Raw genomic sequence first — 72,089 nt, 5'->3', positions numbered from 1 at the left:
GTTTTCCCTCAAATAATGTCTCAGCAACAGCTTTTAAGCACTCCTTCACAACTGTCCCATCACTAAAGGTTTTTTTATGTTGCCCCCAAAATCCACGATACCTTTAGAGAACATTGGTTTGCACGTTGCTGGGCTGTAAATGTATGCGTAATGAGTCGGGTAGACCTGTCGTACTGGACTTGCAGTTCAGATATTTTGCGTGCCCTCAGCTCGGACTTCAGGGGGTAATTTTGCTCAAAAGCGCTGTGCTTGGTTTCGTAGTGGCGCTTCACATTGCCACTTTTAATTAATGCCACAGTTTCGGAGCATATGAGGCAGACTGGTTTTGAACTGCTTGCTGGAAGAATGAACATAAACTTCTCCGTCCATTCCTCTTTAAAACTCCGGTTTTCCACGTCTACCTTCCTTCTTTTGGAGCAAGCCATGCTGTCTTTGACTGTCTCTTCCTCTCTGCTCTGGTGCGCTGGCCGCGCAGGGTAAACAAACGATTTGATTGGCTCAACTGAGTGAAGCTATTGTCGTATTAACTGGAGTAGCAGCGCCCGCAGTATATAAGCAGCGACCGTCGGAAAAAAAATACTTCATGAAAATGATCTATTATCGTGATTTTATGGTCTTTATCGAGATTGGTCACGGGTCCGAACAGAACCATCACTTGGTTCGGATCCGGACCGCGGCCCGCCATTTGGTGATGCCTGGTCTAGATAGAGCTGCTCAGGCTGGTTAATCTAGAACATCATCTTACTGTCTAGATAGAGCTGCTCAGGCTGGTTAATCTAGGAAATCATCTTACTGTCTAGATAGAGCTGCTCAGGCTGGTTAATCTAGAACATCATCTTACTGTCTAGATAGAGCTGCTCAGGCTGTTTAATCTAGGAAATCATCTTACTGTCTAGATAGAGCTGCTCAGGCTGGTTAATCTAGGAAATCATCTTACTGTCTAGATAGAGCTGCTCAGGCTGGTTAATCTAGAACATCATCTTACTGTCTAGATAGAGCTGCTCAGGCTGGTTAATCTAGGAAATCATCTTACTGTTTAGATAGAGCTGCTCAGGCTGGTTAATCTAGAAAATCAAGGGTATTGTATTTTTGCAGTAATTTACTTGCCCTCTCTTCCTCTCTCTCTCTCTCTCTCTCTCTCTCTCTCTCTCTCTCTCTCTCTCTCTCTCTCTCTCTCTCTCTCTTTTCCTCTCTCTCTCTTCCTCTCTCTTCTTCTCTCTCTTCCTCTCTCTCTTCTTCTCTCTCTTCCCCTCTCTCTTCCTCTCTCGCTTCCTCTCTCTCTCCTCTTCTCTCTCTTCCACGCTCTCTTCCTCTCTCGCTTCCTCTCTCTCTCTTCCTGTCTCTCTCTCTTCATCCCTCTCTCTTCCTCTCTCTCTTCCTCTCTCTCTCTCTTCCTCTCTCTCTCTTCCTCTCTCTTCCTCTCTCTCTTCCTCTCTCTCTTCATCTCTCTTCCTCTCTCTCTCTCTTCCTCCCTCTCTCTTCCTCTCTCTCTCTCTTCCTCCCTCTCTCTTCCTCTCTCTCTTCCTCTCTCTCTCTTCCTCTCTCTCTCTTCCCCTCTCTCTTCCTCTCTCTCTTCCTCTCTCTTCCTCTCTCTCTCTTCTCTCTCTTCCTCTCTCTCTCTTCCCCTCTCTCTCTCTTCCTCTCTCTCTCTTCCTTTCTCTCTCTCTCTCTTCTTCTCTCTCTCTCTTCCTCTCTCTCTCTTCCTCTCTCTTCCTCTCTCTCTCTTCCCCTCTCTCTTCCTCTCTCTCTCTTCCTCTCTCTCTCTTCCCCTCTCTCTTCCTCTCTCTCTCTCTTCCTCTCTCTCTCTTCCCCTCTCTCTTCCTCTCTCTTCCTCTCTCTCTCTTCCCCTCTCTCTTCCTCTCTCTCTCTTCCTCTCTCTCTCTTCCTCTCTCTTCCTCTCTCTCTCTTCCCCTCTCTCTTCCTCTCTCTCTCTCTCTTCCTCTCTCTCTCTTCCTCTCTCTTCCTCTCTCTCTTCCTCTCTCTCTTCATCTCTCTTCCTCTCTCTCTCTTCCTCCCTCTCTCTTCCTCTCTCTCTCTCTTCCTCTCTCTCTCTTCCTCTCTCTCTCTTCCTCCCTCTCTCTTCCTCTCTCTCTCTCTTCCTCTCTCTCTCTTCCTCTCTCTCTTCCTCTCTCTCTCTTCCTCTCTCTCTCTCTCTCTTCCTCTCTCTCTCTTCCCTCTCTCTTCCCCTCTCTCTTCCTCTCTCTCTCTTCCTCTCTCTCTCTTCCTCTCTCTCTTCCTCTCTCTCTCTTCCCCTCTCTCTTCCTCTCGCGCTTCCTCTCTCTCTTCCTCTCTCTCTTCCTCTCTCTTCCTCTCTCTTCCTCTCTCTCTCTCTTCCTCTCTCTCTCTCTTCCTCTCTCTCTTTTCCTCTCTCTCTTCCTCTCTCTCTCTCTCTCTCTCTCTCTCTCTCTCTCTACCTCTCTCTCTTCCTCTCTCTTCCCTCTCTCTTCCTCTCTCTCTTCCTCTCTCTCTCTTCCTCTCTCTCTCTTCCCCTCTCTCTTCCTCTCTCTCTTCCTCTCTCTCTCTTCCTCTCTCTCTCTCTCTCTCTCTCTCTCTCTCTCTCTCTCTCTTCCTCTCTCTCTTCCTCTCTCTCTTCCTCTCTCTCTTCCCCTCTCTCTTCCTCTCTCTCTTCCTCTCTCTCTCTTCCTCTCTCTCTCTCTTCCCCTCTCTCTTCCTCTCTCTCTTCCTCTCTCTCTCTTCCTCTCTCTCTCTCTTCCTCTCTCTCTCTTCCCCTCCAGTCCAGTCCATAGCTCCACCACTGAGTGTTTAAAACTCTTTTTTTCCTTAAAAAAAAGAGAGAGGAAAGAAAAAAATCCCACAGAGAAGTTCATGCCCCGTTACAACGTGTTTATAGAGAAGTACTACTGTTTATGTGCAAATATATTTTTTCTTTGTAAACATGGTGGGTGCAGCTTATGTTCATTTTCATAAATACTTTCCACTGTACTGTCTGTGGCCCGTAATGACAAAAAAATACTTCTGGCTGTTTTGTCTCTTTGTACTTTTGATACTTACGTATGTTTCATATGAAATACTTTAAGACTTTAACTCAAGTGATTATTTTATGAGTGACTTTTACTTTTACCTAAGTAGATTTCAAGCAAAGCATTTGTACTTTTACTCAAGTATGACTTTGAACTACTTTTTACAGCACTGTGTTCAGCAGCCATACCAACTCCTAATAAAGCAGCAACAGGAGGAGACTCCAGGTCTCTTCCTGGTCAAGATCAAAAACTGTTCTGACTCCAGAAGGTTCTAGATCACATCATATTGTTTGGTCAAGCTGCCGGACAGGACGAGGGGGAGAAAAGAAAAAGAAAAGTGTTTTCAGTGGCTCAGAGCACAGTTGTCTGGTAAACAAACCTCAAAACGCAACAGCAATTTTGCGTTTTCACTTGAAAACGTTGCTGAGTAGTCATGGTCTCATATCCCATTATATAAACAGAATCTTTATAAACAGGGACTGGATCTCATCAGGATATCGTTTGTCAGTCTGTGTTGATGCAGAGAAATGTGACTTTACTATAAAGAACTGGTGCTGGTTGTCCTGAGGAGGACTCCAGATGGACGGACAGTTACTTTTACACCTTTCTTCTGCTGATGGTTTTCACAAAATAAGTACTTTTACAACTCCATTACATAACCTCGACAGACGGGACACTTTTTCTAAATATTCAATCCTCAGGGTTTATGAATGGATTGGAACAACCAACAAAGTCATATTTTGCCAATAAGTTAATAAAATACAAAATATTATTTGCAGAGTTTGTATTCTCAAGAATGAATATGATGGCGATTCCATTCCCGATACTTTGACATGCAAACGGCCCAAAACCTGCATAAAAACGATGTTACCTCCAGTATAATCAGTTTAGTATTGTGGGCTGTACATTTTGAAGGGAGTTTTTAATGCTACCTCAATCCTGCAAAGAAGTAATGTATTATTGTCAAAATGATGGATCAAATATCTAATTACACTTTTGTTAAGTTATTATGTTATTGGCTTTAGTACAGGTAAAGGATTATTACATTATTGGCAGGTTCTACATTACTGGTTGTGACAGGGATACTGAAGTCTTGGTACCAATTTAACTCTTTAAAGTTTAAACAAAGAAAAAATCTATCTATCCAAGAATGTATAATACATCTCGACATAAGGTGTGAAACTGACAAACATCTTTATTGATGTGTTTTTTTTTTTAAGTTGAAACGGGGTATAGAATCTATAAGTTTGTTTTATAAGGCCCCTGGTTCCCTTCACATTTAAGTGAGTAGGAAGGTTTGTCTGCTCAGAGGAGCAGTGGTTCTGGCTCTGGCCTCACAGGGAGAAACAGGAGGGTCAAGTACAGCCTTTCTGTAGGGAGTTTGCATGTTCTCCCCCCGGATGTCTTTTAATGCACTTTTACAGAGAAAAATCCAACAATTCCACATGAGCAATCAGAGGAGATGAACGGAAAGGGAAAAGTACCTTTAACAGGAGGAAACCTGCAGAACCAGAGTCTGATGAGAACCAGACTGAAACACCCTGTTGTGGTACTATCAGGAACTTAGAACCTGCAGACCTCAGAGAACCAGAAGAAGAACATGGTTTCAGCAGATCAGAGATGTGTTGGTGAACTTGACCAACACACCCTAAAATATATAACAGATATCTTAAGATAAATTTAAAAATGTACTAGCAACCAATGAAGAAAACCAAAGCTGGAGTAATGATTGCACGGTTTGAAGATAGGCCAAAGCTGAGTTGTTTAAAAAAGACTTTTGAGATATTTCTCAAATGGTAATAAGAGTTCCTGATTAACTATCTGGTGTGAAGCTCAAATGATATGAACGTTCTGAGAGGGGGTGCCCAAATTCCAAAGACTGGATTCGTCTGACGAGCCTAAGACTGTGTTTTCTGATGTCTGGAGCTCCAATCAAAGGTCCAGTTTGGCTGTGGTGTTATTGGAGGAAATTGTTGCTTCATTTCAAGTAGACATCCAATATGCTTTGAAAAAAATTATAAATGAATAAAATTATTCTCTCTCTCTCTGTATCTATCTATCTATCTATCTATCTATCTATCTATCTCTCTATCTCTCTCTCTCTCTCTGTATCTATATCTATCGATCGATCGATCGATCGATCGATAGATATATATAGATACAGATACAGATACAGAGAGAGAGAGAGAGAGAGAGAGAGAGAGAGAGAGAGAGAGAGAGAGAGAGAGAGAGAGAGAGAGAGAGACCCAGAACAGATCCCTGGGGTGCCCCATGGGACAGGTTGCTGTGTCAGACATTACTCCGTTTAGACAAACTGTAAAAGATCTCTCAGATAGAAAGGATGTGAGCCATTTTAAAACAACACCAGTAATCTTAAACAAATCGGTGAGCCTGTTAATCATGACACTGTGATTGACAGCATCAGAGTCAGAGGAGAGATCCAGGAGGAGATTTACAGCAGGAAGGCCGTCCAGTGGGAGGAGGTGACATGTGCGTACAGTACATATAAAGGTCTGCCTTCCTGTTTTGTCCACACTGTTGCTCTCTGTTGGGCTGATTTCTGAAACCATGCACCGACAGAACGTTCCTCCAGGAAACGTTTGGGCCAAGATCAAAAATGTTGGTCCCATCAAATCTACACAATTTTCTCATATCTTAGTGTTTTTCAGGAAAAACAAGTTGATCCAGTCAGCCTACACGAATGCTTGTTCAGGACAAGTGTGTCCGTCCTGGAGCTGAGCTTGAAGTGAGCGTTGCTCCGTGCTGGCTGGAGAAGCAGCTCCTCTGACGTGCGTGGCCGTCCATCATCATGAGAGTGTAATGTGAGCGTGCATTGATGGTCCTGCCACTTGTCGTTCCACACATGGCTGAAATGGCATTTTCCAAAATGCCTGAAACCCAAGCTGCTCTCCAGGCAAACTGCCCATCTCCACACACACACACACACACACACACACACACACACACACACACACACACACACACACACACACACACACACACACACACACACACACACACACACACACACACACACACACACACACACACACACACACACACACACACACACACACACACACACACACACACACACACACACACACACACACACACACACGGAACAGATTTATTAAGCACCAGTCAGTCAGTTAGACATGAAATGTTGTACCGTTTTTGTTATGAATTTTCAATCTACGAATGCTTGTATAGTAGATGTTATACATTCAAATCAAAGCTGTGTCAAAGAGCCTGCAAAAACTAATTATAAATACACTGAGCAAGTTTTTTTGTTGTGTCCTTATGAGTTAAACAAACTTCTGTCGTCCTCGTAATAGCAATCCCACTTGGTCGCCTGTCCATACAAATGTCTTTGTACTCCCATTGTTAGTCTTTATAGCGTATTGTTGTTTGTGTGCGTGTGTGTGTGGTGTCATTACACAAGCAAACAACAGCACCCAACAGGAAAACGATGTAGTTTTCAATATATTTCCATGTAAATGTGAACATTTTCGAAAACCAAAACACAAAAAGGATGTGTTTTCACTTGAAACGTTGTTGTGTAAACAAAGCCGTCGAGGATAAAATGAGTCTATAAAGTAGAAAAGCAATAGAATCGTTCCAATATGAGCATCAGACGAGCTGAAAAATAAAACTCTTCAACCAGTGGTGTCAAACATAAGGAATCGCACACCAGAGGAACGTTGAAAAGTGTAAACATAGATTAAACTAATTCATACACGGGGGAGGGCATTATTTTATGATCATGAACTGAAATGAAGCAGCAGGGAGAGTTTGTGAAGCAGCATTAAGAGCCAACAAACATGCAGCTGAAGGCTGCAAAACCTGGAGAGCAATGAGAAGCAACATGCTTTCTTCAGTATGTCATGTGTGAAAAATAATAGAAAAGAAGAACAAACATTTGTTGCCTTTTTGTATGAAATCAAAACACAATCAGTCAAAGGACGGAGATGAACATGTCCATCACAACCTCTAACATGGACATGTCCAACACAACCTCTAATATGGACATGTCCATCACAACCTCTCACATGGACATGTCCAACACAACCTCTAACATGGACATGTCCAACACAACCTCTAATATGAACATGTCCATCACAACCTCTAACATGGACATGTCCATCACAACCTCTCACATGGACATGTCCAACACAACCTCTAACATGGACATGTCCAACACAACCTCTAATATGAACATGTCCATCACAACCTCTAACATGGACATGTCCATCACAACCTCTAACATGGACATGTCCATCATTACGGCTAAACCTTTATTTCTCAGCTCTTATAAAAGCACCATGAGTCTGCCCCCTGCTGCAACACAGACTGTTCAGCTCCTGAAACACAGTGAGCAGCCATCATCCAGACATTACCCCAGTGAACAGCCTTTATATTAAAAAAACTAAACAATAATCACACTCACCCTTTCCCTCTATATTTGGTTATATAGGAATTCCTTATTCCTTATATGCTAAGCTCATTTTGGTCAGCGGACACATATTTACAGCCCTGAATGATCTCAAATGTACAATGACAGCAAAGTAACTGAACTTTGGAGCAAAGAATCACATTTGACAAACCCTGTACAAACAACTTGTTTCACTGCATTCTGCATGTATATCTGCTTGAATGTTTGTCTCCAGTTTATGAAAAATCCTCCTGCTCCTCAAATCACATGCTTCCTGCGGTCTTTAACGTGCATGTTTTCACAAATTCATCCTCACAGATTAGATTATACTCTATGCAAACGATCATTTATATATACAGTAAAACCTCTGATGTAGGGACGCCCTAAAATCCAAGGGCAAGAGTCCCCTGAAGACAGGTGTCCTCTCTTTGGAGGGACGGGTCACGGCAACAAATTGTAGGACCAGTTGATATTGAACGAACCAAACATCAAATATGTTGTGGTTTTTTAAAAGCACATAACTGAACAATACAAAGATGTTGTGGAGGCTGAGAATGATGAGACGGACGAAGGAGTCGAGTCGGCTTTCTTTATTGCCTCCAGCCACATGACAGTTCACCTGTCAAACATCATTACCTGTGCGTCACAGCACTTCCTCTTTTAACACCTCCCCATCACCAACACACCCCCGCACGTCACCGACACACCCACTCCATTCTGCTTGGGAGAACCTCCCTCAAGGTGCACACCACACAGGCCCCCCCCGAACAATCAGAATGGTACTACTATCAAAAAAACAAAAATACGCACCAAAAAAAATGTTTGCTTGTTTTTTCTCTTTTTTAGTCCCTTTTGGGAGGTCTTAGCACCCGACCAAAACGGCTGCGTTGCACCTCCAATGGAGTAGGTGCAAGTACCGGCACCGGGGTTAAGGCAGGTGCAGGGGACATTGCAGGAGCTGATGACTTAGGGGGGCGCCCACGTCTCGGGGGTTGCGCCACCTCCACTGGCTGCTCTGGCATGACATGGGCAGGTTTCAGACGGTCCACTGAAACCCGGACATGCCTACCCCCCATGTCCACCACAAAGTTCTTCGGCCCTGCCTCAAGGACGTGAAACGGGCCGTCATATGGCGGCTGAAGTGGGGAACGATGAGCGTCATGTCGAATGAACACATATTCGGCTGCCATCAGGTTCTTCGGGAAATAGGACCGGGGCAGACAGTGATGAGCTGGAACCGGGTTGAACATGCGGGCCGGCTCCTTGAAGACTGGCCGCCTTGCTGTAACCAACCAGGGTTCTGATGGTTCTGGCAGGAACTCTCCGGGGACCCGCAGAGGCTGACCAAACACCAGCTCTGCAGATGACGAGTGGAGATCTTCCTTCGGGGCCGATCGCAGGCCCAACATGACCCACGGCAGTCGGTCGACCCAGTTGCTGTCAGTGAGGGTGGCTCGGAGAGCGGCCTTCATCGTGCGATGGAAACGCTCACACAGTCCATTGGCTTGAGGGTTGAAAGCCGTCGTCCGGTGTAGCTGCACCCCCAGGCCTTTAGCCACCTCTGTCCACAGCTCTGAGGTGAACTGGGAGCCTCTGTCCGAAGTGACGTCCAACGGCGTGCCGAACCGGGCCACCCAGGTGGATATGAAGGCGCGTGCCACCTCCGCAGACGTCGTCGATGCCAGAGGAATCACCTCCGGCCACCTAGTGGTCCTGTCCACCATAGTGAGGAGGTGAGTGAAGCCTTGAGAGGGAGGAAGTGGACCCACCAAGTCCAGATGCACATGATCGAACCTCCTCTCAGGGATAAGGAATGGCTCCAGGGGAGCCTTGGTGTGACGGTGTACCTTGGACCGCTGACACGCCACACAGGAGGCCGCCCAGCTCCTGACATCCTTCTTGAGGCCCGGCCAGACGAACTTTGCCCCCACCAGCTTCACGGATGCTCTTACACCCGGATGCGATAGAGCATGAACCGCATCAAAAACCTGCCGTCGCCAGCCAGCAGGTACCATGGGGCGGGGCTGTCCCGTAGACACGTCACACAGGAGTGTGGTCCCACTGTCCTGGAAGACCACATCCTGCAGCCGTAACCCTGTGGTGGCTGTCCTGTAGGCCTGGATGTCACAGTCAGTCAGCTGGTCGCTGGCCATGGCAGCATAGTCCACTCCAAGGTGCACAGAGTTCACGTGTGCCCGGGAGAGGCAGTCGGCCACAGCATTGTTTTTTCCAGCTACATGCCGAATGTCTGTGGTGAACTCTGAAATGGCAGACAGGTGGCGCTGCTGCCGCCCAGACCAGGGCTCCGAGGTCTTGGACATGGCGAAGGTGAGGGGCTTATGGTCCACAAAAGCAGTAAACTGCCGGCCTTCCAACAGAAACCTAAAGTGACGTATGGCGAGGAAAAGAGCCAAGAGTTCTCTATCAAACGTGCTGTACTTCCTCTCATTGTCACGCAGTTGTTTGCTGAAGAATGCCAGAGGCTGCCAGGCTCCAGCCACCCACTGTTCACATACTGCCCCCACTGCGTAGTCCGAGGCATCGGTGGTGAGTGCGACCGGTGCGGTTGGAGATGGGTGGGCGAGCATGGCAGTGTTGGAGAGCGCAACCTTGGCCTTCTGGAAAGCCAGGATCCTTTCTGGGGACCAGTCCACGTCCTGCTTGGCCTTCTTGCCCCTCAGAACTTCATACAAGGGACGCATTAGGTGAGCTGCGTGTGCGATGAAGCGGTTATAAAAGTTCACCATGCCCAGGAATTCCTGCAGTGACTTTATGGTTCTCGGACGTGGAAAGGCAGTGATCGCTTCCACCTTAGCCGGTAAGGGCACCACTCCCCGTGAGGATACATGGTGGCCCAGAAACTCAATTTCTGATAGTCCAAAGCAACACTTCGCTGGGTTCACAATCAGCCCATGCTCATTAAGTCTCTCAAAGAGCTGCCGCAGGTGTAACAGGTGCTCTGCAGGTGAGGCGCTGGCCACTAGGATGTCATCCAGATATATGAACAGGAAAGGCAGTCCCCTTAACACGGAGTCCATCAAGCGCTGGAATGTTTGTGCTGCACCTTTTAGTCCAAACGGCATCCGCAAAAACTCAAAAAGTCCAAATGGCATGATCACTGCAGTCTTGGGCACATGCTGCGGGTGAACTGGTACCTGGTGGTAGCCTCTTACCAAATCCACCTTGGAAAAAACCACTTTTCCTGTCAGATGGACGGAAAAGTCTTGGATGTGTGGAACGGGGTACCGATCATGTGCGGTAATATTGTTGAGGCGCCGGAAATCCCCACAAGGCCTCCATCTTCCATCTGATTTCGGAACCATGTGCAAAGGTGAGGCCCAGGGGCTGTCAGAGCGCCGCACAATCCCAAGCCGTTCCATAATGGCAAACTCTTCTTTAGCGATTGCCAGCTTAGCCGCATCCAGCCGGCGAGGGCGAGCAAACACCGGCGGCCCAGTCGTGGGGATATAATGTTCCACTCCATGCTTGACAATGGAGGCTGAGAAGGTAGGGACCGTCAGTTCGGGAAACTCAGCCAGAAGCTGCTGGTACACATCCCCTGAAGCTAAGATATTGGCGAGGGATACCGCCTCCCCCTTCCCCAAAGTGCAGGAGTAAGAGGAGAACGAGACGGCGTGCACCAGGCGGTGATTCGACATGTCCACTAATAGTCCGTGATCGCACAGGAAATCTGCTCCCAGGATGGACACAGACACAGCAGCCATGACAAAATCCCATCCGAACTGACGGCCATTGAATCCCACAGTCACGAACCTGGTGCCAAAGGTGCGGATGGGAGTCCCGTTAGCGGCATCCAGAGGCGGCCCTTTCACGCCGCTCGCGACGTCGGTGAAGGAGGCGGGGATGATGCTCCGCTGCGCTCCGGTATCCACGAGAAAACGCCTCCCGGATACAGTGTCTTTAATAAACAGCAGCTTCCCGGTGTTCCCGGCGCTCACAGCTGCTATCGAGCGCCGGGTCTGGCGTTTCCCTGCACAGAGAAGGAGCAGGGTGGCGTGCAGCGGTGGGCTCTGCTCCCGAAACGCCGGTGGAAGAAACACAGCTGGACGTCTTTCTTGAGTCGATCCGTAACTGCCCTGATCGTAGCCTGCGCTTCCTCCTCCGGCTGGTTTCCAAGTTGCGCCGGTAGAACTGTTTGCACTCCGTACGACCGCGACGCGAGCAGGATCCTGTCAGCCTCTTCCGCCAACCCACGATAGTCTTTAGTGCGCACGAGCGGAGAGCTGGCCAGAGCGGTGCGCACCTGAGCAGGTAGTTGACGCAGGAACAGCTGGATGAAGAGGAACTCAGCGTCACCTGATCCCCTCAGCGCCAACATGTTCTCCATCAGCTCCGTGGGTTTGCTGTCTCCCAAGCCATTGAGAGACAGAAGGCGCTCCGCTCGCTCGGCGTCGGACAGCTGGAACAGCCGGAGGAGTTGAATTTTGAGCGCGGTGTATTTTCCGTGAGCCGGCGGGTCCCGAAGCAGCCCCATAACTCTGCGGGTGGTGGAAGAATCCAGCGCAGCGACGACGTGGAAGTACTTCGTGTCGTCTACCGTTACCCCTCGTAGATGGAACTGAGCCTCGATATGCTGGAACCACGGCTCCGGATCGTGCTGCCAAAACTCCGGCAGTTTGACAGCAGCGGCGTACACCGCGGGAGCTCCGGCTCCCGCGCTGCCGGCGATTGCACCGCTGCTGGTTTCAATAGACATGTTCAAATGTCAGGGTCACCAATGTGGAGGCTGAGAATGATGAGACGGACGAAGGAGTCGAGTCGGCTTTCTTTATTGCCTCCAGCCACATGACAGTTCACCTGTCAAACATCATTACCTGTGCGTCACAGCACTTCCTCTTTTAACACCTCCCCATCACCAACACACCCCCGCACGTCACCGACACACCCACTCCATTCTGCTTGGGAGAACCTCCCTCAAGGTGCACACCACAATGTATACTATATAAAAACATATATACACCCGTACTGTATAGATATATTTAAATGTAACAGTCCTGATACAATATGATGTATTGTATCAGGTAGATAAGGTATGTCTTAGTCATATGTGGTAAAGTTTTAAAACAGTGAGACCACTCGTTGTGTCCGCTTATATGTGGTAAATGTCTTCTATTATATCTCTATGTGGCTGCCTTTATATGTTTGTCTCTGCTTATGGCCATGTGTCTACTTATATATGTCTACCTGTCTCCTTGTATATTTCTATGTGTCTCATTATCCATGTCTATGTCTTCCTATATGGGTCTAATGTATGTGTCTGATTACATATATCTAATCTAAAGATATGTTTTGTTATATATGTCTATGTGTCTGGTTATAAATGTCTGTGTCTTTCTATATGTATATATATGTATGTATATATATATCAATGTCTGGTTATACTAATTTCTGTCAACTTATATCTGTTAATGTGTCTGATTACGGTGGGTTTTCTTGCCTACTTATGACTATATCTGTCTCCCTGATTTCTCCATGTTTCTATATACATACGTCTATGCTTCTAGTAATGTATATCTACGTAGGCGTGCGTGCTATGACGTCGCCGCTGCTTGAAAAGAACCGGGAAGCAGACAGAGCGAAGACAGACGCGAGCAGAATAAGAGTGAACGCGGGAGGAGAGTGTAAGCTGTCATTGTTTTTACAGCATATAGAACTTATTCAATATAGTATTCAAACGGGACTGCTCCATCGTATCCTCAGCTACCTGTGTAAAGACGTTATGAGTGGAAATACACTTTCTGCCGTTCAAAACTAATGTCAGCGTTATCGTAACAGCCGGTGTTTTGGATGTTCTGGTTCCCCTGTTATTTAGTGACCACACTCGTGGGTTCCGTAGCCGCAGAAAGTTATAACAATCGTTACAAACGTGTATTTTTCACAGTAAAGAGTTACGTGCTTAGATGTAAACACTTTGAGTGGTTTTTTAAAAAAAAAAATTATTGTCTGTTTAAAGTAGAACCTTTCAAGATTTCTTATTTCAATGTCATTGTGTTTAAAGTTCCATTGTATTTTTTGCAAATAACTCATGATATAGCACTTTACTCTGCAGTTCTTCAAATATTGAATTCATTTCCTTTCAGAAATCATCAGGGATTTCTCCATTTAGAGACATTTGTAGATATAAGAGTAAATAACTTTTTCTTTCCTTTGATTGACAGAAAGTGGTTTTGTACAACAACAAGGTTGGGAAGGTTTTTTAACTATAAGATAAAAGTGGCTGTGTAGAGAATAGAGAGCACAAACCTCAACAGTCTACGTGTGCAAGGGCTGTGCATCTTCACTGGTCTCACGATTCCATCACCATTATCTTGTCAACGATTTGATCCCACGATGCATAACTATGTGTTACATCCTTAATGTTCTTTATAACTGCTCATGGGTAACTTTTCCCGTGGAGTAATGGGATATGAACCGGCTTTTTAATTTAGAAAATGATGGAAATGTGACTTTAGTCTAAACCCAGCAGACAAGAAATGTATTTAAACAATAAAAACTACATTGAGATTAATACAGTGCATTGTACTTCATAAGAGGAAATATTTAAATGTTAACATAAGTATGAAAAAAGGTAATTAAATTTTAAACTAGAGATGCACCGATAACATTTTTTAAAGGACAGTTTACGACAACACATAGCCTTCACATATCATTTGCATTTGGAGTATAAATTAGGCTTGTTGCTGTTTAATAGGTACTCGTATTAGTACTCGGTATCACCAAGAGGCTAAACGTCAGTTCTCGTACTCGTCCTTCAAAACTGTGGTATCGGTGCATCCCTAACTGAAACAGCTCAAATAACTTAGTTCACATTTTACTTTCAAGGCATTTCGTCCTCAATAGTCGGTAGAGAAGGAATCGCTGCTCACAGCCTGTGATAGCCGAAAGTCTTTCTGTGTGAAACTTCCTTCAATTTCAAGTCAGTTTCAATTTAACTTTATTTATAGAGCAGCAAATACAACACAGTCATTTCTAGGAGCTTTTAACAGAGAAAAGAGAAAAACCCAACAAATCCACAGGAGCAGCAGATTGATTTGTGGCTGTGGAAAGAAAAACTCCCCCAACAGGAAGAACCTTTTGTAGAACCCAGAGTCAGAGGTGGAGGCTTTCTGCTGACTGGTTGGGGGGGGGTATGTTATATGTTATGTTATGTTATGTTATGATATATTAAGAGAAATAAGCCAATGCTGTCAATAATGTGTGTGTGGTTGTAGGAGAATGAGCGACCTGGAAGACATCAGCCACCACATCCAGGACAGGATATCGTCCTTAAGATGCCTCCTGGACCTGTCGCTGCTGGGTATGGCACGCTCATTTAGAATGGTGGTGATGGAAGGCAGTACACACTCACGCCCCGTTTACACCACGCTTCAAGTCAAACACGTGGCCCAGGCCTTTTTGAAAAGTTCCCCCATGGCAGCTGTTTTCAAAAAGTTGCAATCTAAGTGGCTCTGAGCACCGTTGTTGGGTAAATGGACATTTTCCATGAAAACCTTTTCATGTAAACAGGGCTGACAACGCTTTGATTCATTCCCTCTGTTCACATTTTAATCTCAGTGATCGCAGCCACCGCCAAACTCCAGAATGTCACAGGGAATCATCAACATCCATAAGTGTGAATAAAGATTGTCGTTTTAACTCCTCTTCATCTTCAGATTCACCACAAGTGAAGATGAGGAAACTCGGAGAAGAACTCTTTGCTCTAGAGAGACACCTTGAGAGATTTGAAATCTGTGTTGACAGAAAGGAGCAGCACCTGAAAGATCTGAAGGTGAAGTAAAGCCGAGTTCCACTGGAGGGCGTCACTGTTAATATAAATCAACAACTTCTTTGTTCATGTGCTCCACCAGCAGACGTTTCTTCATCATTAGTTCATTTCAGCCAGCGTTAACTTCATTTAAATACAGTGTGTTTATAAACCACATTACAACTTTGCCTTTTTTAGATTAAAAGACGCCCCCTAGTGGTGAGAATGATTCTACTTTTAAACAGCGAGTGACTAGAAAGCCTTTATTAAGACTTTTATTAACATACTAGTAAATAAAATAAAAGCAGATCCACACACATTTGATAAATTCTGGACACATTTCTGTTTGTGTGAATTCAAAAATAACTATATTGGAAAAAGTTGAACCTGAAGCTTTTCAGAAAAATTTCTTCTTTCAAACAGTAAATTAGAAGAAAAGTGACAGAGTTAATAATCAAACTGAATTAGAAGAGAAGTGACGGAGTTAATAATCAAACTGAATTAGAAGAGAAGTGACAGAGTTAATAATCAGAGACTCACTGCTTGTTGTCTTCATCTTAACATGTGGTAGAAACAAACCAAACTTTCAGCCAATCACTGAGCAGCTCTGGACATTTAAAAGTTGCCCCAACTCTCAGACATGAATTGAGCTGATTAGTTAATTTCATGTCAGGGCCCTGACGCCCTCTATTGGCCAGCCGCCACTGGTTGACGTGCAGATTATTAATGCACAATGTACAAAAAGCATTTCTCAATGAAATAATTAGTCTGTTATTCATTGAATGCTGTTGCTTTGGATGTCTATGAATTATTATACCTTCTTGTTATTACGGTAACTGTCAAAATAAAAGTACCAAGTCCCAATCGACTATAGACTGGAAGTCATGACACCACAGAGGAAACATTGTTATTGTCCATCTATTAAGAATATGCAGAAGAACTAGTTACTACAGCCATGGTACTCATGCACAGAATTTCCAGTCTGCTTGATTTCACTCAGTGAAGCTTCAAGTTTTTGTGTTTGATTTTCAGGAACTGGAGCAGTCGAGTCAGAAGTATCTGGAAGACGTTGAGCACCTGAAGGACCATGTACCTCCACACATGCCTGGGAAGAATAGCTCAACCAGGTACAGCTGCTTTGGTTCTCAACAAAACATTCAGTTTAGGTTTGAAATGCAAAGTGATTGACTCCTGTCTTCTGGCCCAGTGGAAACGAGCCTGTAACGAAGCAGAATGGAGCAGAAGTTCGCGCTGCGCAGGCAGAAAACGGAAAAAAGTCCAGATGTTTTATCAAAGAGATGGAGGTCATCACAATGCAAGAATTCGACAACATACCCCAGTGAGTACTAACATTTTAGATTCGCAATAGAAAATAAATGGGAATACCCGACTAACAATCCTTTGTTTGTAAAAGTTCCTTTCTACTTAAGATTCAGCCGAGCTGCTCAAGAGAGGATTTCCTGCTGATGATGTTTGTTTGGCTTCTCTGCAGGTATATGAAAGGGCGTGTGTCTTATGACCAGCTCAATGCTGCAGTACAGAACATTAACACTGCCGTGACATTCAAGTACAAGATTGTCCATCAACCAGTAAAAAGCCTCAACAATCAATCACGCAGACTCCTCCAACGCTTTAAGAACCAGGAGACCAAAGACACCAAAGGTACAGGAACTCACCAGCGCAGCGGCTGAACAAACACATACAAGGTGCAGTTCCACCGCACTTTGTGTCACAGAGTGCTGCGGGGAGGGGAGGGGAGGGGTAGGGCGGGGAGGGGAAGGGAGGCGTAGGGCGGGGAGGGGTAGGGAGGGGTGTGTTTTTGCGCAGTCCTATTGAAAAGTACGAAAAGAACCCGCGACCACCGACTACGAGTTTCCGCTTCCCCTCCGTTGAGGTACCGAGCACCGAGGAACGGGTCTGTGGGGAGGAGCTACAACGCAGCCGTCTGCTGATTGGTCGTGAGGATCGTCACTCTGGACTTGGCCCAAATATTTAACTATTTCGTCACCGTAAACCTCCGTTGTTGTTTACCTTCGCCGCTTTGTGCTCACTGGTTGATTTGTTAACCGGTTTATTGAAACGTTGGCGCGACACAACATGGCGTCTTTTAACGAGATCCAGACGTTCCTCTCAGGAACAGGAGGAGCTTCAGCAGGAGCTGGACGCTGCAATGAGAACGTTTAACCTGAGTCCCAGAGAACGACTCGGACGGCCGCCGGCCGCTTCCATGTTCTTCGCTGGACGTTCTCCGAGTCGTTCTCAACCCCGCCTACATCTTTACCGTTCTTTCTGTGGTGGACCGCGAGGCAGAGTTGGTCCTGGGTGAGCTTTGCCGCCCCGCTCCGACACGAACTGCGCGTGGGAACAGTGGTTCAGGGTTCTGACATCTGTTTCCAGTGAAAACGCATTGTTTTTGCATTTTTGTTTCAGGGAAGTTTTGCATTTTCACTTAAAAACCTTGTGGTTTAAACAGACAAGTCACTCAGATAGTTCAGTTTCTGCACTGAATTGGACACAGGAGTTGGTACATTAGAAATCAGTGTAAATTGTGTGTCTTGATTAGGGATGGGAATCGAAAACCGGTTCTGATTGAGAACCGGTTCCAATTGATCAATTCCATGGGAATCGTACACCTTAAATGTGTTTGATTCTTCTTAACGATTCATTTCCCAGCATGACGTCAAGTCGCGTTGCAGTAAGTTGATCTTAAAATATGTGTGAGCCTCTAGTTTTCACACCATACAGTAGTAAACGATCTACTAGAGTAGGTCTACTATGTAGACATACACAATCTAGTAGAGGTCTACTCCTGTATGTCTATGTATTAGATCATTCTGTGTTGAATATTTCCTCAAAAGAAGCACCAACACAATATGAAAACACAGAATTCCCTGCAGACCGAGAGAACGAGTTCCTCCTCCTATGTCACTTCCTCATTCCTCTCCAGGCTCCGCCTCCAGGAGAGGGTTAACTTGTCAACAGCACAAAATTTGAAAAAGTGTAAATTCCAGGGGGCAATGAAGGCAAATACACATTTGACTGTTCTTTTTTAAGGGAAAAATTATAATTCAAGTTCCATGTTTGGAAAAAATACATTTGTTCCTTTTGGTGCAGAAAACTGTAAAACTACTTTTTTCCCCCTCAAAACAATACTCAGGAATCGTTAGAGGAATCGATAAAATCTTATCAATTCCCACCCCTAGTAATCTACCTGTTAATTCTCCTTTTAAATTTTTTTAATGATAAAACCGATAAAACAGAAAAGATAAAGAATTGAATCGTTAAACAGAATCGAAAATGGAATCGGAAATCTCTTATCAATTCCCATCCCTAGTCTTGATGATCACCCCCCTGCATCTTAAGCGTGACTGTCCTGCGTTTTCAGTGTTTGTCTGAGTTCCCTTGTGTCCATGATCAAAATAATTCAGTTTTGTCACTGACGTGTGTTGCAGGTCAGTATTTTATCGTGGAGGATGACATCCGAGAGTTCACTCAGATGAAAGTGGACAAACGATTTCAAGGGATCCTGAACATGCTGCGTCACTGCCAGCGCCTGCGGGAGCTGCGAGGGGGAGGAATCACTCGCTACGTCTTGTTATGAAAGGACACAACCCCTGTTCTTTGCTGTAGACATAACGAGTGTATTATCCAGTTTAAAACTTTATCGTGCTTTCATGTAACACTTGTTCCTGTGCACTTGAGTGTATGTTGGTGTCTCTATGTGACTCGAATTAAAGATTGTTTGTCAGATACAATATGCATCACATCCTAACATGTCACCAAACAGAAGGTCACAGTGAAAGAGCTGAATATGCTCAAACAACTAGAAAAGGTAACTCTGCCAAAGAGTTTGGAACTGAAACATTTCAGCCAGCAGTTTCTCATTGCAATTTTTAAATTTCATTAATGTAAACTTAATTGATCGTTTCTGTAAATAGAACAAAAATCCCCTCCTCCAAACTAATAATTGTAACTTGAAGACAGTCTTAAATTATTAAATAGGATTTTACTTTGCTTTGGAAATCATCCCGGAGCTGAAGATGGTAATTTATTTATATACTAGATGGAGGTAAGCAAAAGTATTTTAATTTCTAAAAGAAGTTTCAGACATCTGGAATCATAAAAGAAAGTTTCATTGTTTTGCTGCCGCCATTTAAGGCAGTCCTCCGCCTTCGCTTGATTGGTTCACATGAATATCAAGTCCCCGCCTACCTCTCGGAACTGCTTTTGCGCGTGCGTGGTTTTCACTACACCAATTGGTCTAAGCAAACGCCAATCACGTGTAATGACGCCTCTCTCTAATGTAATTGGGCGAACGGCCCTCCTGCATTAGATCCCCGCTTCTGATTGGCCGGACAAGTGTCAATAACCCTCAGTCTCGAGCTGCGGTTCCTGTTGGAAAGCTTCTTTTTCGCCAAAGGCGGAATGACGTGGAAGGAAAACCTTAGCTTTGAAACTCGTTATTGTTATGTTTTATGAAGGGAGCCCTGGCGTCACACGGTGTGTCTTTCACCTGGCTTCCTCCACTCTTCACCAAGTGAGTAAAAACCACGTTTTGTGAGTCAGCCCGGCAGCGCTGCCATCTGCCCCGGTGTCTTATCATGTGTTTGTCCTGGAAATACGTGCACACGCGTTTTCACACAGAACATCGACCGGAAGTGAAGATAGCCACACCAACTGAACTCCTTTCATTGTACAGGTCAACCTGGCAGTGAAATGAGCACGAGTGGATTATAGAGGAGCTTCAGTGTGGCTTCTGTACACTGAACACACACACACACACACACACACACACACACACACACACACACACACACACACACACACACACACACACACACACACACACACACACACACACACACACACACACACACACACACACACACACACACACACGGCTGTATGGATGTGTGGTTGTAGCCCTCCACACACTTGTTTACACACACAACAGGTTCGAGACTGAGCTCTAGAAATTTTACTGAAAGTTACTGTCATTTTTTTAAAACGTCATTATCCTTTTACTTCCCTCATAAAATCCCACTTATCTGTCCATCGCCTATAGCGCCTTGTCCTGTCCTGGAACGAAGGGCGCTGGAGCCAATCCCAGATAAGTCTGGGCAGGTATACCCTGGCCTGGACAATTCACCACTTCATCACACACACACACACACACACACACACACACACACACACACACACACACACACACACACACACACACACACACACACACACACACACACACACACACACACACACCAAGGGGTACTAACTAACTACCTTAGGGGGCTTTCACACCAGCACTGTTTGGTCGGTACCAGAGTTCGTTTCAGGGAAAGTCCACTTCGTTCGTGCAGGTGTGTGAAAGCGTTACTCTGGTCCGGACCAAAGAGATGGACTCTGGTCCTCTTGAAAATGTGGATTTTGGTTCACTTGCCAGTGACCTGAGATCTGGTCTGTTGGCGGCGTGAAAGCACAGGGACTGTCCAGCAGCTCTAGAGAAGACGTGATGTAGAGCGTGATGCCTGTTGAGTCTTGAACAAAGCGAGCAGTGCGAGTCTGAAGAAGGAGACATCAAGCAGAAAGAAAAAGTTGGAAAGTGTGTTGTGGGCAAACATGAAGTAGTGAGTCAGGAGTTTATTGATATTTGGTCTAGATACTATATATCACAGTTGCTCGTGGTTACGTTATGTTTTTAGCCACAAAGCGGCTGAAGTGGGGAAATTTCTGCTTTCAGTCTGGACCAATCAATGAGCTAGGTTTCTACTCTGTCGTGCTTTTCTTCTCTGGTCAGTGTTTTCTGTCGTGTTGGCGCCCCCTAAAGAACAGCGTGACATTGTCCAGGGGGTTTGATCCGCTCTCAAAAGTGCAGTGAGAAAGCAAACCAAATCAAATGAAGGTGTTCAGTGTTTTGCTCAATGACACTTTGGCACATAGGCAGTGGAGGTTGGGAATTGAACCTACAACCTTCTGATTGAAGGACGACCGCTCTGCTGATCAAGCCACAGATGCCCCAAATTGATTACCTTAGGGTCTCCGGTTACTGTTTGATCCAAGCAAGGCCACCCCTCCGTAGAGCTCTTTGTCCAGCAGACTGGATTCTGACGGTGCTCATGTTGGGAGGCAAGTTGAATGAATGAAGGAATTTATTTGGATTTTCTACATGTGCATACAAAATAAATCATACAAATATATATTAATCATTTTGATGACATGTAAAAAATAAAACTGGAGGATGACACAAAAAAGTCATAGAAAACTTATTTCCATCATTTTCCTAAAAAAATTTATAAAAATATGAAATAATAAAAAAAAAATTATATTTGTAATGATAGTTAATTATGTGTGAGTGGAAGAGCTGCTATGGAATAGAATTCTAAACCTGCAAAAGTAGTAGTTGGGGAGACCCACATAAAGAAACGCAGATAATGGTATAGTCCAATGTCCCCTCATCCACAGCGCTGGATCTTTCAACAGTCACCATGTTCGTTAACACCATGATTGATATTATGCTGTTACCATAGGAGCTGTTTCCACAGACTCAGTGGAGGTGTAGCATGACGTCCAGTCCATCTTAAAAGATGATTAAAGTACAACAGTAGTAATGAAGACGTTGTTTGTAACGGACTCAAATGAGTCTTTGGTTACTCAAACCATGTGTAGCGTGAATAAGATAAGATAAGATATCCTTTATTTATCTCGCATGTGGAGAAATTTGTAGTGGTACAGCAGGATAGTACAGAGAAAGAAGCACACATAGCAGGAACTAAAAAAAAGCAGATAAAAATACAATATAATAGAAGAATATGCACACGGTGCCTATAAGTGTGGACATGTACACATATGTATACAATATGGGTGTGGACATGTACACATATGTATACAATATGGGAGTGGATGTATTGCACAAATAGCAGATAAAAGCAGATAAAAATACAATATAATAAAAGAATATGCACACGGTGCCTATAAGTGTGGACATGTACAGAATATGGGGGTGGATGTATTTTACATAGTAAATACGTTCTTATAGATTATTATAGTTATAGCACCACTTCTTGTCCAGTTGGAGTGGAGTGATATTGTCCGGTGGTGGTGTGCAGTGGTCTACTGGGAGCAGGCTTGGTTGAAGAGTCTGACTGCAGCAGGGAGGAAGGACCGGCGGAGTCTCTCCTTCAGACACCGCGGGTGGAGAAGCCTGTCACTGAAGGAGCTGCCCAGTGATGTGACGGTACCATGTAGGGGGTCACCAATAAAGGTGATTTGTCATGCTCGTTATCCACTCCAACACACATCGTCATGTTTGCAGGTGCTGACCTTGAAGAGTAGATGAAATTGTTCCCGGCGACTCTCTGAAGCTGCCAAAGCTGCCATGTCAGTGACTGTTCATGAGACCCGAAAGTCTCGTACCAGCACAGCCTCCATGAACATCCTGCTGTTCCACAAGCCTTCACATCCCGACTGTGTGCTGACCCACCTGAACACCATGAGGAAGCAACACTTGTTCACCGACGTCACTCTGTGGGCCGGGGATCGCTCCTTTCCCTGCCACAGGTGAGTCAGAGAGGGCACCTTTCACAATTGAACCCATACGGTACCGAGACCCGGTACCTGGGAATCGATATTGATATTGAACTGTACCAATTTTTGGTATTTTTGTGTGTTCATGTGGTAATACAATGTGTTAACTGTTTCATTATAACATATTTACTTCTCAATATTGTTTTCTCCCCTTGTCCTGTTCGGCAGCTATGTGAACTTTTAAGAAACGTATCAAAACTACATCCAACTGTGTTTATTGTAACATCGCAGATGTTTCACAAATGTTTTCAACATGAAAACCCTGAAATACAACTATGCAGTGTTTTGTAGCGCTGGCCAAATGAAGCTTCATGAACCACTGAAGCCACTAGATGGCGCTCTGCTCAACAAATGTTTGAAACCACCCTTCATTACCAGTCTTTCAGCCTCCACCTTAAAACCAAGAGCGCCATCGGGTGGGTGTCAGAAAATAAATAAAGTGGTTCACGAAGCTTCATGATGCTTCATTTGGCCATCACTAGTGTTTTTTTGTAATAATGCTCAGATTACACCCACCTCCACTTCTTGCTATTCCTTCTTCTGAGAACATTGTCATGGTAGATCTGTGATGTAGCGCTGTAGATCTGTGACGGTAGATCTGTGATCTCGTGCTGTAGATCTGTGATGGTAGTTCAGAACCTGTCAAATTGCACAGTCTTCGGCCTTGAAAAATCTAGTGCTTCACCAAGAGCTTCCTCAGATTAGAGGTATTCCTGTCGCTGGCCTTGCACTTTGCTTCACAAATATTGCGGCGAGTGTAATCTGTATCGTGCTTTGAAAGGTGGAGCCTCTCAAGCGATTTATGAACACGCAGCTACTGATGTCATTACACTCGTGTGTGTGTGCAACGCTGTGTTAAAGTCCGGCTTGGAAGTTTGCCCACTCTGTACTCTTCCCATTCCGTACCGTTTGATTTTGCATGAATCGGTACTCGGTAGTACCGATGGAATTCGGTAGTACCGATGGAATTCGGTCACTGCTGGAAACCGTCACTCAGCGAGGCCCACATCACACCAGAACTATCGACTGGAACCTCACCTGTTCTCGGATCACTCTAATACTCCAGAACTCCACGAGCTCCTTCCTTAGAAATATGTCTCCTTTTACGCAGATGAGGGTGTAGTAAATGTTAATGCACAAACCTCTGAAATCCTCCAATGTTTTTCTACTGACACGTGTGCAGACTGACTATCAACTGCATGTTACAGCAAAGATAAATCTGGAACATTGTAAAAACTCAAAGTTGTCAACAAAGACTTGCATCATCATTGTTATGTGAGTAGAAAGCCAAAACACTGCAAACATCTTCCTTTTATACCTGGAAATGCTGAGAAATGCTATAGAAACCTATTTGACTGTTATTTCATTGTTTTACTTGGATGAGCGTGATTGGATTTAAGCATATTTTGAATCATCAATAAAATGAGCCCAGTGTTTTATGTTTGAAAAGTTCATTGTGAATAAAGATTTGGGCGTCTGTCTCGCAGGGCAGTTCTTGCCGCATGCAGCCGGTATTTTGAGGCCATGTTCAGCGGAGGGCTACGAGAGAGCCTGGACACCGACGTCAACTTCAGAGACAGCGTTCACCCTGAGGTATTAATGCTTTTCTCCACTCCTGGTCAGCAGCTGAAGGAAACATTGATTTATGAAAAGTAAATATTGCTCAGTGTTTCTCAGCCAAGTTTAAATCTGGATCCAGTTTTTATTTTTAATTTTTGAATGTTGCAGCTGAATTTAAAGTGTTTATTTTAATGCCATGCTCCAACACAGTGAGGGACAGTGAAGTTTAAGTCACTTGCACACATTTCATGTCTCAGTTCTCTGATTTTATTTTTTTACACACTAACAACACTTCGTGACAGAAAAGCTTCAGAAAAATAGTCCTGCAACATGTTGAAATTCACCTTGCATGTGTTTTTCTAATTTGTGTAAATAATAACAAAGCACCGCAGTTCATCTTTAAACATCTCAAAACTCTGATGCCTTTATCACTTTCACTCTTAAAATCACCTTTAATTTGAATAGTAATAATCCAGTTTGTGCACAGCAACTTCTTCATTCGATCTCGCTGATATATTTGAGGCTTTGATGTGAAAGGATGGAAAACATTAGTGCCAATAACAATTAGCTGGAAACATGTATGTATGTATATATATATTTATATATATATATATATATATATATTAATGATGAGTACAATTAAAAATATCATTCCACCAATAAAAGTGTGACTTAAGCTTTGTTTACACAACTTTTCAAGTAAAAAAATCTTTCAGAGAAGTTTCACGTTTACACAAACGTTTTGAAAACGATGGCCGTTTACACAGGAACAGCAGAAACACTGAAAGCAATGTAGTGAGCTTGTTGGGTCACTAGTGAGTGCTGTTAATACTGAAAACACACACACACACACACACACACACACACACACACACACACACACACACACACACACACACACACACACACACACACACACACACAGCAGAGAACATTCCGACATTCTAGAGGACAGGCCACCAAGTTGGATTGTTATTACGGTGACTGTCAAAATAAAAGTACCAAGTTGGATTGTTATTATGGTGACTGTCAAAATAAAACTACCAGGTCCCAAGAGACATGGACTCATGACATTCAGGAGGCTGCCTTTGTTTTATTGTCCATCTACTGAGCATGTGCAGAAGAACTATTTACTGAGGCGGTGGTGTGCATCCACACTATCAGCATTTCAGAAAAGTAGATTTTTCCCTCAAATACAAGTTGATGTGTTTCTGAAAATCTCCACCTTGTAGATGTTTTCATTCGTTTTGAGTGGCTCTGAGTACCGTTGTCATAGAAACAAACCCCCAAAATGCTACACAGGTTTTGGGTTTTCATTTGAAAACGTTGTCATGTAAACGGGGCCTTATGGTCTGAAAAATAGCGAAGTCTCATCGTGGTGTCTTGGTAACTTGCATAATGTACATGTACTACGAGTTTGTACTGCTCGTATTATGGAAAGCAGATACTTTGGATACATACTATATGACAATATGTACTTGTAAAAACACATCTTATCTTGTCATTGATACAGAATAAGAACTTCCCATCAGGTTATTCGATACGAGGACGTCTGTAACCAACCGTTTATTTCCTCTGCCAGGTCTTGGAGCTTTTGCTGGACTTCGCCTATACTTCTCGAGTCATCATAAACGAGGAAAACGCTGAGTCCTTGTTGGAAGCAGGCGACATGCTGCAGTTTCACGACATCCGGGACGCGGCGGCAGAGTTTTTAGAGAAGAATCTACATTCCTCCAACTGCCTAGGCATGATGCTGCTATCAGATGCTCATCAGTGTAAAAAACTGTACGAGCTGTCGTGGAGGATGTGCCTGTTACACTATGAAACGGTAAACAAAACTCACGTTGTTACACATAACTTGCATAACTTCTGTACCAGGTGCTGGGAAAATACATGACCCTAATTTCTGCAGTATAAGTCACTTTTTTTCCGTTGTTGTTGTTTGGCTGTTCACTCCATAGCATCTGTGACCACTAGATGTCACTGCACGACAACAGAAAGCTGCTGCAGCACCACAGAAAAACCTCCATTACTACTGTATTTCTACATATTTCTAAGCTAAATGATAAAGTATGCATCAGGAACAGCAGGGGTTCTACCACTTGGCAGCGGGGGACGGAGGATAGGGCTCCCCCCAGAACCTCCCGCTGTGGTCTCACCCTGGCCTGGGCTCACTCTGGCATGGCGCTGCCAGGGGGGCTGGGGTGTGGTTCCCCATTCGCAGTTGGAGTAGTGGAGGATGGGAACTCGCAGTGGCCTGGTGGGGGCCCGGCTGGCAGCCAGGGGCGCAGGAAGTGTGGATAATAAAAAAAATAAAATAATAATAATAAGAAACACTACAAAAACCAAAGGGTCCTGGTCTCCAGGCCCAGACCTCCTTTGGAGACCTCAGACTTTATGCTCGGTCCCTAAAAAAAGAAACGGCAGCAGAAAGAGTTCAGAGTGAGAAAATGTGAGGGACTGGGGAAGAGCAGAGAAACTATTACCATGATGAAGAAAACAAGGAAGTTTAATTGTGGACAAAAGCAAGACAGAACTACGTCACAGAAACAAAAGCTTCTGGACCAGCATTCTCACATTTTTAACATTTTAATTTTGGCACTCATAGTCTGGAAAATACAGTAATTCAAGGTTACTGAGTAATACAAAGGGCTACTCAACTACTGTATTTTCTGTTTTTGCACCCAAGTCTTGAAATAAAGAAGTTAATCATCATTTTTAAACCTGAAGAAACACAAAATGGGTGAATTTTGTATATTTAGTTGGTGCTAAACGAACGTCTGTGTTGGCTGGTTCAGGTTCGAGAATCTGAAGATTTCTACAGTCTGTCTAAAGATAAACTCCTGGAGCTGATTCTGAGCGACGAGCTGGAGATCGAAGATGAACAGGTCATTCTTCATGAATATTTCTTTGTTTAATTAGTTTTTGCTTCTTTACTGCAGCTCCGCAGCTGGGCGGTTTGACGCCTTGGTTTCATTGTGAGCTTCTCTCGTGGCAGATTGTGTTCAACTCAGTGATGCGATGGGTCCGACATGACCTGGAGGGCCGCCGGCTCCACCTGCCGGAGCTGCTGAGGGGCATCAGGTTGGCCCTGCTGCCCTCCGAATGTCTGCTGGAGGCGGTCGCCTGCGAGGAGCTGGTGATGTCCGACCAGAGGAGCAGGTGGGACGCATGTATAACGCATGTATTAACCAATAACATGATCAGTTCAGCCATTTTCAATGTATTGAAGCCAATGTAAAAACCAATGACGTGATCATTTTTGCTATTTCAACCAATAATGGAATAACTGCCAGTAATGTCATTATTTAGTAATGTCATTATTTAGTAATGTCATTTTTTACAGCCCTTTGAATGTAATAAACTAATAAGATAATGGCCCTTAAACAAAAATGTGAAAAATCGTGGGTGTAAAAAAGAAAAGAATTCTTACCAGTGATGACAAGGTAAAGACGTTTTACTACGGCTATTTTTGTGTCTCTCCCAGTAGGTGGCGCTATTTGAGTCAGGGCTGTGGAAACAAACGCTCCTTTATTCAGTAGCATTAGCACACTGCGGCATTGTGAAAACCTTGATTTGCGCCGTGTTGCCTCCCCCGCAGGTCGATAGTAGAAGAAGCTCTGCAATGTAAGAAGAAAATCCTGCAGAACGACGGCGTGGTCACCAGCCCGTGTGCTCGACCACGCAAAGCGGGACACACTCTGCTCATCCTGGGAGGACAAACCTTCATGTGTGACAAGATCTACCAGGTGAAAAAGGCCTCGGGAGATACACAACAATGTCAGTAGTGTTCCAACATGTAACAGTGGAGGAGGTTTCATTTCCTCTGTCAGCTGATCCATTGATGTTTCCACTGTAACGTCTAGTTAATTTCTGCTTCCTAAATCTGTACCTGTATTTTCTATAAGCACTCAGACTGTGGATGACCGTGGCTGTCTTTGTGGACATTGGTTTCATTTCCAAGTTAGAAATCACCTGATTAAACAGGGTTATTGAACATATCACTATTTATCGCAAAGATATGGGTGATTTAACACTTTTTTTTAACACCACAGTCACTAACATGTAGTGAAATGACTAACTGTTTGACCCATGGGTAGCAGTCGACAGAGCCGCGGTCAGGGGGAGCTGGGGGGGCCTTGGTCAGTCGTGCATGTTCTTTGTTAGTGTGGGAGGACACACAGGGAGGACACGCAAACTCCACACAGAAAGGCTCCGGCTGGAGTTTTAAAGTTTGGATTAAAGTGCACACAGTCTAAAAAAGAAAGCCTCAGCCTTTAGCTTAAAGTTGAGGAAGCCTAGTAACAATAAATAACATCACATTCATCTACAACCACATATCAACTATAGTAATAATTATTATATTGATAATTCTATTTCAAGCATGTAGGCTGTAACATTGCATCCATTTTTTTCTCCACTACTACTCAGAATGTATAGTTATATACACTTATGTATGTACAGTTATGAACACGTATGTATGTATATAAACTCGTATCACACATATTAATATGAGCAACATTCTATGGTTGTTTAATGTTCCCTATTTTAAAGTTATAAATTACATTTGAATTATTTTCTAAGGATGTCACATGTTTTAAGTAATAACCAACTAGACAGTGTCTCCATCCATGAAGATCATATATGTTATCATAGCTTTCATGTTACGTATGAATGTCGCCTCAACTCATTTGAAGATGTTATTGTCGTGCTCAACAAAAACACAATAGGCTTTTTTAAAATGTCTAAGATTTATTCTAAAATACTGCAGATTAATCTAAAGTACGTGTTATTAATGTAACAAAGTGAAAATGTTTTACTTATTCATATGATAGTTTTATTTCACAGTGTGGTTTCACAGGTCAAACTAAAATTCTTCTTCTATGGTTGTATGTTGACGTGATCATTTTCAGGTGGACCACAATGCCAAAGAGATCATTCCTAAAACGGACCTCCCCAGTCCTCGAAAGGAGTTCAGTGCCTGCGCCATCGGCTGCAAAGTCTACGTGACCGGAGGACGAGGGTCGGAGAACGGAGTGTCCAAAGACGTGTGGATCTACGACACGGTCCACGAGGAGTGGTCTAAAGGCGCGCCCATGCTGATCGCCCGGTCAGACACACCCAGTCGGCTTGTTTTGTGGTTTTGGTAGAAGATCACCAATAAACGTGTTCTTCTCTGATACAGGGGCCAGCTGAGGAGCCCGATGGAGCCTCACACGGTCTATAATGTGCATTTTCTCTACCGTAGATTTGGCCATGGCTCGGCCGAGCTGGAGAACAGTCTGTATGCAGTCGGAGGACACACGGCCATCGCTGGAGTTTTCCCTGCGTCTCCATCCGTCTCTCTAAAACAGGTCGCAAAATCCTTCTCTTCTTTGTTTTTGAATATCTAATGTGTCTTTGGCCCTCTTTCAACAGCGTTTCAGGGAAAAACGCATCGTTTTTGTATTTTATTCTGGGTAAGTGTTTCACGTTTACGCGGCAGCATTTTGAAAACAGAATCCTTTTACACAGAAACGTCTAACGCTGAAAAGAAAGTAGTTTCCTTGTTGGGCCTCTAGTGACCTCTACTGTACAGTTTTAGTACTGAAAGCACTCACACACGCATGCAGCAGAGAACAATGAGCTCCAAACATAAACAATGGGAGAACACTGACATTCTAGTGGACAGACCACCAAGTTGGATTGTTATTACAATGACTGTCAAAATAAAAGTACTAAGTTCCAGGAGAAGATGGACTGGGAGTCATGAAAACTTTGTCTCTACTGATCATGTGGACAACTGCTCGTCACTACGGCTGTGGAGTGCGTGTGCAGCCGCAGCCAGTGTGGGAAAGTTCAGTTTCTACATGAACTAGTTCAAAGTTCAGTTTCTACATGAACTAGTTCAAAGTTCAGTTTCTACATGAACTAGTTCAAAGTTCTTTTTTTTTCTCACTATGTTGCTGTGAGCTGTTCCCCTCAGAATACTGTTATTTCTCCATTGTTCCCACCCAGTCAGTCCTCACTAGTAGCACTTTGTTTTCTTAAAATTATTTTAAATACCAGGATTTCTGGACTATTGAGGCACCGGAATATAAACTGCAGCCGCCAAATTTATAAAGGGAAAAAAGAAAAAGAAATATGGAGTTACGTGATGCACCTGAACGCATCACCCAGTATCAGCGGCATGAAGCTTGTTAACCCTTAAAAGGCTGAGTCGTCCTCCGTTCAAAGCATGTAAAGAAATAAAGAAAAGTGTCTTATCATCCAGAAAGTACTGAAACCATACAAAGATGAAGTATTAATGGTGGAGACAGAGTCTGAGGTAGAGCTGCTGTCTTCTACTTGTTTTTGTCGTGATGCTTCACATGTTGATGACGTAGGCGGTGGAGCCACTCTGGAGGCTGCTGTTGCCAGATTGGCTGTTTTTCTCCTACATGTTAAGGCCCGTTTAGCTTTAGCCGGGTTATCGACTGGAAGGCTCAGAAATCTGGCAACTCTCTAAAACAACATTAAACTGAGAGCCGCTCACTAACACCAGAATGAGCGCCGCTCACAGTGACGTCATCAGACAGAGATCCAGAACGTTCAGTTCATGTTCACCTAAAATATGAACAAGTTCAGGAACGAGCATTCACTGAACTCGTTCTGGAACAACACTGGTCGCAGCGTTCCCAAAACGTTGCGTTTTACACGGATTTGGCGTGTTTTTGAAAAGTTCTACCTTGGGAGCCGTTTACAAAAAGTTATTTTCAATGTCTCCGAGCACGGTCGTTGTGTAACCAGACCCCCAACGTGCAACCAAAGTTTGCTGTTTTCACTTGAAAACGTTGTTTTAGCAGTGTGACGATCACCCTGAGGCTCTATAGTGTCGCTTTCATTGTGACAATTCTCAAATATATAACAGGTTTCTAAATCACCACGACTCTCAGACACATAAAAAAACTACAAAATAAAGGGGCATGCTGGCTATATTTTGTTCAGCATTTCCACCGTTTCCAAGTAAATGGACATCATTTTCAAAATGTTGCCATGTAAATGTGAAACTTCACTAAAACAAAGGAGCATATTCACTTGAAACACTGTCGTGTGAACGAGGCCAAAGTTTTAAAATGCTCTGCAGCTACAGGCGGTGGTCCTGAAGGCTGCAGACGTTTGGTCCCTGCTGTGCTGTGGTTGCACAAAACCATGGCCTGTATTAAAGTGTGTAGTTTCCCAGGTGGAGCGGTACGACCCCGTCAGTAATAAATGGACGATGATGGCTCCTCTGAGGGACGGAGTGAGTAATGCCGCTGTGGTCAGCGCCAAGCTGAAGCTCTTTGTGTTCGGAGGGACCACCATTCACCGAGACAAGGCCTCCAAGGTCCGGCTCTCACTTCCTGCCTCTACAATCCTTCCAGCTGCTTTAAACGGAACCTTCCAGTCACTGGGTGGCGTTTGTGTTGTGTCCAGGTGCAGTGTTACGACCCCATAGGAAACCGCTGGAACATTGCGGCCGAATGTCCTCAGCCTTGGCGCTACACGGCGGCGGCGGTCCTCGGGAGCCAGATCTTCATCATGGGCGGAGACACTGAATTCACCGCTGCCTCGGCCTATCGCTTCGACTGTGAAACCAACCAGTGGACCCGAGTGGGCGACATGACATCCAAACGGATGAGCTGCCACGCCGTGGCCTCAGGAAATAAGCTCTATGTGGTGGGCGGTTACTTCGGGACGCAGCGGTGCAAAACGTTGGACTGCTACGACCCCACATCAGACAACTGGAACTCCATCACCACCGTGCCGTACTCACTGATCCCTACTGCCTTCGTCAGCACGTGGAAACACCTGCCTGCCTAGCTGAAGACGCTCCGAGACACTGGACACAGGTACGCCCTCCGCGGGTACGTCCACCACAGGGTACGCCCACCACAGGGTACGCCCACCACAGGGTGGCTACGCTCAGCACAAGTACAGTGGGGAAGATAAGTATTTATCACGGTTTTGCAGACGTCTGTAATTTGTAAACGTCAGTGGTGAGAGACTGAATCTAAAAATAGGATCTTGTCTCAGATTAAACACTTCTCAGTAAAACAACAGAAAATACTCCTAAAGGAAATTAGATAAATATAAGTAACAAATTCTAATGTAAAAAAAAAAATCACAAACCAAATAAAGAGTCCAGTCAGTTTTGTTCTCTGGGATCCCAAAGAGCCTGGATGTTGTGTCAGTAGAGATCTGCACTGGTCGTCTTTGTCATCCAACAATGAAGTGAAGCAGTCTGTGTCCTCTGCTGTGTGTCTGTGGGTTTTTAGAAGCGACGGCGAGACGTCGGAGTCCAGCCGAGGCCGGGAGCAGAGGGAGAGCACATGACCACCAACACACCGTGAGACCGACTGATGACTCGTCTACACAACGTGCACTGAACCATTCCAGTGTAACTGCATCAAGTACTTTCATAGGAAGGAAACTCCACTGACTGTTTTCACTCAGAACTACCAGCACATGTTGAGGTCTGATGGAGGGCCAAGGTTTAAGTTTTTATATCCGGGATGTCCGCTCGTTTCAGTTCTGGGGTCACAATACAGTTTGATAGCCGTTGAAAAAAGAACCTTTAAACACTACGACTCCTATTTCAGGCAAAAACTGATGCACTTTTTTACTAAACCCAAAAAGAAAGTTTCTCGTACAAAAGCACAAGCTGATTCTCTTCAGACTGACGGTATTAATACATGAGGTATGAATGAAAAGCACTTTTTTCAAAACTTTTTTATAGTGTTAACAAGAAGAGAATCTGCTACAATACCACATAAAGGCAGTATGCAACTGAGATAACAATACAGTAAAATACATGTACATAAATAGTTAAAAGACAAAAAAAAGCATCAAAATGAATGTTGCACGTCTTTATGGAACATAAACATGAGCAATAAGTTTTCTAGTTTTTGCTGTTTTCAAATCGACTAATCTTCCAAAACCAATGCAGCCCCGAGTGGACGATCCAGGAACTGCAGGCTGGCTTGGGTTGGGCCTGTGGGCCGTTTGTTGGAGCGCCACACAGTAGTGTCTCGGTGCTTTTTACAGAGCAAAACCCAACAAGTCCACATGAGCGAGCATCAGCCACTGTGGAAAAGTAAAACTCCTTTCAGCAGGAAGAAACCTGCAGAACCAGGACCTGAGCTGGAGGCGTCCCGCTCAGCGCTGCTCTATCTAACCAGGAGGACGTCTTCTGTTCTGGTGGCAACAATTCATGAGGACTTCTCCTCTTCAGTGGGTTTCTGTTTTTCTTTAAGAGTCTATGAGGAACAAGAAGAAAGTTTGTCATTAATCTGTTCAAGTGGAAACTCAAAGCTCCCGTAGCGTTTTATGTCCTTTAACACGACAACTCAGAGCTCAGAGCCAGAAACTCGCAACTTTTACAAAACCTCTGGAAAACACAACTTTTTGAAAACACTCTGACTCCGTCTCCGTGGAAACCGGAGAAAACAGGACCTAAAACACAAACTAATGTTTAAACAGTCTCTCTGTCCTGGACAGTGTTGATCTCCAGTCTGAGCATCAGTAGAAACCAGGGCTGGGTTCTCCAACTTCTTCATCTGACCACATAACATGAGTGTTAAAGGGGCTGGGGTTGAAATTATAGCTACTTAAAAGACAGATTATTCCTAATCTCTATTTTCTCCTTACGATTACAGTAGAAATTGAAAAATGTGTGAAAAGTTTCTTTTCTATGAAGTGAATTTAAAGAATTTCCTGGTGGGATTAATAAAGTATTTCTATTCTCATCAATAATAGACTCCAGATGGGAGTGTGTATGTAACTCAACTTTCCAGGCTCTAATAATAATAATAAGGATAAAATTTTATTTTTTTTAAGTTTTTCTCAGGTTCTGATTTATACATCCTCTTAAAATTCCTGGAATTATTATTATTGTAAGTATCTGTTCAATACAGAAGAGTCCAAGAAAAGAGAAACTTCCCAAGATGTTGCATTGAGTTTCTTTTCCAAACCCCTTGAATAACATTTTCTTTAGTTTGGAAGTTGTTGAACATGATGATGATGATGATGATGAAGATGAGAGGCTTTGCAGAGGTATCGCAGCTTGCAACCGCTGCACAATATCCAACACGGGTGTTGGCGGGGCGTCTTGGCCCGGCAGCTCAGTCGGTTGTTGATGCTCTGGCGACACGCCTCGTTAGCCTGTAGCTTAGCATTGCTAGCCGTTAGCGCCACGCAGGAAGAGAGTCACTCACAGAGGCTGCGTTGGATTCCAGTGATGAAGGATGCTGCTGAGCTTGTTGGTCTTCAGCTCCGTGGACAGGACAGCCTGTTGGTCTTTCAGTAGCCTGGTTCCTGCTGTCCTGCTGTCCTGCTGACCTGCTGTCCTCTGCTGTCCTCTGCTGACCTGCTGTCCTCTGCTGACCTGCTGTCCTCTGCTGACCTGCTGTCCTCTGCTGTCCTCTGCTGACCTGCTGTCCTCTGCTGTCCTGCTGTCCCGCTGTCCTCTGGAGCTCAGTCCCTCCCAAGCTGGGATCCTGCTGCTCTGGAAGTCATTTCAACTTGCTGTTTGCTTTGTGAGTTTTTCAGTGATTAGTAATTCTGGTGTTGAAGTTCAGGAGCTGGACGGAGTGCGTCTTCTTCTCAGCCACCATTCTTTAAAAAAACACATCATACCAACCTACACTTAAGAAAAGAGACAACTCGGCATAATCCTCCAAACTAATTTAAACCCTTTCTAAACATTATCCTCCTGATGTGAAGAACACGTTTTGTCCTGGGTTTGAGTCGGGGCCTTCCTGCAGTGAGGCGCGAGCAGCAACCACTGCACCACCAAGTAGCGAGGACCCACCGCATGCTGCTTGCAGCTTTAATTCCGTTTGTCTTTAAGAGTAACTTTAAATATTAATGAGTATTATGTTAATATTCATTAAGCTGCATAATGAAAACGTTAGACACACTTTCATTTTCTTGTTTGCAGTATGCAACATAATTTGTCATTAATATTCTCGTCTATAGATTTGATTTAAAACTATTCAAGGGATTTGAACCATTTCAGTTCTTTTTAACAGATAAAATTTGACAATTCCAACCCTAATTTCTGAATTTTTTTTACTTCAATTTCTACAGAATATTTTAATAATGCTTCCCATTCCTCCCGCAAGATGACCTTCCAGTAAAGGCAGCGGCTTCCTCTGATTGGTTCAGAGGTTTTATTGGTCGTGGACCATCGTGCAGCTGTGACACGTCTGCTCACTAGCATCGTAGCATTTAGCATCAGAGCCAAACTGTGAGGGTGAACGAGTGAACACGTCCTGAAGTCTGCAGACTGAGAAGATTTCACACGTTTCAACTGATTCACCCGCTAAAGAAGCACAAAGGTTAAGAATGAGCTGCGTGTTTTAACGCGTCGCCATGTTTCCTTGTATGTTTGCCTGAATAGGAGACGGGTTCATTCTGTTTGGCCCTGAACTGAAACGAGTCACACGCCTGATTAAACGCTGGCTGAGCTTCACTTGTTTCCACACTTTGTTCAAATGCACGACTTTTATTATCCACCTGAACACGTGTGACATGTGGAGGGTTCAACCCGCCTCGAGTCTCAGCGACACGTGGACATTCAGGCTCCGTGGACACGGAAACAAGTGAAAACGCAACTCGTTGAGCAAAAGCTCCCAAGGTGGTACTTCTTGGTATTCTTCTCTGCTGCATGTGTATACAGTACGTGTGTGGTCTCATTACAAAAACCACCAACAGCACCTACTAGTGGCGCAACATGCTCACGACTTCGTCTTCAGGGTTCCAGTCGTTTACGTGTCAACAAACCTTCTCAGATCTTTGTGTCAACGGGACTTTTCCAAATGAAAATGCAAAAATTAAGCCTTTTCACTTGGAACGCTGTCGTTCTTCTCTTCATGCTTTTCAGGGGAAAACACAGTTTTCACATTTTAGTTTGTGAAAAGGCAAAACGATGCCTGAGAAGCTCCACGTGTAGATCTAAACCTCTTAGAGGAATTGATGCCTTTTCACTTGAAACGTTGTGCAAACGCAACACTTGCATAAACGATGCGTCTTCACGTTGTGGTGTAAACGGGGCCTTGAAAAGTGTAAGAAGTTTTAACTTTGATGGTAAAATAGTGATAAAGTGTTGATTCTTTAACATGAGACCAAACCTGCATGTCTGGAGTGAACGGACGCCCAGTGAGGAGCGTCGGCCACCTGGAGTTGCACATAGTATTTGTGTTTTAGCAATATGTTTGCACCTGCAGTGATGAGAGAAGCACAGCACTGCCCAGAGTACAGCATGTTCCTGCAGGAGTCTCCACCACCGCTGCATCTATGCATTTTTTATACGGGCTTTACATCCCAGCGGCTGCCGCCTCTCCTCCCGACCAGCTGCTCCACATTATTCTCTTCACGTCCAGGCGTTTCCCCGCATGTCCTCTCAGATCGGTCACAGCGGAGGTGGGAGCCACCGTCCTGTTCTTTTGTAATGAGTTGGAGGAAGTGAGAGTTGTGTACATTTTTACTGCTGACAATAAACACTGCTGTTTGAACTGTCTTCAATGTGGGAATGAAAACCTAACTTTATTTTATGCTTTTTTTTAACCTTTATTTCTAATAAATAACTAAAACACTTGAACCAGTCTCACACTCAGGCAGGCCACTGCTTGTACTTCTGTCTCAACAGCAGGAAAAAAACCAACTCATTTATTCATCAAATATTGAAAGTACTTCACAACACAGCTGGAGATATAGCTGATGTTTTTCTCTATCTTTAAATATCGGTTTAAAATCTTTCAGTGAAGTCTTAAGATCATCATTTTACACCGTCAGGTCAACCACAGGGAGTTCTCTTAATTCTGTGTAATAAAAATGGCTTGAAGCCATGACGTTGATATTTTTGTAGACGTTCCTCAAAGTTGCCACCAGGTGGCAGCACAGGAGCAGAAAACCAGCAGAGCAGCTTCTGCGTCTCATTCTCTCCAGATGACAGAGTGAATGATGTTTAGTGACACGGCTGAGCAAACTCACTGACTTTACACGAGCGTGAAACTACACGCACACACGCACGTGCACACAGACGCAGTTGTGGAGTTCGAAATGTCACCATTATTTCCTGACTCTGTGTGTGTGTGTGTGTGTTGTTTCCTTCCACTCCATGTTTAGGAAACAAACTGATAGAAGAAGAGAGTGAAAGAAGATGAGCTGAAGATGAAGAGTTTAATTACACTTGAGCTGAAGGAGGATGAGGTGACTGTATAATCAGTGTGTGCTGCTGTTTGGAGCCTCTGATAGTTAATACATGTAGTAACACTAATTTGTGTGTGTGTGTGTGTGTGTGCGTGTGCGTGTACCAGCTGTTTGCAGTAGAAACACCTGAAGCCTGGACTGTGAGGCCTCTGAACATTTTAAAATCATGACCTGGTGGAATCAAACAGGAAGTGAGGAGGAAAGAAGCAGGCCTTTACATATTAGTTTAGTGTGAATTCTCCCTGAATTCTCATCGTATTTGGAGCAAATCTGAACTTATGATGCTTAATTTACCCTGTTAGTTGGACATTGACCCCCCCCCCCCCCCCCCCCCCCCCCCCCCCCCCCAGTACAGGCAGCAGATTTGATCCTTCAGGGAGGCAGAACAACTTACTAACATTTCAGGGGAATATGTTACCGACTGCTGTAAAAACTTTTCTGTAATGAAAACGTGAGAACGTTGGAGCAGGCGAGAAACAAATGGACGTCTGAGTGAAGAATGTGAAGCGTTCCACATATGGGACACATCATCAGGTAGATGGAATTGATGTTGATCGGTCTTAATCTTATGTTATTCTTTTTCTTTGTGCTGTGCTCTCTCTCTCTGCCCCCCCCCCCCCATCCCCCGGTCTGTCAGGCCTCCTCCACCTCCCTCCGGTCTATTAGTGAAGGTGTCTCCTCAGGTCGATATTTAGTGGAGTGACAAGCGGTCACGCCCACTTCTTTGTAAACATCCAATCATAGACCTTATGACTCCCAACTGACCTGTGACCCCTTTGTGTGTGTGTGTGTGTGTGTGTGTGTGTGTGTGTGTGTGTGTGTGTGTGTGTGTGTGTGTGTGTGTGTGTGTGTGTGTGTGTGTGTGTGTGTGTGTGTGTGTGTGTGTGTGTGTGTGTGTGTGTCAGACGGAGAGCAGTGGGTGATTACACTGTCAATAAATGTGTTTATTTGCCGGGGGCAGTGGAGCTTTTCTCGGAGTTGAAAAGGTGTTTTGAAGCACTTTGCCGGAGAGCAGACGAACGCTGTAATCAGATCGCTGTCTGGAGAACAATGTGGCTCCAAATAATGAGCAGAAATCACAGAGTAAAAGCCGCAAACACTCAATCAATGGGAGTGACGGCCGGGCGGCGGGAGGAGATGAAGATGTTTGCTCTACAGTCTGTTGTTTGAACTGCCGGCTCCTCCAAGGTCCAGTACACAGTCCGGATAAAAATACTAATATCTTTATATTCAATCATGATTTTCCTTTTTGTCTTTGACTATAAAGCCACCAGTGATTCTTCACTGTGCTTGTTTAACTGAAAGGCCAATACTTAAAATGTTTTAGAATCCAGGAAAGAAAAGACAATAAATCTCTTTCTAAAACGTTGGATCTCAAAATGTTGTGTGACTTGGTACACATGGTAACTATGGATTTGTTTTTAGATCTTGCATGACTCATTAAATAAAATTTGACAGGAAGTATGATTTTCCCAAAGAAAATCTTTTAGTAAATCACATCATACGTCAGGTTTGTTCAAAGTCTCTTTAGAAAAAGTCAAAGTACAAATGAAATGTTGATCTGCTGTGTGAGCATTTTAGCCGCGGTCCCACCGGCCGGACCTGACGGAGCGGGGCGGGTTTTAAAAAACACCACTTCACCTGACGTGCATGTGTTTGGATCGGGGGCAGAAACTAAATGGAAGAAGATGAAAGAGAAGAAGATGAAAGAGAAGAAGATGGAAACTCCTCAAACGATCGTTGTTGTGAGCAGAGTTCTAACCACAACATGCCGCCGCCGACTGTCACATCGCAAATGGTGAGTTGAGGCTTTGATATATCGGCTCATGATTACAGGGGAAAATTCTTAAGACAAACATCAAATACTTTCTGACAGTCAATATGGATTCAGGTCAAACACTTCAACATCACTGGCATTAAGAGGATCAATTCAGAAAATTACAAACGCTATAGATCAAAAGAAGTTTGCAGTCGGAGTATTGATCAATCTTAAAAAAGCTTAAAACACAATAAACCATGATCTATTAATATATGAACATGTGGTATCATGGTGGGGATTACACTGGGTGAAAAGTTACTTAATGGGCAGGAAGCAGTTTGTTCAGGGAGCTGGGACAGTACTCATCCTTGTGCTTGAACATTGCTTGTGGAGTTCCCCAGAGATCAGTATTGGGTTCAAATACTTTCTGTTTGAGGAGAGTTTTACAGACCAGTGGTGAAATGTGCAAACTAAAGTGGTTGAATATAAATTATTAAGTTATTTGGCAATGGTAAAAGGATGTATATGTACAGTTAAAGGCAGATGGTGTGGAGATTAGAGGGTTCATGAAAGTTTGTTGGTGTCATAATTGATGATGAAATAAATTACAAATCTCTCATAAAATATATTCAAAACAAAATCTCAAGAAGTATTTCAGTACTCAATAAAGTAAAAAACATTCTGACCACAAACCACTCCACATATTATACTGTTCAGTGGTGTGACCAGATCTAAATGACTGTGCAGAGGAACACTTATTAATGTTCACTATCAATTTGACAAAAAAGAGCAATAATATAATTGATAAAACTGGATCTCTTAAAAGCAAATATTTTATAATTTACTGAGCTGGTACATTCCAGGCAACACAAATAATGTATAAAGCAATAAACAACCAACTTCCTAGCAGAGACGGGGGTTAGAACTGGAGAAGGTTTTTATGTTTATGTTAAAACACTGGAGATTTTAATCTGGAGTCATTTTGTCTTTCAACCTGTGGAGTGAGATTGTGGAACAGTTTGGAGGCGGAGCTTGACCCACTTCAAAAACTGGTACAAAAATATGGTTTTCACTGAGTCCAGGGAGGACGGGCTGTGGCACTGGTGTACTGATGACTTCTTGTTTATTTATGTCTCATTTATTTACTAATTTTCTTGTTAACATGGACATTTTCTTTGTAAATATCAACACAAATAACCACCGAGGTGTAGAATGACACGGGCCCTCGCTATCCCCCAATCGCAGCGAGCTCTTCAAAACACAAAAACAGACCCCAACATGAATCCAACCCTCCTGGTGGTCCTGGCTGGGGGCCCGGCTCAGGACCCGGCTGGGGGCCTGCGGGTGAGCGGCCAACCAGTGGACCAACATGAAAACTACATTGTCAGCATTTCTGCTGTTTTCTTCTGAAATGAAAAAGCAAAATAAAATAAGATTTCGCTTGAAACTCGTCGTGTAAACGGGGCCTCATATGCATGTTTTGCACACACACATATTTCTGTTGTGGGATGATTTTACCGACTCGACAGCCGTTATAAAAACTCATGTTGTCTCCACAGCATTCAGAACGAACTAGTTACTGAGTACTTAACCAGATCATGGAGTACAGTAGAACCTGTGTGGATCTGGTCAGAGCTCCACCCTGTACGGGACACGTCACTGTGCACCAGTGACGTGTGGTGAGGTTCATGGCTGGTGAGGCACTGACTTCATCACAGTCAGATTTACAAACATATGAACCCTAAAGAGGATCTTATTCACCATTTGATTGGCAGCAGTTAACAGGTTATGTTTAAAAGCTCATACCAGCATTCTTTACACATACAAACTGGAGCACACAAAAAAGCACATTTAATAAAAAGAAAACGTTATTATGGTCTTACCTTTACTTAGAAATGAAGTCAATGCGCCGCTCCTTCAGAACAAAAGCATCGACAACTTGTTTATAGAAGTTTAGAAAACTGTTTTATTTTAGATCTGTAATCCTCCGTGTTAAAAGTAAGTCCAGGCGAGAGGAAAAAATAAACGATCGCTGCCGCTGCACTTGACTTGCTAACTGTAGCTTGTTGTCACTTATTCTGCAGCCGAGGAGTCGCAAGAAGGATCCCTGGGATCACTAGCGCCCTCTACCATGAGGCAGGAGAACTGCGTGCCTCACCCAGCCGCTCAGCACAAGAAACACGTTACACACATACAGTTGTTGACAAAATACACTGTACATTATATACCTCAGTTAACTAAACTATGGAAATGTATAATATAATTCATATAGCAAAAGTGTTTGAACATTTTAACAGCGACATACAGAGAGATAGCAATACGGTCTCACTGCACAGCAGGCCAGCAGTTAGCCCAGTCATTACGCAATCCATGGTGAGGCTCAGCTGGCTGCTGCCTCACCACAAGTCTCTTCTCAGTGTTTGAACGGTAAATGTGAAAATTCAGCGATTTTGAATAAAAATAATCTAAAACTGGTGAAGTTAAATGGAAAATAACTTTATAGTATAATCACTGGATACATATAACAATTTAATAAATTTTTATTCTTTTTACATTTTTACAAAGAAAGGACAACCTGCCTGACGAGGACAACAGACAGGTTTTCCTGGCGGGGGGGGGGGGGGGGGGGGGGTTGTTATCGGTTACACTAACCAGCTAACCCAGCAGCTCCGTTTCCGTTTTTTTTGGACGGTCAATCTTCCAAAGCGAGCGCACAGCTCGCTGAAAGCCTCTAACTTCTGTGTCCAGTAGAACCTCTTACTAGGGACCCGGTAAGAACAGATAAATTATCGAGCACAAAGGATATAACTATTAACGTACCTTAACGAGGGACAGCCTCCAGCAGGGGGCGCTGCTGTGAAGGTTACTCCAGTTAAACATGAGGCCCGTGGACCAAAACCGGCCGCAAAACGCTCCAATCAGCCCCAGAAACCACCCAGCATGTTGTAGGACAGGTCATAGGATTTATATGTTTATTTTACATTTCACTGCATTTTGTGCAAAATGTTTCATCAGTAAACACTTAGATCTTGATTTAAAAAAAAAAAAAAAGTCCTTACATAGCAGATATGCCTTTTGTTTAAAAGAATACGTGGAGGAGAAGAGTTTAATAAAGCAAGATTGTTTATGAAAATGTTTTTGTTGTTTATCTGCACACACAAGGTCGTCACACTTCCCACTCAGTGAGGATCACGTACCGTCTGAGAAGAGTTGAGTGGAATGAAACTTCTCTAATTTTGTGGTTGAGAAAATATTTATTTTTCTGTCATGAGGTTTACTCTTGATCTCATCTGGACTTGGACTTTGCACTCGGACCTTGTGAACTTGGACTTGACTTTGACTCGATAAAGGTGGACTTGACTACAGCCCTTCCATAACGTAACATAATGATCCATAACGTAACATAATGATCCATAACGTTCCATAACGTAACATAACGTTCCATAACGTAACATTATGATCCATAATGTAACATAACGTTCCATAACGTTCCATAACGTGACATAATGATCCATAACGTTCCATAACGTAAAATAATGATCCATAACGTGACATAATGATCCATAACGTTCCATAACGTGACATAATGATCCATAACGTTCCATAACGTAACATAATGATCCATAACGTGACATAATGATCCATAACGTGACATAATGATCCATAACGTTCCATAACGTAACATATCGATCCATAACGTTCCATAACGTAACATAATGATCCATAACGTGACATAATGATCCATAACGTTCCATAACGTTCCATAACGTAACATATCGATCCATAACGTTCCATAACGTAACATAATGATCCTGAAACTATCTCCACCTCTGCTGCCCGGTGTTCTCCACCTTTTCCTCAAGTAGTTTATGTTTCGCTTCAGGAGTTCTGAGCCTCTGGATCTTTATTTTATATATATTAAATTAAATTGTGACTGTTCAGACGGGAGACGGAGGATCTCCTCACACAAGAACCCAGTAGCTCTGGAGCAGGAGCAGTCGGTGTACAGATGGTGGACTGCAGAGGGGCGGAGCCTAGCACACAGGGTGGAGGACGATTTGGACGTGACGTCCTCTGAGCATAGAAAAGTTTGACTTTCCCTTTCCAGCAGAGGACATGAGGCCCGAGGACCAGAACCCACCAAGAGGTCCAGTCTGGTCCCACCAAGCCAGGAGCTTATAGAGGATTTATACTAGTTTAGTTTACATTTCATTGTATTTTACACCAGAATGTTTCATTAAAACTGACTTTATGTTGAGATTGTAAACATCTTCAGTACGAACTGTTTGATCTGGTAAAAATAAAGATAATTTCATTACATACTGTGACCACAACAAAGTAAAACTTGAAAGTGTAAATTTAAAGGTTATTATAGTAATATTTACCAGTCTGGTATATTATAGTATATTAAATCTTATTTAATAATTATCTTGTACACATCTTATATACATGTGTATACACATATATATTTATATTGTTTACATCTTTGTATTGGTTCAGTTATGTGCTTTTAAATAATCATAACATATTTGGTGTTTAGTTCCTTCAATATCAACTGGTCCTACAACTTGTCCTTCTGACCCGTCCCTCTGAAGAGAGGACACCTGTCTTCAGGGGACACTTGCCTTTGGAATTTAGGGCGTCCCTACATCACAGGTTTTACTGTACTTGTCAGATGCTTCCCGCGTTGTGTGAATAGTGTGTGTGTGTGTGTGTGTGTGTGTGTGTGTGTGTGTGTGTGTGTGTGTGTGTGTGTGTGTGTGTGTGTGTGTGTGTGTGTATGTATATATATATATATATATATATATATATATATATATATATATATATATATATATATATATATATACAGGTATAAGTACATATATATATATATATATACAGGTACTTCTCAAAAAAATTTGAATATCATGAAAATGTTCAATATTTGTTGTCACTCATTTCAGAAAGTCAAACCCAGATATGAGCTCAGCTCAGGACACAGTGAAATATTTAAGCCTTTATTTCTTGAAATGTTGACGATGATGACTTATAGAGTGAAAACCCAAAATTCAGTGTCTCAGAAAATGAGAATATTACATAAGATCAAAAAAACCCATATATTTTAAACAAACTGTAGGTCTTGTAAAAAGTCTGTTCATCTCTCTGCACTCAATACTTGGCTGCTCCTTTACCATGAAGTACTGTGTCTTAGCGCCGTGGCCTGGAGACCATCAACCTGTGGTACTGCTCAGGAGTAATGAAGCCCAGGAAGCTTTGATAGCAGCCTTCAGGTCCTCTGGTGTCTCTCACCGTCCTCTGGACAATAGCCAGAGATTGTCTCTGGGGTTCTGCTGGCCAGTCCAGCACAGTACCACCAGGGTCACTGAAGCAGCTTCTGGTACCTTTGGTACCTGGTACCTTTGGCAGTGTGGGCAGGTGCCAAGTCCTGCTGGGACATGAACTCGGCATCTCCATGAAACTCGTCAGCAGGAGGAAGCATGAAGAGCTCTAAAGGTTCCTGCTGGACGCTGCCTTGACTGTGGACTTCAGAAGACCCAGTGGAGGGACAGCAGCAGAGGACATGGCAGCACAAATCATCACAGACTGAGGACACTTCACTCTGGACCTCAAGCAAGGTGGATTCTGAGCCTCTCCACTCTTCCTCCACACTCTGGGACCTGGAGTCCACTCTTCCTCCACACTCCACCCTCTGGGACCTGGAGTTCACTCTTCCTCCACACTCTGGGACCTGGCGTTCACTCTTCCTCCACCCTCTGGGACCTGGAGTCCACTCTTCCTCCACACTCTGGGACCTGGAGTCCACTCTTCCTCCACACTCTGGGACCTGGAGTTCACTCTTCCTCCACCCTCTGGGACCTGGAGTCCACTCTTCCTCCACCCTCTGGGACCTGGAGTTCACTCTTCCTCCACCCTCTGGGACCTGGAGTCCACTCTTCCTCCACCCTCTGGGACCTGGAGTTCCAAATGAGATCAAAATGTTGTTTCCTGTGACAAAAGGACGTTGGACCACTGAGCAACAGTCCAGTTCTTGTCCTCCACAGTCCAGGTGAGACTCTTTGGACCTGGTCTCTTGTTCAGGAGTGTCTTGACCCCAGGAAGACACATTAGGATCCCATGTCTAGGATTGGTCAGTGCCTAGTGGCTCTTGATGCGCTGACTCCAGCCTCAGTCCGTCCTTGTCCAGCATTTTGCCGGACAGTCCTGTCCAGGCTGCGCTGACTCCAGCCTCAGTCCGTCCTTGTCCAGCATTTTGCTGGACAGTCCTCTCCAGGCTGCGCTCCTCCCTTTTGCTGCTGCACCTTTTCCTCCCACTCCACCTTCTCTGGACATGATGGACCCAGCACTCTGTGAACAAGCAGCTTCTTTAGCAAGGACCTTCAGTGGACGGTGTCAATGACTGTCTTCTGGACATCTGTCCAGTCAGCAGTCTCCCCCATGATTGTGTCCCCTCCTGACCCAGACTGAGACATTTAAAGGCTCAGGGAACCTTTGCAGGGGTTTGGACTTCATCAGCTGATGAGGGTGAGACACCAGGACTTTTACACAAGATTCTCATTTTCTGAGACTCTGAATTTTGGGTTTTCACTCTGTAAGTCATCATCATCATCATCATCATCATCATCATCATCATCATCATCATCATCATCATCATATCAACATTTCAAGAAATGAAGGCTTAAATATTTCACTATGTCCTGAGTCTAGATCATATATGAGTTTAACTTTCTGAAGTGAGTGACAACAAATATTGAATATTTTCATGATATTCACATTTTTGACACGTACCTGTGTATGTATGTGTATATATATTTAAAAAAACATTTACATATATATATATATATATATATATATATATGTATATAATGTTTTTTTAAATACATATGGGATAAAATGGTAGTAAAGAAAACGGCTGCTGGACTCCAGTCGAACTGAGTGATGAACGTTTGTGTGCGACAGGATGAGGATGACGATGATGATGATCACGACGATGATGATGATGATGATGATGATGATGATGATGATGATGATGATGATGATGATGATGGAGACAAGGAATTAGTTTTCGATTAGCCGCAGTGTCAGGTCACAATGTCACGTCCCACCTTTCTGTCTGTGCGACTGATCAATACCAACATCACACACACTATTAGCAACTCTCTCCCTTCTTTCTTTCTCTTCTGCCTCTGTCAGAAACACAATTATCAACTCTCCGCTCTTCTCCTTCGCTGCAGCCGCCAGCTTTTCTTATCTGTACTCATTCTTTACTTTTCTATCACTATTCCCCTGCATTTTACGTCACGTTACTTTTACAACTGCAACTCAGTCTTTGGTAGATATTTGCAATTATATATTCCATCCATTCATCCATCCATCCGTCCATCCATCCATCCGTCCATCCATCCATCCGTCCGTCCGTCCATCCGTCCGTCCATCCATCCATTCGTCCGTCCGTCCGTCCGTCCGTCCGTCCGTCCGTCCGTCCGTCCGTCCGTCCTTCCATCCATCCATCCATCCATCCATCCATCCATCCATCCATCCATCCATCCATCCATCCATCCATCCATCCATCCATCCATCCGTCAAAGCCTTTGGGTCTGTTTATGTGACAGTATTTTCAAGTGAAATCTTTGGGAGTCTGTTTACGTGACAACGGTGATCAGTCAACAAAAACACAACGTTTCAGAAACGCTTCGAGTCTGTCTTTGTGTACACGGAGAAAAATGCAACTTCTCTGAAACGCTGCTACTGCGCATGCCCACTGCGCATGCCCACTGTGCATGCCCACTGCGCATGCCCACTGCGCATGCTCACTGCGCATGCTCACTGCGCATGCCCACTGCGCATGCTCACTGCGCATGCCCACTGCGCATGCCCACTGTGCATGCCCACTGCGCATGCCCACTGTGCATGCTCACTGCGCATGCCCACTGTGCATGCTCACTGCGCATGCCCACTGTGCATGCTCACCACGGCCGCAGTAAATGGTTCTGCCGCACATGTGCAGTAGATGGACAATAATAACAATGGCGGCCTCCAGAGTGACGCATGTTCTCCCCTTGTTATTGTTCTCTGCAGACATGTGTGTAGTTTCCTTCCAAAAACAACCGTCAGCGTCAACTTGTGGCTTTGCATGCTAACTACATCGTTTTCAAAATGTTGTTTTGTAAACACAAACCCTTTCTGAAATGAAACAAGAAAACGATGCGTTTTCACTTGAAATGTTGTCGTGTGACCGAGGTTTTAAAAAAGATATCCGTCCACATGTCGCTATGAACACGGCTCAAAATGATGCAGTACATATGCCAAGCTTATAGGTGGCGCTGTAACTCTACCACAGAAATACACCAAACACAGAGAAGAAGACCTTGTATATGAGAAATCTACCATCTGGCCTTAATAAATAAAAAGCATCAGCAGCTTCTGCAGCGCCACCTGCAGCAGGTCGTCCGCCATGTGTTGTTGTTTGATGTCATGGAGAAGGAGGCGGGGTTATAGGTCAAGAGGTGACATCATTGTTTTCCACAAATGTGCGTCTTGTCCGTCCACATGTCAAAGCCGAGGCAGCGTTTCCACATTTCTCCACTCTGGAACTCGTTTTCAAAGAAACCTGTTTTCAGTCTCCTAAAACGGCGTGTGGATGACGGGACAGACACCATGGTGACATGACCAGGTTGTGGTGTGGGCGGGGCCTTAGGCTGCTTTGTCCAACTCGGCCTGATTTACTAAAATGAAATGGCACTCTCATGATTCTCTTCAGTTTGCCTGCATTTTGCAGCTGATCCACTGAGATTAATCCTGAACAAACAGCATCGGACTCTGTTTACACGAGAACGATTTTCTTGAAATTGTGTCGGCGACAGAAGCGATTGGAAAAAATTGCAAACCCTAAACGCTTAAGAGACAGAAAATGTCTTGGTGGTGGGCCAGCGGTGTGTGAAACCCTATTGCCTCTTTCTCCTGAGCAAAGCATTATGATTCTGTCATCACAGGCTGAACGCTGACTTCATCAGCTGGCAGCAATGGTACGAGCATGCTCAATGTTTCAGTGACACAAAGACAAAATTAGTAGCACACACAGGTTGGTTCCATTGGTCAAAATCCATTTGATATTGATAAAAAATCCATTTACTGAAGTTGATTGGCAATGGAACTGGTTCTTTTGGTAACAACTCTCCGGCCTCAGCAGAAGAGCCAAAGTGTTTTTCTGCTCCTGTCGTTTGAAGCCACAAATTGCTTGTAAATTGACTTGTTGTTCAATAAGTCTGGTTTATCCTGATGGACATTACAGATGACAACATGAATCAGTCAGTTCTGAGTCATTGTTGACCTGAGCCTTGTTTTAAACCTTCTCTCTGCCTCAGAGGATGAAACAGGAACTAGTAAAATCAACCGGACCAGCGTTTCCACTGGCAAATAGTCGACACTCCTCTAGAATCTACCAGCAATCCCTGCAGCTACCGCTAAATGAGTAGTTCAGGCCAAACAGAGAAAGCTGCACTGAAAGTGACTCTGTTCTACTCTGGCATCAAGCTCTCCACCCAGAAGTGTTTCTTCCAACTTTTGCAAAGTCAGCAAGTCATCCTGGTTAAATAGCTGAGTGAGCTGTGCATCTACAACATCCAGGTTCACCTCTGTAACGGCCCTCGGTACATTCTGTACCTCAGCCTCTTCAATGAAGCCTTTGGGGGCGGTCTGGTCTGGTCTGGTAATGGGCTAAACCCCGACAGACTGAACTGAGCGCTGAAACGTTCCTCAGCTCCTTTGGTCTTGAGCGAAGCTCCACCCACCTCCACAGCCCTCCTCATGCCAGCAATAGTTCGTTCAGGCTCACAAACTACTGGTGAGGAAATTACGAGACCCAAAACAGTTTTGCCTTTCCTCCAGTGCCCCAGCAGGCCATTAGCAGCAGATGCTGTGCTTGAGGCACCACAAGTCCTCTCCAGCCAGCACTGACCCACACTACAACCACTAGAATACTGTGGCCAAGCTGCTCTGGTGGCTTGGCTCCGTCCCGTCCACCTTGTGGGACAGAGGGGTTTCATTGCAGTGCGTGATGGGTGCTCTGCATGTGTGATCGCTGCATGGATCATCGTAAACTTCCCTGACTGAGGCCATGCTTACACATACCTGGATCTTTACATTTCTCCCTCTACCTTTAAAACATCCTCATTGACACAGACCCTCATATCCACCTGGGTCAGAGCTGCCATGAGCAGCCAGACCTGTAGGGGGCAGTGTAGCAGGAAGCATGAAGCCATGATAGCCAATCAGAATCCTGGAAAAAAAACACTGCATCACCAATGGTGACGTAAAACTCCGCCTCCCGTCTTTTGATGCAAACGGAGACCCAGAGTTTATCCACACCTCGAGTGTGGCCAGAGCTTTCAGGAATTATCGTTTGTGGTGAGTCGGAGCTGGTTTATGTGTAAATGTACGGCCCAAACGCAGAGAAATAGCACAGTTTTTTCAAATACCTGGGTACATGTAAAGGTGGCCTGAGACAAAAGGACTCCAGCTGGTCAACCCAATCTAACGACTCCGACCAGAACAACCAATAACCAGCTTTCTGTGTGACTGAATGAGCACAGGGAGCTCCATAGTGACCATGAAGAGCGAGAGGCTTCCCACACAGATTACTGCCCTGTCACAAGCACTGCATTCGTAAGTTCAATCCTGAACTACTCCAACAAGGCGTTTTCCTGTTTCAGAAACAGAATACACTCTGATGAAGGCTTCATGGGGCTTCAGGTCATTGTGAAGATGAAGATCTGCTAGATGTCTGATGGTCCCAGCTCTTCCACTGACAGACAGGATTCCATTCTGGATCTGAGGACTCGACTACTCTTTCTGGGAGCTCTGCAACCATCTGGCTGTCTGCCTTGTCTTTCCAGAGCGGATTCAGATTATGTTCTCATCTTCATGTCCTCTCAAGGCGTCTCTCTGACGTGACAAATGTTTGATTGAACTCCCAGTTTGGCCCAGACAGTACCTGTTGTCTGCTTGTTGATTTGCCAAAGCATTGGCCAACTGTGCATTTACAGGGTGACTTTGTGGAGCAGTCACAGACACAGCATGACGTCTGTATGACGATTCTCATGTGCTTTACAGTTTTCAATAGCCCTCTTCCAGGTTTTAAATCCAGAAGTGATAAAGGTGGGCTCTGATTTTACAGTAAAGAGTGTGAGTTGGTCCTGGTAAATTGCCTCGCAATAAAAACACAAAACTTTTCTGCACTGCATCATAATGAAGCCATGGAAAGTCCTTTTCTTGGAAACTTCAAGTTCTGTCAGACAGAATGACTCTGACCTCTGACCTCAGAGTCAGTCCGCTGTCTGTCCCTACTCTGAACACCTTAAAAATAAAATCACAGTCTGATGAATCTGACCAATACTTATCAAATAAGAGGGTTTTTTTCAACAATAAAAGACAAGTACAGTATGACACGAGGCGCTTCAGTATTATTTATGTTTGACCAGAACTGGCCAGCTGAGAATCCCTGCTGTAGACTAAAAACATTTACTAATGAAAAAGACTACAATCTCAACATAAAGCCAGTTTTAATGAAACTTTCTGCTGCAAAATACAGTAAAACGTCCAAAACTCCTCTGCTGTAACCTTCTGGGTGTTTTCACAAACTCACCCTGACAGCATGAGTGTCCAATCCATCATCAAGCTCAGGGACTCAATAACCATCAAGATTTTCCAACCATGAATTCTGAAATCAATATAATTTTGTTCAGCTTCAGTCTTTAAAACAGATTGGATCATTTATTAAAGGCCTAGAAATGCAAAAGAAAAAATAAATAATTTCAACATTTGATCTAAATAAATTTGCTGTAAGAGTGGAAACAGTACAAGCCCCACCACACCCCCACAGTGTGAGGCTCACACACACGTCACAAAGAGCTCACAGTGGAAATTAAACCTCCGAACCATTCATGAAAACAAAAAACAGAAACAGTAGAAAAATATCTGTAAAGGCAGAGTGAGACGACTGAGAGAGAAAAAGCTTATTAGCCAAAACGCTTCTCTCTCGCCTCCTGCTGAGTGTGTGTGTGTGTGTGTGTGTGTGTGTGTGTGTGTGTGTGTGTGTGTGTGTGTGTGTGTGTGTGTGTGTGTGTGTGTGTGTGTGTGTGTGTGTGTGTGGTTTCATTCAAAAGGACAAAGACACTTGTCAAGTCAACATGCAACCAGTCAAGCAAACAGAAGAGATCACACACAAACACACACACACACACACACACACACACACACACACACACACACACACACACACACACACACACACACACACACACACACACACACACACACACACACACACACACACACACACACACACACACACACACACACACACACACACACACACACACACACACACACACACACACACACACCGAGGCTGCACAGTATGTTTGAGGGCGCCGGAGCTGTTTCCAAGTCATTTAGCTTTCGATGTTATTAGGCTGTCCAATGTTTATCATTTTGTCTGGAGTCCAAACAGACGGATGGAGACGGATGGAGATGGATGGAGACGGATGGAGACGTCGGTGTGACTCCGTCCTCCAGCGCTGCAGCATCGGCTCTCAGGCTGGAGTCACACTGGGAACAAGGTTTGAGGGAATTTGTGAGCGAATGAGCAGCTGACTGATGGGATTGTGCACAGAGAGCAGGTAACTGGGGGCTACTTACAAAACTCTGGCAGCAATTATTGGCTTTACTCAGGAGAGTCTGCTGTAGTACTGCAGTACACAGTGTACCTGCAGTAACCTTCACACAAGAACACGACAATGATTAACCAAGAGGAAACACGGTGCTGTGAGCCTCAGCGTCCCTCGTCAGGGAGGCGCCCAGGCTACCTTTTTAAAGGACTTAGTACAAGTATAGACGTAGGAACTGGGGGGGCGGGGGGAGGGGGCGGACGTGTCCACCCACATGTTGGACATTTGGAGACTTGTCCCCCCCAATAATCGTGCTGCGGAGGAGAAAAATATTTGGTTTTGAATTTTTTAACTCGCATTCTGTCAATTAGACGGTGCAGCACAGCGGCCTGTCAGAGACACCCCCCCCCCCCCCCCCCCCCCAGCGGTTCTGAGTGTTTTGGGGGGAGACAGCAGCAGTGGACAGCGGCACTGTTACAGGACTTCTTTAGAAGGAGGTAAAATGGTCTGTAGAGAACCCTGCAAAGAATATGGCTCATTTATAAGGTCATGTTGTTCGATAATCTTCATATTTAGGAACAAAATCTTTTGTATGAAATCCTCTAATCCCGGGACGGTCATAGCTCCTTTATTTAACCGGTAACTTTGTCAGTGTTCCTGAGGATCATCAACACTGGACTAAATAGTTTATCATCTCATTTCAGTACAACGTCACAGAAGAAAAAGCTGAAACTGCAGCAAGAGTTGCTTTGGTTCGTTTTTTAAAGAGTAATGTCAGTATGAGTAACGTTACTCCACACAAGGCCAACATCGAATCACTCCAACATTTATCAACGTGTTCGACTTTAGATCAGAGATTATGTGTAAAATGTCTCATCAGGAGAAGGATAGAACGTTGAGCAGTGAAGCAGGTGAAGCAATGGAAGGTGGAGAAAATGAGGAAGCTCAGTTCAGCTCTTAAATTGATGAGTGAAATATGGATCAGCTCCTGGAGGAGGTGGAGCTTCAGGGTGTGAGTTAAAGTTTAAAAACATATATAGACTATAACAGATCCAGAGAGAAGAACAAGTGAGTAATGTGTAATTGATTATTTAAAGAAACATTTTCAATAATAATTTCATAGTTAATTTTATTTTTGATCAGGTGATCAGCAGCAATACTCCACCACTGTTCTACATATTGATTTGCTGAGATGCTCCATCATGACCAATGAGTCATTTTCTTTTGCCAATTTAGTTTTGAAAAGGTTCACATTTATGTTGAGGAGCTGCATCTCTGAAGATATTCTGTATTTTCAGAAGCAGGAAGGAGGTGGAGAAGGAGGTGGAGAAGGAGAGGAAGGCACAGAGCTGGAGGGGAGCTCTTAAAATAAAGTAGGGAAATATTTTACTGTAAAGGTTAAGTTATGGAGTAAACAAAGTTAACAGTGTTTGAGCCCAAATATATCTGCATATCAGTTGTTAGAAGTCTTTATTCTCTATGAAACAAACCTGAACACTGACTTGTTTTAGCTTTTGTAAGTAAAATGCTGATACTGTACATTAATATATGTAATGTTGTCTGTTGTGAATACGTGACTACCATGCAGGGGCATGGAGGGCTCGAGGCAGCCAATCAAAGTGAGGGAAGGACACGAGCAGAGCAACAGGGAAGAGAGAGACATATAACAGACCAACAGGGAAGACAGAGAGACATATAACAGACCAACAGGGAAGAGAGACATATAACAGACCAACAGGGACGAGAGACATATAACAGACCAACAGGGACGAGAGAGAGACATATAACAGACCAACAGGGACGAGAGACATATAACAGACCAACAGGGAAGAGAGAGTGACATATAACAGGCCAACAGGGAAGACAGAGAGACATATAACAGACCAACAGGGAAGAGAGAGAGACATATAACAGACCAACAGGGAAGAGAGACATATAACAGACCAACAGGGAAGCGAGAGAGACATATAACAGACCAACAGGGAAGACAGAGAGACATATAACAGACCAACAGGGACGAGAGACATATAACAGACCAACAGGGAAGAGAGAGACATATAACAGACCAACAGGGATGAGAGACATATAACAGACCAACAGGGAAGACAGAGTGACATATAACAGACCAACAGGGATGAGAGACATATAACAGACCAACAGGGAAGACAGAGTGACATATAACAGACCAACAGGGAAGACAGAGAGACATATAACAGACCAACAGGGAAGATAGACATATAACAGACCAACAGGGAAGACAGAGTGACATATAACAGACCAACAGGGAAGCGAGAGAGACATATAACAGACCAACAGGGAAGAGAGACATATAACAGACCAACAGGGACGAGAGACATATAACAGACCAACAGGGAAGACAGAGTGACATATAACAGACCAACAGGGAAGACAGAGTGACATATAACAGACCAACAGGGACGAGAGACATATAACAGACCAACAGGGAAGACAGAGTGACATATAACAGACCAACAGGGAAGAGAGAGTGACATATAACAGACGAACAGGGAAGACAGAGTGACATATAACAGACCAACAGGGACGAGAGACATATAACAGACGAACAGGGAAGACAGAGTGACATATAACAGACCAACAGGGACGAGAGACATATAACAGACCAACAGGGAAGACAGAGTGACATATAACAGACCAACAGGGACGAGAGACATATAACAGACCAACAGGGAAGACAGAGAGACATATAACAGACCAACAGGGACGAGAGACATATAACAGACCAACAGGGAAGACAGAGTGACATATAACAGACCAACAGGGACGAGAGACATATAACAGACCAACAGGGAAGACAGAGTGACATATAACAGACCAACAGGGAAGACAGAGAGACATATAACAGACCAACAGGGAAGATAGACATATAACAGACCAACAGGGACGAGAGACATATAACAGACCAACAGGGAAGCGAGAGAGACATATAACAGACCAACAGGGAAGAGAGACATATAACAGACCAACAGGGACGAGAGACATATAACAGACCAACAGGGAAGACAGAGTGACATATAACAGACCAACAGGGACGAGAGACATATAACAGACCAACAGGGAAGACAGAGTGACATATAACAGACCAACAGGGAAGAGAGAGTGACATATAACAGACGAACAGGGAAGACAGAGTGACATATAACAGACCAACAGGGACGAGAGACATATAACAGACCAACAGGGACGACAGAGTGACATATAACAGCAGATGTTTTATAAAAGTTCACTAAAAAGTAAAGAAAATTGAAGTGCTTGCTCGTAGTAAGTTCAAACTTATTGGACATTATTAGAGTGTTATTGCACAAGAAGTCAATTTATGTTTGTCGGTTCATGTTTGACACTGAAGAAATGAGAGATTAATGCAGATTATTTTATACGAGGCTGTACAGAGCAGGAGCACTAAGCTTGTCTATTTGATGTGAGATGAATCACTTTGATTTATTTGTGATGGCCAGACATCCGGACATGGCACTGGAGTGGTTGGAAAGAACAAATCTTGTTTATTAGACTTTATTGTCATTGGCCAAATGTGCTGAGTAGGCCTATTTTGATATCTATTGTTTTATTTAAGCTTTTAGTAAGAGTCATAACATTAAGAAGTAGAATTATATAATATTAAAAATCATCATTTTGTCACATTATTCATCTTGTTTTTTCATGTCAGAAAGTTGTTACTGAAAGATCCAGTTCATTTTCCAGATAACCATCCATCCATCCATCCATCCATTTTCTTCTGCTTACCCGGGGCCGGGTCGCGGGGGCAGCAGTCTAAGCAAGGAAGCCCAGACTTCCCTCGCCCCAGACACGTCCTCCAGCTCTTCCGGTGGGACCCCGAGGCGTTCCCAGGCCAGCCGAAAGACATAGTCTCTCCAGCGTGTCCTAGGTCTGCCCCGAGGCCTCCTACCGGAGGGACATGCCCGGAACACCTCCCTAGGGAGGCATCTGGGGGGCATCCCAAACAGATGTCCGAGCCTCAGCTGGCTCCTCTGGATGTGGAGGAGCAGCGGCTCTACTCCGAGCTCCTCCCTGGTGACTGAGCTCCTCACCCTATCTCTAAGGGTGCGCCCAGCCACTCTACGGAGGAAACTCATTTCATCCGCTTGTATCCGGGATCTCGTTCTTTCGGTCATGACCCAAAGCTCATGACCATAGATGAGGGGAGGAAGGAAGATCGACTGGTAAATCCAGAGCCTCGCCTTTTGGCTCCGCTCCTTCTTCACCACGACGGACCGATACAGCGACCGCATAACTGCAGATGCTGCACCGATCCGCCTGTCGATCTCACGCTCCATCTTCCCCCCACTTGTGAACAAGACCCCGAGATACTTGAACTCCTCCACCTGGGACAAGGGCTCTCCACCGACCTGAAGGGGGCAAGCCACCTTTTTCCGGTCGAGAACCATGGCCTCGGATTTAGAGGTGCTGATCCTCATCCCAGTTGCATCACACTCGGCTGCGAACCGCGCCAGTGCACGCTGAAGGTCCAGGTTTGATGAAGCCACCAGGACCACATCGTCTGCAAAAAGCAGAGACGAGATCCTGTGGTCCCCAAACCGGACCCCCTCCGGTCCCTGGCTGTGCCTAGAAATTCTGTCCATAAAAGTTCTGAACAGAACCGGTGACAAAGGACAGCCCTGCTGGAGGCCAACGTGCACTGGGAACAGGTCCGACTTACTGCCGGCAATGCGAACCAAACTCCTGCTCCGGGCGTACAGGGACCAGACAGTCCTTAGCAAATGGTCCTGGACTCCATACTCCCGGAGCACCCCCCACAGGACGTCCCGAGGGACACAGTCGAACGCCTTCTCCAGGTCCACAAAACACATGTGGACTGGTTGGGCGAACTCCCATGAACCCTCGAGTAGCCAGTGGAGGGTATAGAGCTGGTCCAGTGTTCCGTGACCTGGACGAAAACCGCATTGTTCCTCTTGGATCCGAGGTTTGACTAACGGCCGGATCCTCCTCTCCAGTACCCTGGAATAAACTTTCCCAGGGAGGCTGAGGAGTGTGATCCCCCTGTAGTTGGAACACACCCTCCGATCCCCCTTCTTAAAAAGAGGGACCACCACCCCGGTCTGACACTCCAGAGGCACTGTCCCCGACCGCCACGCAATGTTGCAGAGACGTGTCAGCCACGACAGTCCCTGCACATCCAGAGAATTAAGGAACTCAGGGCGAATCTCATCCACTCCCGGTGCCTTGCCACCGAGGAGCTTAGCAACTACCTCGGTGACTTCAGCCTGGGTAATGGACGAGTCTACTGAATGAGTCTAATGAACCCAGCCTCTGCTTCCTCAGCGGAAGACGTGATGGTGGGATTGAGGAGGTCCTCGAAGTATTCCTTCCACCGCCCAACGACATCTCCAGTTGAGGTCAACAGCTCCCCACCTCCACTGTAGACGGTGTTGGTGGAAAACTGCTTTCCCCCCCCTGAGGCGCCGGACGGTTTGCCAGAATTTCCTCGGGGCCGACCGATAGTCCTCCTCCATGGCCTCCCCGAACTCCTCCAGGCCCGAGTTTTTGCCTCCACCACGGCCCGGGCTGTGGCCCGCCTGGCCTGCCGGTACCTGTCAGCTGCCTCAGGAGTCCTATGGACTAACAGCGCCCCATAGGACTCCTTCTTCAGCTTGACGACATCCCTTACTTCCGGTGTCCACCACCGGGTTCGGGGGTTGCCGCCACGACAGGCACCAGAGACCCTGCGACCACAGCTCCGAGTCGCAGCTTCAACAATGGAGGTGGAGAACATAGTCCACTCGGACTCAATGTCTCCAACCTCCCCCGGAATCCGTGGGAAGCTCTCCCGGAGGCGGGAGTTGAAGACTGCGCGGACAGAGGGCTCGGCCAGGCGTTCCCAACAGACCCTCGTGACACGTTTGGGCCTCCCGAGTCTGTCCGGCTTTCTCCCCGTCCAGCGCATCCAACTCACCACCAGGTGGTGATCAGTTGACAGCTCTGCCCCTCTCTTCACCCGAGTGTCCAAGACACGTGGCCGGAGATCAGATGACACGACCACAAAGTCTATCATCGCCCTCCAGCCTAGGGTGTCCTGGTGCCAAGTGCACTAATGGACACCCCTGTCCAGATAACCAAAGTAAATAAAATTTTTTACCACAATCAAATTGATTTTGACCAATAAAACATATTAAATCGTGCACCTGTGTGTACTACTGAATTTGTCCTTGTTCTACTGAAATATTTAGCTTACGAGTCCTCATACAGTCCTGTGACATAATCATTACTCTTCCTTTAAGGTTGAAGCCATTTTGTTCAGGAGAACGAGGGACAAGTGTCTTTTCTGACTGGTTTGCTGTGTCCTATTTATGGATCTGTCCCCCCAATGTTAAACTCATTCCTACACCGTTGAGTCGGCGAGTCCGAACCTGTAGCTACTTACCAATTGCAAGTATCGATATGCGTACTTATTAAATGCCATAAAGCCTCATTTATACTCCATACACAGACAATACATGAAAGCTCTTTTACTACATATTATTGTTCTCCATGCCTCCAGGCAATTTCTTTAATTGTAAAAAACAATCATATAAAATCTAATTATTTTCAGTAAACACCTCCAGATTCTGGTTCTACGGGCCCCCAGGTACCTCTGAGTCAGTTCTCAACTGGATTCACTGGAGCATTTTTTTCTTCATAATTACACATTTAAGCCACACCCAATACATGAATACTGAACAAACAGAGGTTAAGAATTTCATTCATTCAAAAAAGGCAAATTATTTTCAGAAACACCTCCAGATTGTTGTTGTACTGTTGCCCAGGAACCTCTAAGTCCTTTTTTAAGTAGATCCACTGAAGTATTTTTACACGGTACGTACAATATGTATTGTGTAATTAGACTTTAGACTTCAGACTTTAGACTTTAGACTTTAGACTTTAGACTTAGACTTCAGACTTTAGACTTAGACTTTAGACTTAGACTTCAGACTTTAGACTTAGACTTAGACTTTAGACTTTAGACTTTAGACTTAGACTTCAGACTTTAGACTTAGACTTAGACTTTAGACTTTAGACTTCAGACTTTAGACTTAGACTTTATACTTTAGACTTTAGACTTAGACTTAGACTTCAGACTTCAGACTTTAGACTTAGACTTAGACTTTAGACTTTAGACTTTAGACTTAGACTTTAGACTTAGACTTAGACTTAGACTTTAGACTTTAGACTTTAGACTTAGACTTTAGACTTTAGACTTAGACTTAGACTTAGACTTTAGACTTAGACTTAGACTTTAGACTTTAGACTTTAGACTCAGCTTTATTAATCCCTCAGGACGACTCCATCAGGGAAGTTTGAGTTCCAGCAGCTTAATAGAAGAGGAGCAGCACACAGAGGAGAACAGAGATGAGTTACAGAAAAAAAGGTAATTCACCTTAACTTAACTAGATATAGAAGTGGCACAAAGAATAAGACTCCTGGCAAAATATAGTACAAAATATATAATAATATAAACTCTTAACCAACCTTAACTTAACTAGATATAGAAGTGGTAAACAGAATCAGCCTCTAACAGAATCTAGGAGTGAAAGTGACCGAAGGTTAAACTGCTCGTTGGTTACAGACACTATTATTAACCAGGAGGATCATCTGCAGTGAAGACACACTTAGATGTTGCACAGTTTTGTATTATGGGATGTCAGATGGAGGAGGGTGAGGTGGATAGCGGCTCCTGCTACTTCCCTTCTGTCCTCTGTCCCCCCCCCCCCCCCCCCCCCCCCCCAGTGAGGACTTGTACAGCCTGATGGCCTGAGGGACAAAGGACTTCTTAAGTCTGTTAGTCCCACATTTGGGACGAAGCAGTTTCTCTCTGGACATGGTCCTCTGGTTGTTGATGACGGTGTGCAGAGGGTGTCTGGTATTGTCCAGAATGTCCAGCAGTGTCTCACTGGACATGGTCCTCTGGTTGTTTATGACGGTGTGCAGAGGGTGTCTGGTATTGTCCAGAATGTCCAGCAGTGTCTTCAGTGTTCTTGTCTCTGCTACCGTCACCAGAGAGTCCAGCTTCATGCCGACTACAGAGCAGTTTGTCCAGTCTGGACGTGTCCTTCTTGGATGTGCTGTCCCCAGCACACCACGGTGTAAAAGAGGACACTGGTCACAACAGACTGATAAAACATCCACAGTAGTTTGCTGCAGATGTTGAAGGACGGCAGTGTCCTCAGGAAGGACAGCCTGCTCTGTGTCTTCCTGTCCAGGTGGCTGGTGTGTGTTGACCAGTCCAGTTTGTTGTCCAGCCACAGTCCCAGGTATTTGTAGGAGTCAACAGCCTCCACCTCCTCTCCCTCCAGTAGGACTGGTCTGGGCTTTGGTCTGGACCTCCCAAAGTCTATGACCAGCTCCTTCGTCTTGGAGGTGTAGACCTCCAGGTGGTTACTGCGGCACCAGACGGCAAAATCCCCCACCAGACTCCAATAGTCCTCCTCTCTGTCCTCCTCTCTGTCCTCCCTGATGCATCCAACGATGGCTGAGTCATCAGCGTACCTCTGTATGTGACAGAGGTACGTGGAGGACACAGCCATCGTTGGATGCATCAGGGAGGACATAAATATTCATTCATTCATTCATTCATTCATTTTCTTCCGCTTATCCGTTTCCGGGTGGCGGGGGTGACAGTCTGAGCACTGTCACCCAGATCACATCGCACCAGGACATAAATAATTGTGAATAAATGCTGCAGTGAATCCAGTTGATAATTGCCACAGAGGCACCTGGAGGCCTGTAGAACAAGTATATGTAGTAAAAGAACACAACAATAAGGACAGTTGTATTTCAACAAATGAATATTTAAAAAAGGAAATGAGGTGTCTTGAAGGCACCATGAAGCCCCTGTCCTCTTCATGCACGGTTCACTGCACATCTTCTTACTGAGCTGTCCCTCTGGTAAGTACAATAATGTATTTAGCAGCTCTTCAACTCCCCACAACAACATTAAAGTTGTTGAATTAAGGAACAAAAGCGAGCTGAGCTGTGCTGTGTGTACACAGCAGGCTGCCTGGCTCTGAGTGAGGAGGAGGGGGGGAGTGGGCGGGGCTTGTAGCGCTGGTCACCAAGGTCATCTGACGTCACGGTCAAAATATGTCCAAAAATCTTCTTTCTGGCTTTTAATACTAGAAAGTGCTGACTACGTTAATGTGGCCTTGTTTTCTAAATACCGAATGGACTTCACTTCTGTAGCACATTTCAACTGCATGAGCCGCCCTGAAGCGCTTTCCATCGATAATCACATCCAGCCGTCCACAGTGCCTTGCTCAAGGACACTTCGGTATGTGAACAGGTGGAGATGGGAAACGAACCTGCCATACAAATAAAAGTTGATTGATTGATTGATTGATTGATTGATTGATTAATTGTTGGTATACCTGTATCAGTGATCTTTTCCAAGTATGAGTATGAGTACTCCTTGCAGTATCGGACCTGATACTGCTCTCGATATCGACATCGGTGTGTACCTATGAAGAACTCTGTTTCACCAAAAATGAGTAACCATAAGGACTTCACTGAGCGGATCGCCAAACTGCTGCCCTTTTGGTGTATTCCCATCTTTCTTTCTTTCTTTCTTTCTTTCTTTCTTTCTTTCTTGACAATGACTTACAATAGCATCTTTTGTCTGTCTCCTGGGAGCTGTCAGGGTGAATATTCACCTTGGTTACTGAAGCGGACAGATGACACCTCTTAAAGCTATGATGTGTGTGTAGGTGTGTGTGTGTGTGTGTGTGTGTGTGTCTCACGTGTTTCATAAAGTGCAAATTCCACTTTAGTAGCGACGGTCTACAGAGAATATCGTTTACACTTCATTAGCTCTTTGTCTTAATTTTGTGTCTGTAAGAGAGAGAGCCAGAGAAAAAAGACAAAAGAGCATGTCTGTCAAGCTGTGTGTGTGTGTGTGTGTGTGTGTATGTGTGTGTGTGTGTGTGTGTGTGTGTGTGTGTGTGTGTGTGTGTGTGTGTGTGTGTGTGTGTGTGTGTGTGTGTGTGGGTGTGTTTTCAAACATAATTGATGAATAGTTTCACACTGATGACAATGACTTCAGGCTTCCTCTACACTTTGTATGTTCATATATTCACAAACAATGACAGTGAAGTGTATTTTCCTATATAACACGTGTCTTATATGTTATATGTTATATTCTTGTGTCCCTCTTGTATGTGAGCATAAAATATGCAGTGCTACAAATTCAGGCTAAAAGTTAATGTTCCACCCGTTATGATGAGTTTAGAGTTTATTCTGATCTTCTGATTTGATCTTATCGGTTGTTATGCACTGATTATGTAGCTCACATGTTTGCCGTTTCTTAAAAGGTATATAGGCCAGCCAGGACTTTCACACTGGAGAAGCAGATTGGAAGGCCAGCTTCTCCCAGCAGTGTCTGGTTTCTCTCCTGCTGTGCAATATTAAACATCTTTATCCAAACAAAGCAGCATCGTCCAAGCAGTTCTTCTTCCACCGTCAGCTGATTTTACATCAACAGCTATACCTACAACCTCCGATATTAATGTAACGCAAATCAAAAGTAATCAACCAAGAAAAAGGAAAAAAATTATTTGTAAGTAATGTACTTTTTTCAAAATGAAGTATTGATTCTGTTAGAACCGCTGAGAGCACCGCACTGACTCCAAATGTTTCAGTTCAAACGCCATTCTATTCTAATTTTATCTAACAAGTATATACCATTATCTTTACACCCTATTTCTGCAGAAATCAAGTTATATTATTGCAGAATGGTTCATAATGTAAACTTAAAACTACACATCAGCAAAATTTGTATATCAAACAACGATACGGTCACTTTTACAGTAGTTGCTTGTTTGTAATATTACAGGAGTTTCCCATTAATTTCTACAACATTTTTTTATTTTCACGTTAAAATCGCAATAATTTTCGACCATAACAAATATAGTTATGTTCTGTTTCTTTATTTAAACACATTCAGTTTAACCATTGTGGTCATATTTTACATTTTCTACTTGACATTTTTTTTACTGTTATTTCTGCAGATATCTTTCAGTGTCTCTTTCACTGCGTCACATTCCAACAGCTGCTGAAAAAAACGCATTCAATATAAAGAAAGTACTATTTGATGTGCTGTGTCACACCTGTGCTCACCCTGCGCCATGCTAGTTCACACTAAGACACTGAAAGCACCTTTTCAAAACCGCCTTCGTGGAAACAGCGGAAAACACAATTTTTCTTAAACTCATGCGTCATGAATAGTTCTCCTGCATGCATATGCAGTTTGCGGTGTCATTAGAAAAAAGAACCACAGCTCCCACTTGTGGCCCAGCATTTTATTTTGTATTTCGTAAGCCTTCCACACACTGGGATTTTCCTCCGTCACAGATGAAAGAATGGGAAAGTCGTGGTGGAATCTTTGATCGTAGCTCTAATCAGTGGTCGTAACATGACACCGTGAGCCGGTCCAGGTGGTAACGTGACACCGTGAGCCGGCCCAGGTGGTAACGTGACACCGTCAGCCGGTCCAGGAGGTAACGTGACACCGTGAGCCGGTCCAGGAGGTAACGTGACACCGTGAGCCGGTCCAGGAGGTAACGTGACACCGTCAGCCGGTCCAGGAGGTAACGTGACACCGTGAGCCGGTCCAGGAGGTAACGTGACACCGTGAGCCGGTCCAGGTGGTAACGTGACACCGTCAGCCGGTCCAGGAGGTAACGTGACACCGTGAGCCGGTCCAGGAGGTAACGTGACACCGTGAGCCGGTCCAGGTGGTAACGTGACACCGTCAGCCGGTCCAGGAGGTAACGTGACACCGTGAGCCGGTCCAGGAGGTAACGTGACACCGTCAGCCGGTCCAGGAGGTAACGTGACACCGTCAGCCGGTCCATTTCCCTGCTACTGGAATTCACCAAGATGATGCCGACACAGATTCTACATTAGTGAGACGAACAAACTCCCATTATGTTCAGTTCATCAGAGAAATGAACAAGAATAGTGAAGTAATTCTGTGGAAACTCTGAAAACACTTCTGTAAGGTTTGAAAGATTCTGACTTCAGCATTAATACCTCCTAAATGAAACGTCGCTAACACGATGCTTCTGTCCCATGGGTGTGAGGTAAACAACATGCTACAAGGTGAGTTTTATCAGCAGAAATAACCCTGATCTCTACGAGCAGCCGGCTGAGAGACAGTGAGCAGGGACCGTCTGCTAATTACTAACTGCTGCAGCAGTGAAGACAGAAACTACAATAATATGGAATACCGTGACTGTATTCACTGCAGTGTCAGCATCATCACTGCAGCTTCCCTTGGTTTGATATTAAAAGGCTTTTCCACTATTTTAAATGATTTTTTATGAACCATACTACTCAATAACTTCCCTCTACCACCAGTGAGATCCTGCTGATCATATTACAACACTCGGTTTGAATAAAAATTCTTTCTCCTCGTTTAAACATGGTGTTTTTAAAATAATCAATGATCACTGAAACCTTGTTTGTATTTCTTCCATTGGTCAGGACCTGTGTGATCAGTTTATTGGTGTATTGATGAGCTGTGATTCTCTCTGTGGTGATTCTACCTTTCATTGCTGGACCGGATCCTGGATCTCCTGGATCTCCTGGATCTCCTGGATCTGCTCAAACTGCTGCACTGTGGAACTACGGACCTCCTTCGGTTTCAGTGCTTTGTTTGCCACGTAAAGTTACATACAGTATTTAGTGTGTGTGTGATTAAATGATTAAACCTGCTCTGCTGGCACTCCTCTGGATGGATGTGAGACTATATTTTATATCATCACAGTAAGAATAGCAGGTCTCGTTCTCCACAAGCAGCTTTTGATTCTTGATAAATCATAAGTTCTGTCCATTCAGTCGTCTTTGTGCTGTGAGTTGAATTAAAATAGAAACAAGCAGATGAAGAGACTGAGAGTCTTGTCATGTGACCAGACTGTAGGTCACATGATCGCTCCGTTGTGTTTCATATGAATCAGCCTCGACTTTAAATATCTGCAGCATCTGCATCCTAACTTCCTCTGATCCATTCTGACTGATCAGCTGATACTGACGAGTCTTTATTATATGATTATCAGCTTCAGGAGTTCCCCACTGAGCAACAGAGGTCCAGATGACGTCTTCAGGATGTCTTCAGAGAACCAGAATGAAAGTTTTTTTGTATGTCATTCGTGGACAATGCCTGGACGTCCTGTCTGGACGTCATAAACAAGACCTCTGGATGACGTGATGGAATGATAAAAAAAGGGACCCCACCTGGAATTGAACCCTGACCACTTTCATGCAGGTAAGTTTCCTAAACACAAGACCAACAGTCCACTTATTCTCATTTTAATCCTGACAATAAATTTTTAAGCATGTCACTTATATAAAAAAGTATTGTGACTAAACATGTGCCCTAGATAACATCGATTCATAATACCTCTTGGAGCTTATCATATATATAAGTGACACGCTGAGAAATCTATTGCCGGGGTTGATGTTGATGTAAGTCTTCTGTTGGTCCAGTGGTCAGGAATCAGACCTGTCATGGAAAAGTTTTGAGTTCAATCCCAGGTGGTGTCACTTTTTTCTTTTCCTCCATTCCGTCACATCATCCAGAGGTCTTGTTAGGACGTTAATATGACATTCAGACAGGACATCCATGCAATGTGTGAGATGACATTCGTATAAACAGTCCACGATAACACCCAGGCAGTGTGAGCCACTGTGGTTGTACCACACTGGAATGGGTTTAATCATTTCTAATGGTTCTACATATACATCAGTAAATACAATTTATGTTGTGCATTTTCATGCTTGTGATTTGAATCACATTTGCTATATCGCACTGCATGATAAGGTTGTTTACTGTGCAATAAAATGAAACATTTAAATGTTCATTCATGCATATGGGCTGATACCAGCTTGAGGTAATGGGTTCGATACTGCACCCAGTACTTGTACCTGTAAAAGATCCCTGATACAAATGGACGAGTATTACATGTTGTCACCTGCAGCAGGTAGACGAGAGAGGACGGGCAATGTCCACAGTTTGGAGATTCCTTCATGCGTATCGTTTGTGTATGGAGTATAAAGTAGACCTAATATCCTTTAATAAGTATTTGTATTGGTACTTGGTATCAACAAGTAGCTAAGCTCAGTACTCGGCTTTTAAAAGAGCACTATCGGTGCTTCCCTATTTACACAAAAGTATTTAGTTGTTTTACCTTCAATCTAAGATGAATTCTTCCAGCAGCAACATTAAATTAAAATTAAAGAATCCACTCAAGTTTCCTTTTGCTTGGAAACTTGAGTCTTTACTGTGAGAAAAACCTTCAAGTAGACAGCTGTCATCGGTATGTTTTAATGTTTGGGGAATTTAAATAGAAGTATTGTAACAGGCAGAAAATCATTTTCTTTGAATCCATTTCACAGCACAAAGTGATTAAACCTCAGATTGACATTTTCCACGGCTCTGCTCTCCGTGTAATCGTGATGTGAAGACAGGTCATTCACTCACAGTGACAATATCGAAGTGGAATAAATAATTAGAAAGTTTGGACACAAACTTTTATTTACTGCAGATCAGTGATTAGAGGGAGGCGGTGATGAGGGAACCAACTGGGAGTGTAGCATGGCTTTAGGCAGCGAGCCGCCCGGCGTCATTCAGACCAAGAAATAGCAGGCGTGTTGCTCAGAGCCTCTAAAATATGTGAATAATGTCCATCACTATTTAGTCTAAATCCACCTTTAAAATATGAAGGTTTAAAATATAGTGAACTATCGCTCGAGTAAACAACTCACAACTGACTTCTGGTTTCGTATTACGCCCAGTAACCAGCAACATGATTGGTCAATTGAAACTACCTGGTACACGCCTTCTGAAAGGCAGCCTCTGATTGGTTCCTAATTCTCTCATTCAACTTGATGCTTTGAAAAGCTGAAGCAGAGAGAAGTTTTATTGTCCAGAATCATATCAACATATATAGAGCGACTGGAGCGGCTCATTGGACTTTCATACGGTTTCTTTCCAAGCTGCTGAGGAGTTATTTCTGCAGAATCCACTCAGACGGGATGAATTCTAAAGACCTTCTTTTATTTTCATTTATCGGTTCGACTGTACTTCTTCCGGGTCTCTGCTCCTGCGGTCGGCCGGTCGGAGCTCAGAGCGGCTTTTTTCTCTTTTGAACCTTTTTAACTGTTCCTGTGTTTTGTTACCTGGACGAAAGGTACTTTCCCCAGTTCATCTGCATGTTGGCAGCTCTGCACACCCTGGTTTATGCGATTGCTGCTTCGCCCGCGGAGACGGTAAGGATTACATATTGATGGGAGCTGCTGCAGCGCCTCAGCCTCCGCCCAGCCTCCGCCCAGCCTCCGCCCAGCCTCCGCCCAGCTCCGTCCTCCCCCGACACACTACCAGAGGACATACGGACCAAAGCAACTCCAAGAAGAGGAACCACAAGGCGACCAGACGGGGCAAGAAGAAGAAGGGAGGTATTAGAGCATGATTACGGCGTGAAACTTGCTGCTGTCGGCAGTCGTCCTCGCTAATGTCCGCTCACTTTGGAAACAACCAGATGAGCTCCAGGCTGATGGGAACCATCTGCACGAGAACAGGAACGCTTCTATCCTGGCGTTTCCAGAGACCTGGCTGAATCATGACGTTAGGAGGGTTTTCCAGAACCTGATCCAGACCTCCATCAGCACTGGAATGGCCCCCGAGTGCTGGAAACACTCCACCATCACCCCAATTCCTAAGAGGACCCATGACCCTGAGTGACCCCGCTCGGTGGCGCTCTCCTCCCAGGTGATGAAAGCCATGGAGAGGCTCGTCAAACAGCACATCCTCACCCTGACCGACTCACTGCTCCACCTCCTTCTCCTCCCTCCTCTTCCTCCTCCTCCTCCTTCTCAAACAGCACATCCTCACCCTGACCGACTCACTGCTCCACCTCCTTCTCCTCCCTCCTCTTCCTCCTCCTCCTCCTCCTCCTTCTCAAACAGCACATCCTCACCCTGACCGACTCACTGCTCCACCTCCTTCTCCTCCCTCCTCTTCCTCCTCCTCCTCCTCCTCCTTCTCAAACAGCACATCCTCACCCTGACCGACTCACTGCTCCACCCGCTCCAACTTGCTTATTGAAGACACAGAGAGCCTTCATCATCGATACCATCCAGAAACACTTGGAGCTTCTCCACCCATCTGCCAGACTTCTCCTCCACCTTTAACACTCTGCAACCCCACCTCCTTGCAGACAGACTCCAGAACTGCAACTTGTGCTGGCAGCTCTTACTCTGGATCTTGGACTTTCTAACAGAACCCAGCAGGTCTGGATTAACAATAAGCTGTCTGATGTCCTCACTCCGTCCTCACTCCGTCCACACTCCGTCCTCACTCCGTCCTCACTCCGTCCTCACTCCGTCCACAGGCTCCCCTCAGGGTGGGTGCTTTCTCCTCTGCTCTTCATCTGGTACACTGAGGAGTGCAGATCCACACAACCCAATGGTCACCTGCTGAGGTTTGCTGACGACACAGTTCTCCTGGCCCTCCTCTCCGGTTCCCCTGCATCACGGACCCACTCTGCAGCACTTTGTAGAGCGGTGTGACTCCTCCCCTCTGGAGCTGAATGTCAGCAGAACCAAGGAGATGGTGGAGACCTTCTCCAGCAGGGCAGGGACCTGGCAGCGGCTGTGACCACCATGATCCACGGTTCAGCGGTGGAGACTGTTGAGGAATACAGATACCAGGGTACCACCTGAGGTTCTCCTCCAACACTGAGGGGATCCTGAGGAGGTGCCACCAAAGGATGGACCTACTCAGCAAACTGAACTCTTTTTCTTTCAGCAAGAACATCCTGCTGACATTCTACTGCACATTCATGGAAAGCATCTTGTCTTTGTCCCTGTGCTGCTGGTACCACTGCATCACCCTACAGGACAGGAGCCGCCTGCACAACATTGTAAAGGTGTGTTCAAAGATTATTGGACTTCCTGCTCTCCACCTGAGCGCTGTGTACGAGTAGCAGACATGCAGCCTGTCACGTCGCCTCCTCAGTGACACCACACATGCTCTGTCCTCTGCATTTGAGCTGCTCCATCAGATCGCAGGTTCTGATGTCCAGCCTGCAAGACCAAGAGAAGGACAGCAACTTCTGTCCCCAATGCGGTTCTCCTGCTGAACTCGAAGGGGTTACAATGACCAGGAATTTTCTTAGTGCAATATAGTGGTCCCTGTGGCTGGCGAGGCCCCCCATAGCTCTAGGCTGTGGCTCCTCTCCGTGTGGTCGGCCCCCGAGGGTGGTGTTTTCTCTCTTGGATCCTCAAGGCCCGGCCATTCTTACATCAGGTTTTATATTTTGATACGGGCAGTTGGGGTTGGTGGTGTGTGTGTGTGTGTGTGTGTGTGCGTGCGTGCGTGCGTGCGTGCGTGCGTGCGTGCGTGCGTGCGTGCGTGCGTGCGTGCGTGCGTGCGTGCGTGCGTGCGTGTTTTTTATTTTATGTGAAGCACTTTGTGCTACAACCCTTTGTATGAAAAGTGCTGAATAAATTAAGTTTGATTTGACACGTTGTTTGATCGAATTTTTTTGGACACGTTTGGATAACGGCACATCATTCATGATTTTCATTGAACAATAAATTATTCTTTGCTGTGAAAATGTTGATTTTGATCTAAGTATTGACCATCATGTTTATTCCATCCCCAGGTGTGACTGTGACATTGTAAAGTCTTGGGACTGAGCTCTATTTACTTTTTTTGCCTGACATTTTTGCTGATGCATCCGTTTTTAGTTTTGTTTAAATGTTGTCTTCTTTTCCTTTAAGATAATAGCTTCTTTTCATTGGTGATGACCTGTACCTGTACCTGTACCTGTACCTGTACCTGTACCTGTACCTGTACCTGTACCTCACTCACACATCACTTCTCCTTCACCCCAGAAGTGTTTTGTGTAGCAGCCATGATGAGGACTGTCTGAATTCTCAATAAGCAAAGGAAAGGAGGCTTGTTGCTTCCTTTAGAACCTCCTTTAGCCTAGGAACCACTGATGCATCCTTTAGAACCTCCTTTAGCCTAGGAACCACTGATGCTTCCTTTAGAACCTCCTTTAGCCTAGGAACCACTGATGCTTCCTTTAGAACCTACTTTAGTCTAGGAACCACTGATGCTTCCTTTGGACCTTTAGATACACCTTTCACTAACTCCTTTAGGAAGCCTCCTAACACCTTTCCTTAACTCCTTTAGGAAGCCTCCTAACACCTTTCCTTAACTCCTTTAGGAAGCCTCCTAACACCTTTCACTAACTCCTTTAGGAAGCCTCCTAACACCTTTCCTTAACTCCTTTAGGAAGCCTCCTAACACCTTTCACTAACTCCTTTAGGAAGCCTCTAACACCTTTCCTTAACTCCTTTAGGAAGCCTCCTAACACCTTTCCTTAACTCTGTGATGTCATCCAGGGTTTAGGGTATAGTCCATAGATAAGGAGATAGGAGGGACCCTTCAGACGAACCTCCAGTGTCTGCCCCTGTGTGTCTCACCTCATGTTTCCTCTTAACCAATGGTCTTCTCCCTCTGTGTTCTCTCCATCGTTATGAGTTCCACCTGTCTCCACCCTTTCCCAGTGGACTTAAACCTTCTCCCTCTGTTGTCTTCGTTGTCTCGTCTTGTTAACATGTTGCTGCTCTTGTCATCTTGTCACCCGTTGTTCCTGATTCCCTGGGATGTGTTTGTGTTCCCTGGACATTTTCTAACTAAACTCTGGTTTTTATGGAACTCTGTGAGTCTATGCTTGAGTCCATCCGTACACCACCTGACAGAACGAGCCGACCAGTCATGGACCCAGCGGACTCAACCAGAACCACGTCACTGCTTCAAGGGTCTCGTGTGACTGAGCCTTGCCTGACCTGGTCTGGTCCGGCCGGTTTCCCTGTGACCTGCTCTCAGCCGACCTGTTCCCGTGTGGTCAGTACCCATCAAGTCGGTCCGCCTCTCCGTCGGGGGCCCCAGGACGACAACAGCTGCCTCCCTGCTTCTCCAGGGGGGAGGGACTCTTTGGGGCCCGGGCAGAGTCCACAGCTGTCACCTGTCAGGGAACTCGGGACTCGGAGGGCTACAAGACTCAGAAGGCACCGGTGCCAAGGGAACACAGGAAGAGAAGGGACTGACAGGACAGGGACTGAAAATAGGAGAACACAGGAACCTAGGGAACTCGGGGAAACACAGGAAACTAAGGAAGCGACATGAGGACCGGGGAAAGGCCAGCCGGGAACACATCGGACCCTCACCTTCTGCGACAGGCGATGTCTGGTAAATTTCCTGCTCGTATAAGCAGATTGCATTTTGCAGGTGATCTAGTGAGAATGTGACATGATGTTCAGGGAGTGAGTACCAGAGAATCAGGATTAGAACTTTTAAACAACGATGAGCTGCTGGGATTGACAAAGTGTGATTAGGTTTAAGATTGAACACACTTTCTTTGTTCTGTTCTGTAACGATGACGTCTTTCTCTCTGAGGAGAAACTCTTTGGGTTCTCACTCCGCCTCTGGGTGTTTGGTCGTCTGGAGCTGCTTCAGTTTCAAACTATCATTCTCCAGTTTTTCACCACAAATGAAGCTTTCTGCTGGAATTGTCCATTTCCTGTTTGAAGCCTTATTCTCTGTAACTCTCTGGGTGAACTCTCTTTGCCTTTTGAAGGATTCATCTTTCTCTTTCTCCTGGCTCCACCATGTTTCTCTCACTGCAGACACTTTGAAAATAAACACTTAAATGTCATAAATTAATGAAATGCAGACTCACCTATTTTTAAAACACTAACAACATGTTATATACTCCTTAAACCAGGGTTGTCAAACACATGGAGCCACTGGCAGCCCAATGTGATCTTCAGCAGGCTGCTCAGGAATAACATGGAGACGAGCCAAACGTATCTAAGGAGCACCATTCAGACACGAGGCAACTCACTGTGATTTACTAAGAAATACATTAAACCCAGTCATTAAGAATCTTCATGTCAAGCGATTATAAATAGTTTAAAACCTCTCACACACTCATCATTTGGATCAACTTTACTTTCCCATCTTGGTATTTGACGTCACCAAATCACCCACCAACATTCCGTCCTCTCG

The 72,089-nt window shown here is 44.7% G+C and overlaps 2 protein-coding genes across 6 annotated transcripts; both read left to right on the top strand.

Annotated features, from left to right (window-relative positions):
- Positions 1 to 12,994: 12,994 nt before the first annotated feature.
- Positions 12,995 to 18,935, top strand: ska1 (spindle and kinetochore associated complex subunit 1). 5 transcript variants are annotated; one of them, XM_080474516.1, is made up of 7 exons: positions 12,995 to 13,058; positions 14,649 to 14,734; positions 15,090 to 15,205; positions 16,214 to 16,308; positions 16,389 to 16,520; positions 16,674 to 16,843; positions 18,634 to 18,935. In XM_080474516.1, the coding sequence occupies exons 2-7, from the start codon at positions 14,653 to 14,655 to the stop codon at positions 18,780 to 18,782; spliced, it is 744 nt and encodes a 247-aa protein (XP_080330642.1). In that variant the 5' UTR covers positions 12,995 to 13,058; positions 14,649 to 14,652; the 3' UTR covers positions 18,783 to 18,935. The 5 variants fall into 5 exon arrangements, with proteins under 5 accessions (XP_080330642.1, XP_080330645.1, XP_080330641.1 ...); XM_080474519.1 differs by having other exon boundaries at positions 13,007 to 13,058; positions 16,674 to 16,887; positions 18,634 to 18,934; XM_080474515.1 differs by having other exon boundaries at positions 13,007 to 13,058; positions 16,596 to 16,843; positions 18,634 to 18,934.
- Positions 18,936 to 19,534: 599 nt separating this feature from the next.
- On the top strand, positions 19,535 to 33,590 carry enc2 (ectodermal-neural cortex 2). The gene is made up of 12 exons (XM_080475961.1): positions 19,535 to 19,718; positions 22,494 to 22,738; positions 24,253 to 24,358; positions 25,908 to 26,153; positions 27,124 to 27,213; positions 27,324 to 27,487; positions 27,927 to 28,074; positions 29,239 to 29,435; positions 29,574 to 29,679; positions 31,527 to 31,670; positions 31,760 to 32,175; positions 32,602 to 33,590. Exons 2-11 carry the CDS (start codon positions 22,557 to 22,559, stop codon positions 32,144 to 32,146), a joined length of 1,770 nt encoding a protein of 589 aa, XP_080332087.1. The 5' UTR covers positions 19,535 to 19,718; positions 22,494 to 22,556; the 3' UTR covers positions 32,147 to 32,175; positions 32,602 to 33,590.
- Positions 33,591 to 72,089: the final 38,499 nt, after the last annotated feature.

Source organism: Lipophrys pholis, assembly GCF_963383615.2.
Source record: "Lipophrys pholis genome assembly, chromosome: 11".
Classification (NCBI taxonomy): Eukaryota; Metazoa; Chordata; class Actinopteri; order Blenniiformes; family Blenniidae; genus Lipophrys; species Lipophrys pholis.
Note: the sequence above shows the minus strand (reverse complement) of the source record. Positions and strands in the feature narration are given on the sequence as shown.

Bases quoted from the DNA above. Each gene is read 5' to 3' on its own strand.
- ska1 (XM_080474515.1), top strand. From the start codon at position 14,653: ATGAGCGACCTGGAAGACATCAGCCACCACATCCAGGACAGGATATCG. The intron at 16,309-16,388 runs GTACAGCTGCTT...CTTCTGGCCCAG, and splicing joins GGGAAGAATAGCTCAACCAG to TGGAAACGAGCCTGTAACGA. The intron at 16,844-18,633 runs GTACAGGAACTC...CGTGTGTTGCAG, and splicing joins GGAGACCAAAGACACCAAAG to GTCAGTATTTTATCGTGGAG.
- enc2 (XM_080475961.1), top strand. From the start codon at position 22,557: ATGTCAGTGACTGTTCATGAGACCCGAAAGTCTCGTACCAGCACAGCC. The intron at 27,488-27,926 runs GTGGGACGCATG...CCTCCCCCGCAG, and splicing joins ATGTCCGACCAGAGGAGCAG to GTCGATAGTAGAAGAAGCTC. The intron at 31,671-31,759 runs GTCCGGCTCTCA...TGTTGTGTCCAG, and splicing joins ACCGAGACAAGGCCTCCAAG to GTGCAGTGTTACGACCCCAT.